General features: G+C 32.3%; 1 protein-coding gene and 1 long non-coding RNA gene across 2 annotated transcripts; one reads left to right on the forward strand and one right to left on the reverse strand.

Moving 5' to 3' along the window:
* Positions 1-18,925: 18,925 nt before the first annotated feature.
* LOC143224080 (solute carrier family 35 member G1-like) lies at positions 18,926-24,483 on the reverse strand. Its single transcript, XM_076452542.1, has 2 exons — positions 24,296-24,483; positions 18,926-20,142 (listed from the first exon to the last, which is right to left on the reverse strand). The coding sequence occupies exon 2, from the start codon at positions 20,130-20,132 to the stop codon at positions 19,110-19,112; it is 1,023 nt and encodes a 340-aa protein (XP_076308657.1). The 5' UTR covers positions 20,133-20,142; positions 24,296-24,483; the 3' UTR covers positions 18,926-19,109.
* Positions 24,484-36,615: 12,132 nt separating this feature from the next.
* LOC143258414 (uncharacterized) lies at positions 36,616-45,790 on the forward strand. The gene is made up of 4 exons (XR_013032270.1): positions 36,616-36,754; positions 39,543-39,722; positions 41,294-41,369; positions 42,150-45,790. It is a non-coding gene; the product is annotated as an uncharacterized LOC143258414 (long non-coding RNA).
* The last annotated feature ends 26,299 nt before the right edge of the window (positions 45,791-72,089 follow it).

The following is a 72,089-nucleotide window of genomic DNA, read 5'->3' on the forward strand; positions in this document are numbered from 1 at the left end:
CATCATATTCTTTTATCTGGGACTGATGTGTAGTCTTTGAGACACGTAGGTCACAATAGCCCATATTTTACTGTCATGCTGACGTTACGACAGTTAGCGATGACACCATTTTAGACATGTTTTTACAGTGGGTTTTGCAATGACGTTGGACAGTGTCATTGGCGAAAGTGACACTGTCCACATTACAATTTTTCTTTTTGAAAGGTCATTGGTCTTTATATTTCTAATTCAGTTTTTAAAAGATGTTGAGCCACTGTTTTTGTTTTAACTTAATTTCCTTTTAATCTTCATTATAATTTTACTGATAGCTTATTTTTCGCCAATTGTTTAGCGAGGAGAACCTAGTTACTTTGCACAATTAAACAACCACTTATTTTACAGGGCTGTAATGACTTATGTACGAATATACTCTTACTGTGATACTGTGCGCGCTTGCGAAATAGGAATCATAGTTTGCTAAAACACGATGGAAGAATAGTTTCTGACTAAAACTATTGTACGACCCTGCTTGCCTGAATGGAGAGTTAAATCACAGACCGTTTGTTGATGATTAACAAACAAATGTCAGCACTATAACTACTACAACCATAAAAATCCATACACAGTTCTAATATTCTTAAATAATACGTCATTTTGTGAATCATGTTCTTAAATGATATTTGTATTCTGTCATCTGTTTTCATGGAAATATGTAATTCAAAAGTTATTTTAAACATCTAAGTGTTTCAGAAAGATCAGGTGTGAGTAGTTTTGTTTATACATCTGTTTTTATAATTATTTCCAAGAGGGTGTTTGATACTGTACAGTTATTTCTGGATCTTGTAATTAAATTCTTAAAGTTATGTTTTTGTATATTTGTATTATAAAGTTAGATATCACCAACATCAGTTGAGATATAAAATCAATTAGTTACTAGATTAATAGCGCAACATACAAGTTTCCTATTGTTTAATGGAGGCCTGGCATGGCCAAGCGCGTAAGACGTGCGACTTGTAGTCCGAGGGTCGCGGGTTCGGGCGTCGCGCTAAGCATGCTCGCCCTCCCAGCGGTTGGGGCGTATAAAGTGACGGTCAATCCCACTATTCGTTGGTAAAAGAGTAGCCCAAGAGTTGGCGGTGGGTGGTGATGACTAGCTGCCTTCCCTCTTGTCTTACACTGCTAAATTAGAGACGTCTAGCACAATAGCCCTCGAGTAGCTTTGTGCGAAATTCCAAAACAAACAAACAAACAAATTATTTAATGGTAACAAAGATGTGTTAATAAAGTCAGCAATCCTAAAGAATAAGCAGTAAACATTCTTACATAAGATTCTGTAGTGAAAGATATATATATATAAACAATATCATTTAAACATCTTTTCTCGTATCAAATGTCATTCACAAACATTTGTTAACCACCAGTCAACATGAAACAGATCGATACTATAACATTCGGTTTACTATGGCTTTCACTTCTGATCTAAAACTTGATATTTGGGGAGGATATTAAAATGGCATCTGAGTTAGAGAGGTTGTTATATGAAGAGAGACTAAGATCTTTAAAATTATTTCCTTTTGAAAATAGAGAAGTTAAAGCGGATCTCACTGAAGTGTTTGTAAGTGATTGTAAAAACATTTGATAATTGACGTTTTTCATACTTAAAAAATAGTATTATAGAAAGAGGGGACACAAATATAAATATATGGAAGGTGAAAGCCATCTTTAGGTAAGGAAAATATTTTTCTAATAGGTTGGTTGGTCTATGTAATGGGTTTCCTACGGATGTTCTTGAGGCAGTACATTTGACTGTGTTCAAAAGAAAGTTTCATAGATATATGTGTGATAAAGGCTGGGCATCCTTTTAAATACTTTTACTTTGGCTTAAAGGACGGGACGGCCAAAACAGATCAAGATGTTCTTTATTATCACTAAACATTTGTTATCTTATATTTCATTCTGTAATATGTTATAAAAATGCATTTTATATTATTTTGTCTCAATTTATGACAATTGATATTGTAGTGAGTTTATCGAAAAAGTTAACTTTACAAAATTGATCAGTTACTTTGTAGTTGTCACCAACATAGTTAGTTTCATTCCATCAAAAATTGTTTGTACTTGTTAATGTTGTAAATCAAGCATTCATTTTAATGATGCTTTTTGTAAACAAACATAGCTGTTCTTCAGTTAAATTTCACGCTATCTGTTTTCTGTTACTCTAAAGTTACAATGAATAAAATGTCGCATGACACATAAATGTAAAATATATATATATAAAATCAGTTGGTATGGGTTGAGAAAATTTTTTGTGTATAGGAGTGAACAACGTTTTGACCTTCTTCGGTCATCGTAGGTTTACAGGTTTCTAGACGTCAGATTTGCTTTGTGAACCTGACGATGACCGAAGAAGGTCGAAACGTTGTTCGCTCTTTTACATAAAAAAATTTTCTCAACCCATACCAGCCGTTTTTACATATATATTTTTCTCTATAAGTTGGTTTTCTCGTCATCACGTATAAATGTAAAATCTTGTGTTTATATTGCTTTTATTTCTTCTCTATGTTTAAGGTTATATGCCACTTAATAAGTTACTAGAGTATTGGAAAACGCATATGTTTCTGTTTTCGTTAAGTAATTATTTCAAAAACTTTACATGAACGTAAAGCTGTTGCATCATTTAATATGTAAATATATTTTATTCTGATGCGCGTAATTTCAAATGGTTGTGGATACAATTTTATATCTATGTGATATCCAATAAAAGCATTGTTTTTTTTCAACTACAAAGGTAGCGATCTCTATAAATTGATGGATTCGGTAAAAACAGCAACCTATACATTGTGTATAAAGCGCGTGCGATATGACATCCGTAAAACTTAGCAAAAGGGATAGAAACGAAAAGCTCTTCACTAAACTAGCACAAAACTGTCTTTAAAGTCAACTAACTTTCCTTGACGCCTAGAAAACGTACTGAAAAAATATCTATTGCCTTCTTCTTTTTGTCCGTCAGATGTAACATGTAAACCACAGTGTACTTACAACCATCCTGCACACCTAAACACTTTATGACATCCTGAGATCTGTCTTTTTATACGTAGGACAAAAAGTGATCCATGATAGGTTAATTCATGATGGATAAGCTGTTATTTATGTTATATGGAAGTAGATATCTACTGTATATGTTATTATATTGGCACTAGTGTATAATGTTAAATGATAATAAGAGAAAAAACATTAAAATGATTTTTTTTCAAATCTGAACTATAGATGTACAGGAATGAGTAGTGAAGATTTTCTTCCAAGCTCAAATACTTTTTAGTTTCTGATCTTTTGGTAGCCAAACAATTTTAAAATAGTTTGTTGTTATTAGTGAATAGAGATCTTATCTTTTAAAAACAAGTTATTTTGAGGATGTATAACTAAAGTTTATACCAGATCAACTAATCAGCTATATTTGGAAAATGTCACTCATTTATAATGAAATAAGTTGAGATTAATCAATATAACAATAAGGTTCCAAGATACTGATATTCATCAACAGAGGTAAACGTTTCTACTTTCATTTAAAATTAAAAGCTACAGGGCACAGATCACACATTTCATGGAATAGTTTTAATAGCACAGATAGCCCTTGTGTCGCCGTCCTTAATTTAGCAGGGTAAGACTAGAGGGAAAGCAGCTTGCCATCACCACCCACAGCCAACTCTTGGGCTACTCTTTTAGCAACGAATAGTGGGATTGACCGTTACATTATAACGTCCCCACAGCTGAAGGGGCGAACATGTTTGGTGCGACGGGGATTTGAACCCTCCACCCTCAGATTACGAGTCGAACGCCTTAACCCACTTGGCGATGGTGGGCCGAATAAATAAGTAAATGTCAGTTTTTAACTGAACTGTACTTTACGAGCTTTTATAAAGAAAAGTGGGAATTCGAATATAAAATATTAAAGTTAAATAGAAGAAAAACAAAACATCTTTATCCAACAAATAAAGTTCTAAAATAAACACTTATATGAACTAATACAATCATCCAAAATGAACATAGATTATTCAAACTACAACTGAATACCAAGAAATAGGTTATAATGAGTTAAATATACGAAACTTCTTGAATCTACTATATTTGATGATTATTTAGTTCCAATACTTTCAATTTGTTATGAAAAAAAAACTGACCATAAGAAACTAAATACGTGAAACGTTCTGCAATCTGACATTTATTGCGAAGAACTGTCAGCTAGCCACCAAATAATAGGTTACCTAATTCCTGGAGAAGACCTGAGATATTATGACAATAAACAAACATATTCTCCTCTGTAAAATATGGCACAAAAGCCTGCTCCCGATTTCGGAAGTATGACACTTTAGTTGTATGGCTCAGCTGATTCTTTTCTTGCATCCTGGAAGCTAACACTTCAGCTGCATTTTTGGAGAGACCCAAATCACGCACAAGGTCATTCAACTCTGGCTGGCTAAACTGTTGAGGAGTTAATGACTGTGGGGTCTCATAAGAAGGATCGCCAGATTCTGAAAGTATTTCTTGAGTTTCATCAGCAGTCTCTTGCTCTTGGTCACTACCCACATCTTCAGATGGAAGAAATCCTTTAAAAACTGGGATTGGGAGCTCATCAGAGTGCAGAGTAGGTCGGATTGCTGAGGGATACTAGGATATGAGATTTTGTGTCTGTTTTTCTTGCCAATGCCCTTTGTATTGACCAGACAAAATAGCAGTCAGTTGTGTGGTCCATCGGTTCTCGCCAGGTCATGGGAATTCCGAAAGGTAAACCCTTACGTTTCCCTTTTGTCCAGTCACGCAGCATTTCCTCGCAGTTATGACACACAATATGTGGGGCCCATTTCTTGTCTTGGTCACCAAGAGCAAGTCCAAAGTACGCTTTATAAGCACGCCTCAGAAATGATGTTATATTACGCCTTTGACGAATAAGCGTGAAGCATCCACAAATATAACAGAAAGCGTCCGGCTTGTTCTCACATTGACGTCTCCTTGTAGCCATGATCAGATCTGAAACAAAATCTAAACAATTTTAATATCTCTGTTGATAACATAAACGTGTAAGTAATTAACACGTTTCCTGCGATGGGACCCACCGGTGTCCCACTATTGTCTTACCTTTAACTAAGTTGCAGGCAAGAGACAAGTGTAACGACAACCTCACGTTATCATAGCTCATGCAGCACTGAAGCTGACAGATGTACAAGAGCATCGCAGCAGTTGCCGGTTTGCCAATATAGGCATCGCAGGAAACGTGTTAATTTGACCACAAATGGCTAGAATGAAAAACTTAAAATTGCATTAAAACTAGAGCATGTAGAGCTGAACCGTTTTCATATTTGAATTTAGCAGGTCACAAAGGGTAAGAATAAGTAAAAAAATCTTATGCAACTGAGATTTCGAAAAAATTTGTTGACCTGTGTTATCAACAATTAAACATGTGAACTTTTTGGAATTTAACATTTATGTAGAATATTAATTACCTCAGTTTCACTCACCACCGAAAAACAAACTAAACGTATGAAACTTTCTGAATTTTGGCAATTTCAAGCAGTTCAATTTTGTTATATTTTTCTAATTGTTCGAGAGATGGTGATATAAAATAACTTTGATAATCAGATATGAACAGATCTTGCAGGCACTGATAAATATAAATTGAATTATGATTTGAATTTGAATTTATTTCGAAGTTTGTATATGATTCCGATTTCCGACACGACTCTTCAATTTATTACGTTACGTATTATGATTTATCCTGAACGAATCTCCGATTTATTGTGTTACGTACGTTAGGTATTACAACATGAATAACCGACCTTGAATTTGAATTTATAAGTTGATTGAATGCCAATATGTATTAAATTCATAACATTTAACAAAAAGATCGATACATACAATTTTCATTCTTAACACAGTTAATACTAGGCGACAACGTAAAACATATATTTTTTTTATTCTTACTCTCGGGAATCATCTAAAACACAGAGAACAGGCGATACTTGCACAATACATATATAACGATAAAAGTTATGTGCATTTTAAAATGTGTATTAACTTGAAAAAAACAGAGATATTAATATCCTATTAAGTCTGTTACTGGACGCTTGAAACGTTTTTATTCTGTTGTTATTCAAGCAAAGTACTTTACGTAATAAATAAAAATAACATTTATCTGTAAACAAATTAATTTCGTGAAATATCTGTCAACAACTCATATAACTTAAAAATAAACAGCAGAGTATTTTGGATTTATAAACAGGTCTTGTTAAACAATATCATTCATCTTGTTTTAATTTTATAAATTGTGAAGGTATATTTCAATATTTCAAACCAAACAATTACACTTATTTCTTGTGTATTAAAAATTCAAGTACGATTATCTCTTCCGACCAAAAAAAAGTATTTTTGATTACATCTCTTGCTTATAACCCATTACATTTGAAGAAATAAAAATGTAATAAAATACCTACTTTACCAGTTTCTTTACCTTTCTGCCATTTGTTGATATCACTAAACATTCAAATAAATAAGAAAATACTAAGTAAAATTTAGACATAAAACTATTTACATAAAATAAAAGCTCCGAAGCTAACAATAACGCAATATAAGCAAAGCATGTTCAATTTTACTGTTAGGAAAAGAAATTGAAAATTCTCTTTCTATTCGATATTTTGTTTGTTTGAAAAACCAGTATTAGAATGATTGTGGCTAGCGAATGAACTCTAGGTGTCTTTAGTTATTGTGTAATACACATTCTTACTTCAGATTAAACTTTTTGTAAGATCGAACTCGCTAGTGCACATTATAAATCAAGAATGTATAAAATATTATTTATGATGCTTAGCAATACAGAAAGAAAAGTAATTTTAGATTTTAGTTATGAATAATGATAAATATTTGGGTGTATTATTTATAAACATTAAACTTCTGAATTTCTTCACAAAATGAACATTAAATTTGGCATGCAAAGAAGTAAACTACTTCTTAAAGTTATTAAAAATATACTTTACAATATCAAGCTAGCTATACCATGTATCTAAACTGTTATCATTTTAGTTACATCTTGCAATATATATATACTACATGACCAAAAGTATGTGGACATCACTTATAATTAGCGGGTTCGGGTATTTCAGCCACACTCATTGCTAACAGGTGCATGAATTCATGCATACCACCATGAAGTGTTCATCGACAAATATTGGCAGGAGAATGGGTCATACCGAAGTGAGTTTTAACGTGTCGCTGCCATAGAATAACACCTTTCCAACAAGTCTGTTCGCCAAATTTCTGTCATGCTAGAGCTGCTCCGGTCAACTGTAAGTGCTGTTATTGTGATGTTGGAATTTTTAGGAGAAACAACAGCTCAGCCACGAAGCGGTAGGCCACACAAGCTCACAGAACGGGATAGCCGTGTGCTGAAGCGAGTAGAGTGTAAACATCGTCTATCCATAGTTGCAATACTCACTACTGAGTTCCAAACTGCCTCTGAAAGCAACGATAGTACAAGAAATGTTTGTCGTCAGCTTCATGAAATGGGCTTCCATTGGCGATCAGCTGCACACAAGTCTAATATCATCATACGCAATACCAAGCGTCAGTTGAAGAGGTTTAAAGCGTACTGTCATTGAACTCTGGAGCAGTGGAAACGAGTTCTTTAGAGTCATGAATGACGCTTCACTATCTGGCAGTCTAACTGAAGAATCTGGGTTTGGCGGATGCCAGGAGAACGCTATCTGCATGAGTGCATAGTGCCAAGTGGAGGAAGAATAATAGTCTAAGACTCTATTTCATAGTTTGGGCTGGACTCTTTAGTTCCAGTGAAGGGAAATTTAATGTTACAGCAGAGAATGACATTCTAGAGAATTGTGTGCTTCCAACACTGTGGCAACAGTATGGATAGGCCTTTTTTTGTTTTGTCACAGTGCCTCCATGCATAGAGCGAGATCCATAAATACTTGGTTTCCGAGGTTGGTGTGGAAGAATTTGACTGGCATGCACAGATCCCTGACCTCTGTGACTTTTAATGTAATTTTCTAACCTTCAAGTTATACATTGTTAAGATTTTTAAATACCTTTCACATTTATGTAAATGATACATTTCGAAATTTTGTGAAATGTGAGAAGAAATATTTCTTTTTTAAAACTTTTAGCTATTATATGTCATTATTTATAACGGTGTATATATATGTATGTATTTTTACGTAATCAGTTTTTAATATTAAATTTTCTTAATATCATAGTACTTAAAGAAATTTTGGTGTAATCATACTCATACTATAATATTTGGTATTTATTAGAAATCAATAAAATGTTCTCTACCTAGTCATGCATTGTTTTTTTTTCTCATTTGAATGCTTCGAACAAAACCTTAACCACAGTTTGAATGTAATAAGCGGAAATTATAAGTTAATATTATGATTTTGAGTTTCATTTTTTAAAGATTTCATCCAATTGGGTAACAAACGACAATACTTGGAATTGGAATGATTATTTCTTCGCTTTAATATTAGTTTATTTGGGCAAAGATAGGATATTTAAAGACATTGTGGGCTTATCTCAAGAACTCCGAATATTTATTATTTTATCGCTAATCTTCTTCCAAACACAAAGTTAATCTATAAGCGAAGAACGATTCTGTTCATCTTTGTCCGTTGTTTTACTGGAGCGTTAGAAGATATGTTTCTCTATTACTCTTACACTCTTCTTTCTGTTGGTGAAGTAAATGCCATTTATTCTACAAATTCAGATTTTGATAACGTTTTTTTACTTCCTTATCAACTCAGTAACTTAATAATAGGTACCTCCAGTTGCGAAGTATATCGCCAGAGAGCGCTAGAGTTTGGTCGATTTCAGGTAATGGGGAAACAATGATGTCAATAGAGATGATGACATAATTGTTTCACAAAGTTTATTTTCAGTCTATGCTGTATCTCTTCTATCTCATAAAACAAGTATAATTAGGTGAGCTAGGGTTCTTTAATCGAACTGAACATGTTTAAATATTTTTGTGAGTGTAAGTATTAAATTCGTTAAAAATGTCCTCCAAAAATCATGTCTATCTATAACGTTAAAATCAAAACCACACAAGTTTTTTAGATATATGCACTTTCTGTTCCAAGAATTTTGTATTCGTATTTCCTTACGATCTTATTTGTATTATTTATCACACTCTACCATTTTCTTAGTTGAAAGGTCGAGTCTAATGGCTTATAATGCCAAAAAACAAGTTCTGTTACATATGGGTGACACGATACAGGTAGCCCATATATTTTATGTGGCTTAATCTCAAAGAAAAATAACTTTGTGTTTTCATTATTTTTTCTTTAGTTTCTGAATGAAAGAACTACATTACTAATATTCAATTATCGGTTATTTACTATTCCTCTTTTAAATATTTGGTTGTTTTTTTTCACATCTCTTAAATAATTGCTTGATATTAACTGATGTATGTATAAGATATGGTTTAGGTTTGAAGTACCTATATCAATATGAATAAAACAAATGGAAATTCGAATTCTCTGTTTACACCTATACTTTCAAGTTGTTTGCAAAACCTCAATGATGAATCGACTCAATGCAGTAACTTGTGAACTTAAATTGAAAATTTACACTTTTCTTGTAATATAAATTGCTTAATATTAAATATTGAACGATATTGTAATGCTTGAAACTATGTATAAGTAGTTTTTATAATTACCGCGCGGTAAGCCACTAGAGAATGCCACACGCTTATCAAGTTCGGGCATTCGAGGAAGAATTGGAAAGGTTAATGTTATAATTCCACGAAGTGTCATAAGATGAAGGGTTTTCAGGTACGCCTTGATAGGCTGCCATGACTAGTATAAATGATGTTATCAGTGTAGCACTAAAAGGCGCATTTGAAGGTAGTTTTTGCAGATTGATATGACGTCATACTTCAAAGAAGTGTAATTATAATCAAGATGGAATCTCCAAGAGGAAATTAATTTAAAACTTTATCTAATTTAACATAAAATTATTGTTACATTAGATTGTCTTTATGCTATCCAAATAACAAATAATTGGTAGCATTGTTTCTATAAACGGGTAATTTATTTGTTTCTTAGTGTGTGTTTTTTTTTTTTAATTTACTCAAAACTATACGACGGTTATCCGCGCTAGCTATCCTAATATACTAGGGTAAAACTAAAATTAAAGCAGCTAGCATCACCACCCACTACCGACTGTTGGACTACTATTTTACCGACGAATAATGAGATTGAATTTAAGGTTATAACGCCCCACACGGATGAAAGGGCAAGCATGTATAGTGTGACGGGGATTCAAACCCTACACTCTCAGATTACCAGTGGAGTGCCCTAACCACTTGGATATTCCGGCATTTGTAAATAGAGGATAATGATGTCATTGCTGAATGTATCAACAATGTCTAGCTAAAGTACATGTAAAACCATTATTGTTTTAATATAATAAAAATATTCTGAATAAAATATTAATTTTTGACACTTGTGTTCTCCCAAACCAGGTTCTGTTTTAAGTTTTATAAAACAAAGATTATGTTTTTGGCTCTTTTATTTAAACTTTTTTTTTTAACTGAACATATGAACCATCAGTTATAAATCAAATGGTTATTTAAAATATTTTCTGAACAAGAATTATTTTTTCACACAAAAATTGCACAAGTCATACTACAAACCTTAACGTACTGTAATAATCATGCTCTTTCTTACAAATTATGTTCATCTTAACTCGGTATGTAAGATTTTATACAGTAGTGAACATTTTTTGTTCTTTAAAACAAGCGCAGATTGCTCTCGAGTAGCTTTGCGCGAAATTAAAAAACTAATAAAAAATCTTTGAAAAAACAACAAAAAACTTCAGTCAGTATCGTTAAAATGTGATAGGAAATATAAATATCATCACGAGGACAGCCTCCTCTTAATGTGAGTTCATGCACAATAATTTAGTTAAACGTACAAAAACGTAGGGTTTTACAACTAGCTGTATTGAATAATTTTCAACATGTTAAACGTGTGAGATTTCATGAAACAACGGAAGGTCACTGTGTATTTTCAAGACGAGTGGTATGGGTATTAGAATTTTAATGAAACTGAGTATGACATAAGAAGGTCGAAACATTGTTCTGACTTTATTTTAATTAAAGTTTTAATACCCATACAAGCCGTCTTGTGAATATATTTTTACTTCATTTGGTTTCCTCGTCATCATGGAAGGGTAGAGGTAGATTCAATGCCATATATTTCAAAATGCAGAAACACTGCTAGCCAAAATTTTAAAGCCAATGAACATAAAGAAAAATATGCATTTTGCGTTATTTGACTCAACCACTTATTCGAGAAGAGCTACAAAAGATGAAAATAAGAGAAGGGAAAATAAAAATAAAAAACTTTTTAGCGTTTAATAGGGAAAATATGAGCACTATGAAATTAGCCTAAATACTAGCTGGTCAAAAGCTTAACACCATACCAAAAAAAAAGTCCTAAACAGGGTAGGAAATGCTCAACAAGAGGTCTCATTGGCATGGTCGATGTAATAATTTGCAGAAGGCTAGCTGGAATGTTATTCCAAGTGGTGAAGATGGCTTCACGAAGATAATGCAATGTTTGGAATTTACGTCCATTTCTACACACTTCCCTCGCCATCAACCCCGAAACATTTTCAATGGGGTTCATTTCGGTCGATCACGCTTGATGGTCCAAAAAAATCACGTTATTCGCCTTCGGGGTATTTTATGACATTTGCAACAGCAGTTTCACTTCGCCCAATCTCACCAGCGATGGCACGTTGAGAGAGACCTTACTTTTGCAGCTTTTCAATTCTGCACGTTCAAACTCTGTCAACTTTTTAGCCTTTGTTATGTTGTTACCCAATGTAACACAGGAGAGGTCAGTCGGAGATGTTGACAACGTTAATGCTTGAACACAAATGCCTAAATTTCGTTCCGTGTATACCGATTAACGCTTCGTTTCACTATGGTCCTAAACTTTTGACAAGCTAGTATTTAGGCTAGTTTCATAGTGTTCATTTTCCCTATTAAATGCAAAAAAAAGCTTTTTATTTTTATTTTCCCTTTTCTTATTTTCATCTTTCGAAGATATACCCAAATAAGTGGTTGAGTCTGACAACGCAAAATGCATATTTTTCCTCTTTGTTCATTGGCCTGAAGATTTTGGCCAGCAGTGTATATTATGAACCACTGAAACACCTAAAACTCTATTCATTTTACTTGAATAACATACCTTTTGTTGCTGTTTCTGAAGCTGAATAGTGTTGAAATTACACTAACTTACTGCTGAAAAAGTTTTTATTACAACTGATGTTTTAAAAAGTATTGAAAGATGTAACATATGGTTTATAGTTTTATTCTATAACTTTTCTTACATCTTCTGTTTTAAAAAGGATGATTTTTACCATACATATTTACTACATTCACACAATACACGTTTCACTATTTTTAGTATTAATTTATAGATAACAAATTTTGAGTCAATCATTTTGATTCATAATATCGTTGATTAATACCATAATAGAGTAAGAACACTTACTACTTCTTATAAATCTTTTTAACACATATATCTAAAATTCTTTTTACTGCAGAGATTTAAAAAAATATGTTCAAAAATACCATATCAAGTAGAAAATATAAAGTTGAATATGTGTTTGTTTTTCCTACCGACATCATTGACTTTGAAAACAAATGATAAACGATCAACCCATAAAATTACTAAATAATACTTCATCTTTATTGACTCACAGTTTATTAAGGTGTCACTGTAACATTGGTTTAACATATATTTTATCTTTGAAAAATATAATAAAAATGATTCATATACAAAGTGGATTGTTTGTTAGAGACTAGACCGCAACCATTCTTGAATGTTTAACTAAATTTCTGTATGTTTATGTACTCATTTCAAGAAGAGGTTGGCCTCTTGATGACTATTGTAATACCCAAGAAAATTTAAGGATTATGACTGCAATGTATAAAATATATTTTTGTTTTAAAGTAATAAAATTGTTCACTATTTTATAAAACTGTGTAACATTTTACATTGAGTTGGAATGAACATAAGTTGTAGGGAATCTAATCCAGTAAACATATAAACTGTGATGATTATAGCACCTGAATTTTTTTTCATCCATGGATTGTGTAATTTCTGCGTGAAAAGATAATGAAAAGAACATGATCGTAGATCTATATTCTCAGGCACTTATTAATGATGTTTCATGCTTATAATCAGTTTAAATTCATCTTACTATCAGAATATTTGAAATATTTTTATGATCTACTTAAATCTCTTTTAACCCTCTGAACCCTGTCATCACTTAACTTCTCCCCTTATCAGTTTCATGATCTAGCATGTTTGTTCTGGTAATTAGTAATTTTTGTATTCACATCTAATTGTAAGAAACTGTAAAAAAATATGGAATACTATCTTTAAAATATTTCTTTTAGTGTGTACTGCACAGAAAACAAAAAACGTTCAAACTGTGCTAGTTACTCGTACGTAACCCGGTGCATCAAAATGATCCAGTGTACAGAGCTCTAAACATTCATAAATTTTAGTTATATAAACTATCATGTTTTTATACGTTCAACGTGTTATAATTTAGTGAAAAAATATTTTAACAACTGCACGTTTTAGTACTACATTTAAAAATTACTTTTATGAATAGTTTAATAAAACTCTCACGTGCAGTCCTAATAAAGGTTGTGCTCTTGTTGTGATGATATTACTTTTATTTAAAATTGCGTTTTGTAATAAATAAATGGTTGATGAACATACCACAGGTATTCTTTTCTAATTATCTCAAACTTAGATATCCAAAGTGCGACTTTTTAAAGGATTTTTCTTCGTCGTAACACTCTATAGATGGCACTACATTGTTTTTAAGGCTGAATCACCTCTTTTGGCATTGACATATTGTTACATTTTAGCATAATAGGTGGCAACATTGTATTTATTATTTCGATCACATCCATACATTTGTAAATGATTATAATGCTGTTGCCTCATCATTATACGGTGTTCCACAGTCAGTGACGAATTTTATAAACGTCTAGGGAATATTCAACATACAACACGTATTATATCTTTTTAAAAACAAAATCTCACCAGTGGAGAAATGTCTCTAAAAAACTTCGGAATTCTTCCAGTTTCTCTGAATACTAACATAAATTTCAATTACTCACTGAGCTAGTGTGCTCATCCATTTAATCTGTAGAGAAATTCCATGAAAGTTCCAATACTTATGGTTTAAATCTATCTAGCTCCATTCAGATCTAGTGCAATATTATACTTGTTCTCTGGAGCAGTTCTCTGAGAAATGCTTCAAACAATCCTGGAAGAATTCAGTGAACTTATTTTTCTTGAAATCCCAAAGTCTCTTAGTTTATTAACTCACATCATCCCACATGTATATCTAGTTTATCACAAACTATAACCGAGGGTGGTAAGGGCGCTAGACTCGAAATTTGAGAATTGCCGGTGCGAATTACCCCACACAAAACACGTTCATCTCTTCATCCATGGGGTCGTCATAAATGAGGGTAAATTGTAGTATTTATTTGTAAAAGAGTAGTCCCAGATTTGGCAGTGGGTGCCGATGACTAGCTGCCATTCTTACAGTGCTACATTACGAATGGCTAGCGCAGATAGTCCTCGTGTAGCTTTGCTTTGCGAGAGATTGAAAATACAAATAAGCCTTTTGGACATCATTACCAATAATTTTAATACACACTAACTTCTTATTTGATCTTCCTTAATTCTAGAAAGGTCTTTGACTTGATCTGGTCTTCATGTCCAGAACATACTATTTTCAGTATGCTGATTATTTCTCACAGTGATTACCTTTTAGTTCATGGCTTTACAGCTATTCACTTTCTGCCTTTAATCAGACTCTGGCGAATTTCATTCTCTATTAACGAGACTACTAAGACTATAGTGTTAGGACTTGTCTAAATAAAAATACTCTTGTCCGATTTCAATCTGCTGAAGTTATACGGTTTGAAATGTTCGACACCTATAAACGTTACTGGTCAAATATCTATAGTCTCCCTTTAATCACAGTTATAGCTTCCGAGGTGTATAGTATACCAACTTAGCAAACCAAGAGTATAAACTGTTTCTTTTCAAAGAAGAACGTATGATAAAATGAAAAATAGCGATATATGGCGGAATGATGTAAGCAAGAGATAAATAAATAAAGAATATGCTGGTCGTAGAATCGAAATTTCTCACCGTATAAATTTGTGCTTTATACCGGAATATTCCCAACAATGAAACATGAATGATATTTTTAGATAAAGATGGAAACATTATTTTTCAAAGAAAGAGCGATATTGTTTATATTTAGTAGTGAATGACTTGCTCGAAAATATGTGTACCCATTTCTTATATATATAGTTATAATACACATTGTTATAACCACAGGAAGCAACATCCAAGACCTTTATATCATCACCATCCAGCTACTCTTTTATAGAACTAACATATTCTCCGTCCCTACAGACAACTTTTATCAGCTTTTCATCAATATCAGCTACATGTAACCAGTTATTCCTATTATATTGAAATTCTATATTCCTACCAGTGCGCTAAATTTATCTAATTTATTTCTTGTACTTCTAATATTGGGATCTAAACAGTTAAGACTACCTTTAGAACTACTGTATTAAATTCTATGTTAAGCTTTTATTTACATCTTAATGTTTTTGCATTTAGTTTATCCTGACCCTCACCACTTTCTAGTCCTAGTTTGAAACTACACAGTCAGTTGATTTGATAGCCCTTGCAAAAAAACCAGCCTCAACTCTGTTTACACCTACACCATCGATACCAAAAAACTCTCTTCTCCCATTAAACTGAATTTTACAAGTCCAAATATCTCTTCCTTCCATATTAATCCAAGTCTGATATTCAAACCGAGTAATCTATTTTTAATTTCATCCTAACAGCTCATTCTCAATATTATTCTTGAGAAATTAATTCATGGCCATTTTCTTTAAATACTCTTGTACTTATTAATTTCAACTTTTTCATCTGCGTTCATTATATATCTTTTTCTCTTTTCCATCTAACGGCCCAGTATGGCCAGGTGGGTTAAGGCATTCGACTCAAAATCAAACGCGCGCGGGGTTCAATCCCGGTTGTACCAAACATGTTGTCTCTTTCAGCCGTGGGGGTGTTAAAATGTGATGGACACTACCATTATTCGTTGGTAAGATAGTAGCCCAAGAGTTGTCGGTGGGTGGTGATGATTAGCTGCCTACCCTCTAGTCTTACACTAGCTAATTACAAATAACAGAAGAAAAATATATTTTTTTATATAAAGTAATAAAACGTGACTATTAGAGAAGGGAAAACTTTTACAATAGTTCTGTGATCGTTAATATCTCTTGACAGTAAACTGGTGTACGTATTGTTGCTGCAGCGTTATTTCTACCAGTGAAAAGTAAGATATCAGGTTTCAGGTTAAGTAAAACCAATAGACAGAAATAATCGTACAAGGCTAAAAAAAATGTATTCAATCTGAATATACGACACTACGAACTAGAATATTGGACATTAAATCCTCCATTGACAATAAACTTACAAGTTCAGATTTAAGAAAGTAGCAAAAAAAACACAAAAGGTTGTTTTATACACAGGTAAAATTTAGGTTGTTTTTTAATGTAGATGTGCAGTCTTTTACACATTATTGATAATCTAAAATGTAATTAATTTTATGAATACCTAAATATTTTAGGTTAATAATTATGAGTAATGGACAATAAATTTGAACTAAACAAATTATATTATAATGATAAGTTCTTAAGATTTTTTTATTTTATTGACGTTGCTTCAGTTCAAATCAATAAAATAAACCTATTGATCTGTGATTAATGATCGTTCTACCTCTGGAAATCAAACCACATATTTTAGCGATTGAAGACCATTGGTTCTTTGGTAACAAATTAATAGAACAACTGAATGTACAATAGCAACCACTACGTAATTAGTTTAAAAATGATTAATAAAAAAGTTATTTTTAATGTGCTATAGAATACAATGGTAGGTGTTCAAAGACCTCCACACAGCCCTGCTACCAAATGTTCAAACTAACAAGAAGTATGCCCTTTGTGAAAAGTGACACAAGTTGCATGTATATAATTTACTTTATCATTATACCCTTTCAAGCATGAAATGTCTCATCCAGCTAGAGAACGAAATAGTAATCATTTTATTTTTATTTCACGTGAAGAGTTTCCAAATATAGATCCCATTGTTATTTGTTTAATTGGACTGTGTAAATAAATAATGATTTTTTTCTTAAATATAAGCATAATAGAGATGCTTATTTAGATGAAAAAAGAAAGTTACTTCAAATTCATAACAATTTAATAAATACAATTGGATAACCTTTCATTTGAATACTTCACCACAAGGCGTGCAAAATATATTGTGAAAAAAAAAACCTTGTCACATTTGTAAATACGCAAAACTTCACAATTAAGATGCAAATTTAAGAATCATACACTTCTGACACATGTTATTGTTTAGATTCAGAGTAAAGTACCAGAACATTATTGTTAATGACTCTGTTCCTCCAGATAGTATAGATGATGATGTTATTGAGCACAAGACAACACAAAAAGCTATCTGTGCTCTGCTGAGTACTGGTATCAAAATTCGTTTCTATTGTTCTAAGCCTGCATACATTACGCTGTTCTATTGGGGGAACCTAAGTGTAGGAATATGTATTTAACACATTCATTGTCAAAAAATATAGGAATGTTTTTGACATTGATAATTCAGTGATGGCTACAACAATACAGAAGAAAAATCTAAAGTTACCATATGAAAAATAATAACAACAAATATATTTTGTTTTTTCATACTTTGAAATTAAATTAAAGTGTTAAAGTACGCATATCATATTAGAAATGCAGATTCTTATGGAGACCTTTCCACTTCCCTTATAATTTGTAAGTGACATACAGCAAAGATGCGATATGAATAACATTTTGGCTAAACGAGTACAGATTCATTTTAATAACAACTGTGTTATATAAAAACTTAAGTATTTGGTCATTTTAACATTACTTCCTTAAATATCTATATATCTTAATCATTTAGTTGCGTTGATAATCTACTTGCTTAAAATTTTCATATTAATGTAACCTTGTTCTTTATCTTTTGAGATATATTTTTGTGTGTCTGATCCCTTAACGCAAATCTGGCTATGTTGTTATTCATGTCAAATATTTTGGTTAGATGTCAATATTTTTATTTTAAATTAAATATTTGGTGCACTGAATCGTTTCTACTTCTTGTTAATCTATATTTATGGAATCATGATTAACTTCACACTAAATTGATTTCAAAAGGATTTTTGTTTTCATAATTTTATCAACTTTCAGAAGTAATATCTTGTACTTGAGGATCTATGATGGTGAGTGTGTTTTATATAATTATAGTTATGATAAATAAGATGAAAATTGCATGATAGATTTCGAGTTTTCAAAACTCATAGCTTTGGTATCAAAATTATAAATCTGCTTTGCAACAGAAATTTTTTATTCCAAAAATTTAGAATGAACACTCCTGTTGATGCAACATGATACTTACAGTTGGTTGAGATGTGAAAAAAGCGATATTTTTCTGCATATTAATTTATGTATGAGCTGATCCACATGTAACCAGTCAGGAAGGAAGTAAACATATATTCAAATAAAACAACACTTTAAGAATTGCTCACCATGTGTTTGGTAGCTGGATAATATTTTATTGGCTGTTAATTTACATAGAAAATTTACTGCTGAAAAACTAAGAAAAATGGAATAAAATACTCAGCGTCTTATAATTTTTTATTAAATATTTAAACGACACACACAAAGTATATAATAATATAATTTATTACTCTAATTTCTAGAATATATCTTTCAATATGTTTCCTCTAATAATACAGTTGTTCTTAATAAAATGGAAAATAAGATAATAATTTCAAAGTTGCAGAAAATAAGTTGTTCTCCATAATGTAAGAAATGAATACCATATTTTATACAGTTGGATTCAATAAACAAGTCAGTAAACTCGAGGACATCGTTAATATTCCTCGCAGTATGGTTTTTAGTCCTTTTCTATTGATGAATGTAGCTCTTTTAAATCAATTGCTTCTTGAATTGTGCGTCTTCTTGTGCTATCTTTTCTGCGTACTGATTGGCTCATGTCTACAATAACATGCTTAGACATTTTCTTCTTATCGTGCACGATATTCAGAGATGAAAGAATTACAGCTATAATGATTAACGCAGCCACAAACACACTTGCCACTTGGATAGAAGAATCTTGAGCAAAGAGTTGAAAGATATAACCAAACACAATAACAGAACTAAGAGCTACACTACCCGGACCAGCTTCAACTAGTTGAAATCCTCGTGTTATAACAAGAACAGTCAACAAACCAGCCAACCCTATGCCAGAGATGAATGTATTGGTCAAGGAACAATCAGTAAACCCTAACACAGGGAGACGTTTTTCACTTATTAAACTCAAAACCCACAAAAGAATCGTATTTAAGCTTAGAAACGTTGTGATCCAGATATGATTAACGTTTCCTAACAAATTATTAAAATTGTAAGACAACGAATCCAGAATAGAGGCAGCTATTATTGCAGCAATTCCTTTGTAATGCAAGGAAATATGTTTGTCTGATGCAAATAGAAAACTTCGCTGACACATAATGACAACACCAAAAACACAAAGGATGCTGGAAACAAAATTCCGCCATTTACACGAACGTTTGAATATAAAAACTGAAAACACATTAGCAAAAACTGCGTTTGTAGAATAAATGGCAGTTGCGTCGCCAAGAGGAAGAAGAGTGTAGGAGTAATAGAGAAAAGTATCACCTAACGCTCCAATCACACATCGAAGAGAGATTAAGAGAGTCGTTCTTCGCTTGTAGATGAGCTTCACATTTTGAAATACGATCAGAGGTAAAATAATAAGTACTCGGACTATCTGAGAAAAACCCATAACATCCATAAATATCCTATCTTTGGTAAAGTGCACTGATACTCCAATGATGGCGGTGAAAAATGCTCCACAAAGAATTAAGCCAATACCATGATATGGTCGTCCACGGTCCATTTTGTTAAACCTTTGGAAAATAAAATATAAAGTTATATTACAACCTCCGTTTATTATATCCACATTTTAAGTAAAGGTTTCTTCAATACAACCAATTAAAAACATGATAGAATTGGATAGAGATAATTTTGATACTTCTAATATATACTATACGTTTTGCAATCTGATTAGGTTAAAACTCATACGTACTAAAGTACTATGCTTTATAAAACCACGTGTAAACCTGGTTATTTATATGTACAGGAATAAATATATACTTTCACAACAGAAGATTTTCCTTCCAGAGTTCATATTTATATGTTTTATAATTTCACGCAAAGCAACATGAGAACTATTTGTAAGACTAGAGAGTGGGCAACAAGTCAGCATCACCCGCCAGTGATTAATAGACTAAAGAGAGTTAGAAATGTGTCACTTGCACAAATTTCTAACGATATCATACTTCTTAATAAACTAAAATTATAAAAAATAATTAAAAATATAAAGTAATTTTAGCTTCAAATGTCAAGAATACAGTTTAGCTAAACAAAAACATCTTACAATAAACTTAAACCATTATCTTCTATGCAGAGTATGAAAAAAGATATTTTCCTTTAGTTATTAATGTTTTTCAACTAATGTTTATAATATCTCCTTATTTTCAACACAATGTGCAACCACAAAGCTAAAACGAAAATAACACCAAGCTTGCATGATATGTTTATTCAGAATTAAAGAAAATAGTTCATAATTTACTCAAAATGTTTTGTAAGAGAAGTGGACTGCAATAGGATTTGCAATGCAAAACAGTTATAATAATTAACAGCACCATATGCCTGGATAGCGTCATATCTTTCACGATCATAGAGAGAGATCCCATGTAGACTTTTATACCTTGAATATCCTGAGCCCCATGATAATTAAAACTTATATATATGTCATTTGTGAAAGTTTTGTGTCATAATAGTATGTACTTATTGTACTATAAACCGAGTTTTGATATCTACTGTGTGCACAAACAGATACCCTATTATTAAACAAACAAACAAATAATTAATTACGAAAATGTTTATAGAAGTCAGATATCTAGATATTCAAGAATTCAATTTCATGAAAGTAAAAATACCTATGTTTTTGGAATACTTTTCACTCATCTTTATATGAATAAATTTTGTGAAGAAGCTTTAAGACTATGTTTATAATGAATTCCGTTATATTTATTAGCAAAACGCTTCTATTCTGTTTAAGGGGTAGAAGTTTAAATAAAACCTTAGCTTGAACTTGGACAATTGTTAAACTAATACAAACGTTCATTGCTAAGAAGGAATAAGTTACATCTTTCTTGCTCGTTACCCAGTCAGTCTTGATGTTTTGCTTCTAAACTAACGTGTGATATAATTTATCTCGTTATCTACTATGAATAATGCACGTTGACGCAACCTTCAGTTTAAGGTTGACTAATATGAAACAAGGGAAGCATCGCTAAGTAATTGAGAAAGTAGAAATTTTACTAGTTTATTATTTGTCAAGATAAGAAATGTAGTTGAGCAGTAATACAAATTCAAACACTTTTATTCTGTTCTTATTTTAAGAAATAGGTAATCGTATTTAAACTTTGATATACAAGGATTAATTTGAATAGTTTTCTTGAAGGGGAGGAAAAGATCGTGGTGTCTGGGGGTATTAGAACCAACCACCTCGAATTCCTGTATATATTTGGTCTTGGGTGCTCGATCCCCATGACAAATGACTGGTCCTATTAGGCTAGAGTGAACTAAGTACCATTGCTGATGTACGTACTGTACATAATATTTCTTATCCAAAGTCTCGGAGCTTATTGTTTGCTGTAGCAGTAATGCTTACAAATTTTTCTATGTTTTCAGGACAGTTGTTCTCAAACTATTGAATCTTCATTTGCCTTATATGGAAAAATGAGTTGTTAACAAGTTCTTGTCTGCTCCTACCTCTGTCTATACCATTCCTTCAAGTGACTGCCTGGGTTTACTTTCTTGAGTTTCGGCTTCCGCTATCTGCTCGGGTACGTCTTCTTCTGTCTCAATATTTAAAATGAATATTTTTTCACGCACTCAGTCACTGGAACCTACGTCTACAGATAGAAACCTGACAACTCAGCTCAAGACATGATGTATGGACAAAACGTCTAAGAAAGAAAAACGGTACAGTCGTAAAGACAAGGGTTCTCCGCCAATTTCTATTCCACCTAAGAAAATATGTCCACTTTAATACAGTGAGAATTTTAAGGTTTCCGTTCTAAACTGAATTATATTAAGGTCTTGACTGATCAACGTGTCTTTCTTCACAGGAAACTTGCCGATACAGTCACTTTTGGCAGTTTTCTTTACACCAAAATGCCCGTTGTGCAAGGAACGAGTTAATATAGGGGTTGTACTGCTGATAAAAGATCATATATTTGCCTTATCTGTCTCATGTTTCCGTGGATCATATCATAACTGTTTTTCTTTCGTTCTGTTTTCGGACAGATTTTCGATATTTATACCTTGATTCTATTTTAAAACAACTGCTGTCTTCCTGGGGTGGTGCACATATTGATTCAAGTAGTCGTTTTAGACATTTATTTTCTATGGTCTTACCTTCAACTTGGACATCGTCATTGTGGATTATGAAACTGTATAGCTTATTTGTGTATTTAAAATATTTTACAGCTTTGACTTTTTAAATTATATTTGAAACTCTCACCTGACTTTGGAACGTATTTTTTTCTTTACTGAAAAAATACTTTTCACTTTCCTTTAATAAAAAAAAAGATATTTGGGTAGCCAGTATATTTTATATTTTGTGGGATGACTCATTTTCAATAATTGTCAATATACAACATAAAACGTGGATTAAGACCGAAATGAGCTCCACTTATAAACGTATACAAAATATAACGGATAGATACATGTTTATTTTACAACACACGTGAATTATGCATAGTTTCTAATACAAAGTAAGTGAACAATGTACATCAAAACTATCAAACGGCTCTTGGCCCGAAATGACCAGGAGGTTACGGCACTCAATTTGTAATTCCCGTCACCCCAAACATACGAGCTTTTCCAGTTGTAGAGGCGTTATAATGAAACGATGAATCCCATTATTCGTTGGTAAAATATTAGCCCAAGAGTGGGCGGCGAGTGGAGAAAAATAGCTGCCTTCTCTCTAGATTTACACAAAAAAGTAGGGACGACTAACCTCGATAACCCTTGTGTAGCTTAGTGCGAAATTAAAAAAAAAACAAATTAAACAGCTTACACTCTAATTTAGTCAAATCTGTAAACAAGCTCATTAAAATTAATTAACGTCAGAAATTAGTAAAGAAGAATATAAACCCTATAATAATTGGAATGCATTGAATAATCATATTGATACCCTGTATTATTAACGATAATTCTCATCGTTATTTTTAAGAGATTTTTCTCTTACTTAAGAGAGACGTCTTGAACAACGAATATCGTTACATGATATGCGGTACATAACAATGAAATTAAGACCAAAAATTTCACTTGTTTTCTAATCATCATGTTTAAATATTAAACTCTGTGTAAATTTTAATACGTTTTATTATATATTCGTGGAAAGAAGTTTTCTTGAACGACTTTCTACATGACAGAGCACATAAAGGTTTAAATTATAGTCATTGCTGTTTGTTTTTATAGATGTACATAAAGACACATACATTCGTTATCGAAATCTGGTTTTTTTTGGCGTCATAAGTTTTCAGACATACCCCAGTGCAACAGGAGGGTGTGATATTTGGTTATACACGCATTTAAAGTAAGATTCCGTTACCTCACATTAAATATAGTGAAAAATGTAATGCACTACATTCAGCTTGTCACATTCTGAATGTTTATATTGTATTGAGTTAAACTGTTTTGCCTCACATCTATGAAAATAGAACTTTAAGAATTAAATTTCGAAGTTCAAATATGACTGGACAACCTCGAACACTAACTTGGAAAGAATTGTGAAAAGAGATGTATAAAGATGGCGATTAACCAAAGATTTTAATGTAACACATTGAGTGTTAAAAAGAAAAGATTAACTTATATATCGTAATTAAAATACAGCTGAATTAATTTAAATACAGTTCTATAATACGATTGCTAAATGTTTCACAATTCTAAAATAAATATTTCAGGATGAATTTTACAACTTACTTGTATTATGAAAGGGAGACGGGATGATTTCGCAAATATATGTTTGTGTGATAGTCAATCAACACCATGACAGAGAAAAACATGTAGATGTATTTTCTCATTGTTGCAGCAACAGGTTATGTACGCGTACCAATAGGGAAGAGCTGGCTTACAATCGAAACTTCATTAACAGCTGGTTTGTTTGTTTGTTTTTTGCACAAAGCTACTCGAGGGCTATCTATGCTAGCCGTCCCTAATTTAGCAGTGTAAGACTAGAGGGAAGGCAGCTAGTCATCACCACCCACCGCCAATTCTTGGGCTACTCTTTTACTAACGAATAGTGGGATTGACGGTCACATTATACACCCCCACGGCTGGGAGGGCGAGCATGTTTAGCGCGACGCGGGCGCGAACCCGCGACCCTCGGATTACGAGTCGCACGCCTTACGCGCTCGGCCATGCCAGGCCATTAACAGCTGGAATAATGTTAACCTGTACATAGATACATGAATTTAACTCGCTAGATTCTCTTTTGAAATGACAAAATACAAAAACCTTTATATAATTTTTATTAATGTACGGATTCTAACTCTCTTCTAAATGTATAAAACGATATGTAAGTGTATAAGAATTACATTATTTTCATTAAAATTTTCCAATAAATATTTGCATTAAATATTTTGAGGCTTAAGCGTTATGATAGCATGATTAAAGGCTTGAAATACACATTTCATTTTCTATTTGGCTAATTCATCTAGAAAGTTGTATTGTTGAATATACAAGTAATGTTTGACCTATGCCATAAAATGACCTTTATTTTCAAAAGAAAGCTTCAGAACAAAGAATTCGACTTAACCAAAATTGTCATTATCATTATAAAACTGTTCAACGTTTATGGAATTCAAATAACACATTTTATCAGTAAAGATAACTGCTACATCCAAAAATAAATACTGAACCTAGTTATCGAACGAATTAACCTACCTGTTGTTCTGAAGTAAGAAGACTTTGTAGTTGCTATCCATAACAGATAAAATTATTATAATAATGTCAGATGTTATCTTATTAAGGTGTTTACTTTTGATATTATGTGTTCTGTCGTTTTTTTCTATCAAGTTATAAATGTTTTTATTTGTAATTTTTTGGTTTTATTTTTCACAATAACATAGAACCTACCGTTTACATTCACTATTATATATAAAACTATTATTTGATTTAAATATGCTAAAACTAGATTTTTCGTGACTGAATTTCCTAAACGTCACAAAATACGCAGTCTTACTATTTCAATAATTTGACTTTTTAAACAACTATTTTCTTGAGTTATTTTTATCTCCATCTATTCTTGGCAAAATGCATATTTTGTAACAAGTAATATTATTATTAATGTAAATAAACCTTTTGCACATATATTTGGCTAACAAAATAAATAGAATCATACAATTATTCAAATGATAAATATATTATATTCTCTCTTTCTGCCTTTTCTTCTTTTAGACGATGTGCATTTGTGGTATATTCAGTCTCCTTTGACTGGTCACAGAAAGAGATATTAGGCTATCCTGGTTACTTAATATATGTGAGGCCTGTATAGACCCTAAATCAGCGAAGTTTTCTTGGTAATCAATTTCGTGCTCATGGTTAGAATATATTCTGTAACAAGTGGGTGCGATCTGGTAGTGGAAAAAAAAGACAAGTATATAATGTAAGACGAGAATTGATTAACTACGAAGAGAGAAAGACAATGGAATGAAAAATCACCGTAGCTTTAGTGATTTACTGGATCAAATATTTTATGTCAAACTGTACATGCGATCCAAAAAAATAAACCTTTGAACTTTCATGAAGATTGACATAAATAAACCCTTTAAAATAAAATCATTAAAAATATTCTTTAATGGCAAACACATATCTCTTTCAAAAATAATTCTTAAATATAGCAGAAATTGTTTTAAAACCTGTCTCAAAAATAACTTTAAAGTTTTATCCTGTTTTTAACAATTATAACAGTTTTTTAATGTATTTATAGAACAAGATAAACTGAGAAAATTATCTCCTGAAATACAGAAATCATTTAATGTTAACAAGTTTAATCGTTTAATTACTAAAGCAAAATCTATATAAGTTATATAAAAAAACGGTTTTAATAGTTGTTACTCTTAATATTTATGGTATTGTGCTTTCTTTACCCATAGCAGCCGTTTTAAAGTATATACTTTGGTGAATAAGTTATTTATAAATATGTTTCACTCAGACTCTAGGACTAAACTAATTTTAACATTTTATAGATAATTTCTTTAGTTATCTAAAATGTTTTCTATAAAACATTTGTAAATTTTCTAGGCTCGCATTAAAGTACTTCATATCCAACATTTTAAAGTGTTTTACTCAACCGTGTACAAATGATTAAAGTATCGGACTGATTATCCGAGAGTCTATTATTCTAGACGTAATGGTTCCAAAGACGTTTCATACATTTGTACTTTATAAAAATGACAGTTAATACTACTGTTTTATTAGAAGTAAATACTTGAGGCCAATTTTGCTGATGAATATTTTCTTCCTTTTGCTCTACAGTTCTAAGTAACTGACGGCTTTTCACGAAGCACATGAGTCTGTGTCTAAAAGTTAGTTCCATATTGATTTATGACACTTACATATACTACATAGCAACGAAATATCAGAAATGGTGCTTCACTGTTCTAATGCCATCATAAACCTTAGTTCTAAAAAACATTCTATCGAAGAATTAGAGAAAAATAATACCGAAAAGAATGTCGTCTCTACAACCTCGAGGGTTTTTTGTTCGCATACAACAGATAAAATATCTATATATTTTTGCAACAATACTACACAAACTTGTAGCTTATGTTTGTTTCAAAGGTTTATTTATAGATATAATTCTATTAATATATAGGAGAAATTCTCCCAGCTGTTAAACAAGCCAAGTCTGAAATTTGTTTCATCTGCCTTAATACACATGCATTACCTGTTTCTGTAATATGCACAGTAAAAGTACATGTATGAGTTGCATATGTGTTGTTTGAGCACTACACCTGCGTACAGTCACTAGATCCTCTAATCTACCTGTTTACATACAAAGTATAAAATCCCATAATCAGTTGTTTTATTTCTAAAGTGTCCGACTTTTCTATATAGTCTGAGTACTCAACTCTCAAACAATACATTTTATTAAAATGTGATAAAAAATCATTTAAACTTCCTCATGTCCTCTCATGGAAAATGTTAGTATGAAACAAATCTTATATCTAGTTCACAAGGAACAGATCATAAGTGTCCAACTGATCATCGCTTTGAGACCTAATCTTGAGTATAATATTTTACATATCAAATTAATTTTTGTGTTTAAAAGAGCTCTCTATTTTCCTCAAAAGTATTTTGTAATTTATTAAATCACATATGTCTGAGGACTTACAATGCTAAAACCGGGTTTCAATACCCGTGGTGGGCAGAGCACAGATAGCCCATTGTGTAGTTTTGTGCTTAATTCAAAACAACAATAAAACAATTAAATTACATATAGAGTTTACTACTTAAGCAAGATCATTTGAAAAGCTACTAAAAGTTATTGGTTTAATTCTATTATTATGTGTTGTAGCGAAAATATACACTTTTTAATTTCAAGTATAAGGTTATTTACTTGAAACAAAAGCACACACTATAACAATATCAAATAAGTTCTGTAATATTAGGTTCCATATTCCTAGTGTATATTATAAATCAAATAGGTATAAAAATATTATGACAGAGGATAAACGATGAAATTAAATGTAGCTTCCACTGATGAATGATACAAAATCTTTGATTGTAATTTCTAATAGAAGCTAAAATCTAAGTCTTAAGATACTTATTTTTTTTTTGGAAATCAAGTAAATATTTACTGTACGAATTAGCCTCTTTGTGACACAGCAGTATGCCGGCGGAATTACAACGTTAGAAACCAGGTGTTGATACCTTTGTGATAGAACACAGACATCCCATTGCGTAGCTTTATGCTTAATTTAAAATAAACAAAGAGTATGAATAAAAGCACTATTAATAATCAGCCAAGCTTTAAAAGCTAACGTTTTATTTGTACTTTTTTCTTAGACGTAATAAAATTATCGTGCTAATTAAAATAACTGCATTCATTGTAAGCATATTTTCTGATAACTTATTGGAAATTACTTCTAAAACATTGTCCTTCTCTATTTTTATCTAATTAAACTTTGGAAATTAGAAATATCTGTCTCGTATAAGCATTTCTTGCAAAGAGATATTTGTTCATTTGTATTTAAATGAAAAGATGTACTATGGTGTTTCCATGTTGTGGATTCTTTGTTTGTGTTTGAATTTCGCGCCAAACTACACAAGGGCTATCGACGCCACCCTTCCCCAATTTAGCAGTGTAAAACTAGAGGGAAGGCAGCGAGTCATCATCACGTACCGTCAACTGTTGGGGTACTTTTTTACCAACGAATAGTGGGATTGAACGTCACACATTATAACGCCCCTACAGCTGAAGGGTCGAGTTTGTTTGTTGCAACGGTGATTCAAACTCGCAATCCTCAAATTACGAGTCGAGTGCCTTAACCATCTAGCCATGCCGGGTCTTCTATGCTGTGAGAACCACAGGTATCGAAACCTGACTTCTATTAAAAAGTCCTCTGATTACCTACTGTACCAGTGTAGGCTTCACAGTTAATACCTGAGGTGTTATTTATCACGTGGCGTACTTTATTCAAGATGTAAATCACTACTTGACGTATCTATGATCGTGGAATTTATTAACCGTTCAAGGTACACGATCCTTTGAAAGAAAGGAAAAAATAACAAAAAAAACATCCTTAATATTTACTGTGCTCTTAACGTAAATAATACAAAGTGACAAATGAAAAAAACGCTCAAAACAACAACCAAACCATAACTTCCAATTATCAGTGACAAACCAAAGCCATCGAGAACCATAAAAAAATATACCACAAGATCATCACCGAAACACACAAACAGTTGAAACACAGAAAAATAACGACATAGCAAAATCACTAACACAAACGAAAAACACAGATGTTTGATGACCTGATCCAAAACATTTCACAGACGTCACACATGAATATTCAAAATCTACACAAACCAAATACTGTATAGAACTCTTAATAAACATTGCTCAGAAATACATTATACCATATATACCACAGTTTGTTTCATCAGTCACAGGATAAATATTATTTTTTTAAAATTCAACATTCTATATATCAACATCTAAGGCGCTTTTGCTTCCAATAAACACAATATCAAAGACACGATTAAACAAACTAACCAATAAAATGATACTAAGTAAAACAATATAGTGTCAAAATAATAGACTTAAAGTATACAGTTGTTCAACTATCAGAAAAGACAGAATCAATAAGCAGGAAACAGTTATAACTACTATATATACACTGCTGGCCAAAATCTTAAGACCAGTAAGCATAAAGAAATAAATATGCATTTTGCGTTGTTAGACTTAACCATTTATTTATGTAGAGCATCGAAAGATGAAAATAAGGAAAAGGAAATACAAAAAAAATAGCATTTAATAGGGAAAATTATTAATATGATTAATATGATAAAATTATTAATATTAATTGTTAATATGAAATTAGCCTAAATACTAGCTGGTCAAAAGTTTAAGACCATACCTATAAGAAGTCCTAAACAAAGTAGGAAATGGTCAACAAGAGGTCTCAGTAGTGAGTTGCACGTCCGTCATTGCAAATAACTTCAAACATTCGCTTTGGCAAGGACAAGATAAGAATTTGCAGTAGGCTTGCTGGAATGTTATTCAAAGTGGTGAAGATGGCTTCACGAAGATCATGCACTTTTTGGAATTGACGTCCATTTCTATATACTTCACTTGGCATCAACCTCCAAACATTTTCAATGAGGTTCAGTTCGGGAGAACACGCTGGATGATCCAAAAGAATCACGTTATTCGCCATGAAAAAGTCCTGTGTCCTGCGGGCGTTGTGGATTACAGCGTTATTCTTCTGAAAGATCCAGACATTTCCACACAAGCGAGTCCCTTCAGTCAATAAGGATGCTCTCTTCAACATGCCAATGTAGCCAGCCGCTGTTTGACGCCCCTGTATAACCTAGAGCTCCATTGTTCCATGAAAAGAGACAGCACCCCAGATCATGATGGAACTTCCTCCACTGTTTCGTGTAAAAAATGTCTACATGTTGGATATCCTTATCGTGCCATTAACGTTGGAAACCATCTAGACCATTCAGGTTAAATTTTTTCTCATCAGAAAACAAAACCATCGTCCACTTTTCTACATCCCATGTTTGGTGCTTCTCAGCAAAGTTTAACCAATCTGTTTCGTGGTGTGGAAACAGGTGTGGTCTTTGAAGACGTTTACGGTTTTAAAAGCCTTTCTCTCCTAAATGTCGTTTCATTCTGCGTCCGTAAGGGCCTTAATCTTGTTCGACAATCGGCTAGTGTCTTGCCGGATAACCCGCCGAATCCTCCTGCTCAACGTCGGCGAAATTTTCTTGGGCCGACCACTTGAAATTCTCGTTCCGTATCACTCGGGGTCTTTTAAGACATTTGTAACAGCAAGTTTATTTCGCCCAATCTCACCAGCGATGGCACGTTGAGAGAGACCTTGCTTTTGCAGCTCGACAAATCAGCCACTTTCAAACTCTGTCAACTTTTTAGCCTTTGTTATGTTGTTACCCAATGTAACACAGGAGATGTCAGTCGGAGATGCTGACAACGCTAATACTTGAACACAAATACCTAAATTTCATTACGTGTCTACCGATTAACGCTTCGTTTCAGTATGGTCTTCAACTTTTGACCAGTTATTATTAACGCAAATTTCATAGTGTTCACATTTTCCCTATTAAATTCTGAAAAAAAAAATTCTCTTTTTTTATTTTCATCTTTCAAAGCTCTACTCAAATAAGTGGTTGAATCTTTATGTTCATTGGCCTTAAGATTTTGGCCAGCCGTGTATTGAATTAGCAGCAACAATATACGTATAACAGTTTATGTTCTTCTGCACAACCAAACAAACGTATGTTACACTTTCAGATATTTTTTGTATTCCAGCTAAACAAACAAACATAAATTTACTTAACATCTTTTCCCATAATCAAAATTCTATCTTTATAGTAGATCTAAATAGAATTTCAGATGTAAAACAACAAACTATCTTAAGTACTTGACATAATAAAGTGTGGCATAATAAATTACTTATAAGGATGTTACCTACGTTTGTTCTAATCTTTAGAAATTAATATTTTATTACTTTGTGTGATGTAGCTCTTAATAAACTGATAGCAATGTTGATAAATATAGATTGCCTTTGTTTTATTCAGTTTTCGTCCTGGTTAACTTCCAATGTTTCTTTCGTAGCTAGTTTTGTCATAGTTTTGACGATATGGTTACTAGAATTAAAATATAGTACATAGTCAGTATAGTACATATTACTTTATTATATGGTTTGTTTCAACTTACTGCGCTAAATATAAGGTTGTGATTATATAGAGACAGAGATACTTCTATTACGAAATTGTTGGAATCACTATAATGACTTTAGACATTAATGGTGTAAATTTGAGCGCTATAGTAAGAACTTACAATGACACCCGGAATAGTTGTGATTACTATACAATTCAATAGATGGCACGAGTGAAAGATGTAAGTGAAAATAGGGGAGGAAAATTTGATTAAATATAAAACATTTGTAACATTTATTTGAATTCTTACAAGTGAGTTAATACTCTATAAACACCAACAAGATCTATTTGGTAGACCTAATACCAGTTACTGTTGTAGAGTGGAACAAGCATAAGGGAATAAATCCAATTTTAATTCATTAAAATAATCATTATTAAAAGTAAATTGGGAAATCGAATATTTTGTTATATCTCTTAACAGTTAAGGAATACATGCCAGCAAAAGATACAGTTTTTGCATAATTTCAACACCTTATTATTTTTTCGGTTAGTTAAAACATAAAATATAAAATAAACTGTATCTTTTATTAAAATTTTTATCAAATGACAAGCTTAATTTTCCAATCACTGTGTTCATACAGATTTATTTACAGATAAATATTAAGAGACAATGACTAAAGAATGTGTTCTTAGTACTCATCAGTCTTCCTGTTTTGAACTCATCCTAAATAGATACTTACAGAGTTAGGTTTTTAGCACAAAATGAGAAAAAATGTAGGCTAATCAAGTTAAACACTTAAAGACATGAGTGAAATATTGTAAGGTTTGTGATCTCAGAAAGCCGCACAATCAGCCGTCTTATCCATATTTGATGCTATTTTAAAAACTAAGTTTTGACATTATATATACCTTTGTGTTCAGGAAGATCAAATTGAAAATTAGAAAGAATTAAATTTTGAACACCGTTAGAAGCATTGCTTTTGTACTTCATCTTCTTGTTGTTAATTACGAGTGAAATGCTATTTACGTCCTTCTTACGTCAGTGTTCAGTGATTATTAATTGGTTCCTTATCTAAGGTAATTTATGATGTTTAGAACGTGTGTAATCAGTTTCCTTATAAACAATTTTCACGTCTCTGATTTTCATGCTGAACAATTTTATGTTTATTTGGAGTAGTAGTTCGGAAATAACTTGCTTAGTTATGTTGTTTTTCCATCTCTAATACTCAGGACTGCATAGTGTTATTTTCTATTACAATTTTTAAAATAACTTAACTACTTGACACAATAAAATGTAACATCATAAAGTAAAATAGTGATAAGAAAATTCCCTATGTTTGTTTTCATTTTTAAAAATCCGTGTCTTAAATATTCTGTATGATATGAAACTTGTTCCAACATGTGTAAATATGAAGTGTTTTTGTTTTCTTTTTTGAACTCCTGTTTCTAGTGCTTATCCACTTTCAGACAAAAATAATTTTCTTATAGTTTTTATAATATTTGCACTATACTTGAAACAATTGATCGTGCTAGAGAGAAACATAATTTCCAAGTGTATTAATAGTGCTCATAAATCTAGAAGGATGATATGCCAACATATTATATGGTGCTTCCTGTATTATGTGGTTTATTTACTTCAACTGGATATGTCCAAAGTTAAATTCTGCTTATACAACTACAGAGGAACTTCTTTTATAAAGTCCTTGGAATCACTAACCTAGCAATAGATGTTAACTGAGTGAATTTGAGTGGTGAAATACAACAACTGTGTAACAACGATACCAGGAAGAGTTGTGATTAGTGTAGAAGTCTATAGATGGCAGCTGAGAAAAATTGGGATAATTTAGTAAAACATCAAATGTTTCCATTATTGTCCGGAACGTACGCCACTTAGATAATACCATATAAACCCCAGCAATAAATATTTGGAAGTCCCAATAACAGTTTCTGTTGTAAGGTGGAAGAAGATTAAGAATGTGATTTATGTATATACATATGTGTAATTATTTAAAATAATAATTATTAAAAGTTATTACAGAAATCAAATATATTGTTACATTTTTATAATTTACTATTAACTTTCAGTGAGTGTTTGTTACTTAACGAACTTTAGTGAACCTGGACTTATCGGGACAAACAAAAATACCTATAACGTTTTAAGTTATGCATCAGATATTTTTATAGTTTATCAGGACACAAACCTTTTCGGAATTTTCGTACAAACATAAATATATATATAAACATTGCCTTTAAAGAAAATATAATCTCGGGAATAAATGCTATGTAGAAAAATAGAATAACATGTGTTAAACATTATGTGTTTAAAGGAGACTGAAAATGCTAGTTTTACATGATTTTATCACCATGTTAGTTTTGAGTGGTTATTGAAAGAAATTAAATATATGCTGTATTTAACCTTTTTTATTGAACACAAAGCTATAGAATGGGCTAACTGTGCACTGCCCACCAAAGGTATCAAAACCGTGTTTCTAGCGATTGAGTCAGCACATATACCACTGTACACTTGGGTCGGTACTATTATTAACTGGCAAGACTATTTTTCCAACCTATATGTTCATACAAATTTATTTACAGCAAATAATTAGGCACCAGACCTAAATAATGCTGGTTTTATGTTTTTACTGTTCCTCCGTTTTCTATTTTGAGTTCAACAGAAATATTGTGTTGCCCATTATTGTACTTTATATTATACGTCAATTAGATGTTTTATTGTAATTCTCAGAGAATTTTTAGTTTGAAATAAACAGTAATAACCACTGTAATTAGTTGAAGCTGTGGAGTTTTGTTGGAGAAGAGAACAAATTTTATCCAATTACAAAATATCCAATTGGCCAAGAAACTATTTAGTATTATTTGTTTTTGTTTTTGAATTTCGCACAAAGCTACTCGAGGGCTATCTGTGCTAGCCGTCCCTAATTTAGCAGTGTAAGACTAGAGGGAAGGCAGCTAGTCATCACCACCCACCGCCAACTCTTGGGCTACTCTTTTACCAACGAATAGTGGGATTGACCGTCACATTATAACTCCCTCCACGGCTGAAAGGGCGAGCTTGTTTGGCGCGACGGGGATGCAAACCCGCAACCCTCAGATTACGATTCGCACGCCTGAACACGCTTGGCCATGCCGGGCCAACTATTCAGTGGAAAGTACCAAATTAGCAAAGAGAAAGTCCTTACATAGTTAGTGAATGATACAGTTAGAAATTATTACTGTTTGTTATTTGATATTGTTATTAACATCAAAAAATATTTTTATAATTATTGTGCATAATGTATTTTATTTAGTTTTACTTGTTTCTTGTTCCTGATTCCATGATCTCCAATGGTATATATGAAAACTTACACAGTTAAAAACTGGGTTTTGATAGCCGTGATGAAGCTTTGTTCTCAGTTAGAAACAAATGTCGACCCTATTATTTGAAAGAATATTAATATATTTTTCACTAAAATTAGGGTCAAGTCTTACACAAATACGAGTGAACCAATTAAGTTCTGGTTACTGTTGAATTCACTTCTAAATGCTTATATTATTTAACAAATCACTTTTTTTGTTGTTTAAATCTGATTCTAATGGTGTATTAATTTGTGCTACTATGAAAGGTCGCAAATCTGATATGGTAAAAATGAAGTATACTGTGTCAGTAATGGCAGAACAGGTGGAACTGCTAAAACACATAATGATCCATGTAGCGAGAAAACGTGTATCTTCCTTCCGTCAACGACAAACCTCAAGAATCCATTCTATCTACAAACCCGTTGAAACTTCATAGATTTATATCATCGCAGTCAGACATCACTCCTATCTCGTGTGAGGTTCTAAGATCAATGGAATTTTAATGTATTGGTTTGTATTTGTATTGCGAATTTCGCGCAAAATTACACGAGGGCTATCTGTGCTGGGCGTCCCTAATTTTGCACTGTAAGTCTAGAGGGAAAGCAGTTAGTCATCACCATCCACTGCCAACTCTTGGGCTATATTTTTTACAAACGAATAGTGGGACAGACCGTTACATTATAACTTTCCAAAGGCGAGCATTTTTGGTGTGAAGGGGATTCGAACGGCGACCCTCAAATTACGAGTCGAGTGCATTAACCACCTGGTCATGCCGAGCCCTAATATATTAAAGTTCCTTAAAAGTTTAGAAATATATATATATATATATACCAAGAATCTAAGACTTAGTGGGCAAATACCGCAGTTTCTTGTTTGATGAGTGACCTAATCGAATGGTGGAATGTCTTGAAATGAAAACTAGCATTTAAAAATTGAGATATTTTTAATTTATACCCAGCAGTGGTACATAATACCGCATTGGCTAAAAGATGTTTTAACAGAAAGTATCACGCTAATTGAGATAGTCATGGGACAGATGGTGAAGTATTTCTGTTTATCTTTCGATATTATTTTTAATACTGAAAGATATTTGATACGCATATTGTGTTTATTGTTTCTTTTTTTAATTAAAATTTAACTTACTGTCTGTTTTCCTGTTTCCATTATTTTATTTGTGCCTTTTGATATTTGTTTTCTAAATTTGGTGTCGAGAGATTAATTTAGTAATGATTTTAAATTCAGATAAATATAAGTTAACTTGTTACTGTGTTACTGTAGGTATAAGCGATTCAGAATTTTATGTAATTGATATATTTATTTGAATAAATTATACAAAATTGACAGAACACTAGAAACATGCTTTTTTGTCTCAAACTACTTACCTTATTGAGTAAATTAAATAAAATTAGTGTACAGGTACAAATGTAATCCAATATCTAAGCATGCTCTCTACATTCCTACACTCAATTACACAACCGCCTTCAAACATGTGATCAACAACCTTTACTTTCGTTGTGAACCTGATGATGACCGAAGAAGGTCAAAACGTTGATCGCTCTTGAACTAGTGCTTCCTCTACCCAAGTCAGCCGTTTTTAAATATATATTTTTTTCTAAAAGTGGGTTTTCTAGTCATCACGGATATTTATTCCATAACGGCGATTGCACGAGAAGTGTAAGTCTTTGTGTTTTCTTTATGTATTTGTATTTATCTATGTAAATATTATGTCTGAACTAACATACATTACACCAATATTAACAGTACACGCTGATACGATAGTAAAGAAACTAAGAAACTTAAACCAAAAAATTATAAACAGAAGAAATGACATCTATTTCATTCAACAATGTAGAAAGAAACAATTAACCCTATAACTTTGTAAAGGTAAAATTGTCAAAAAAATTAATCAATGCACAAACGTTATCGAAAATGTACATTAAAAACTATTTAAAGCCATGTTCAACACGAAATAAAAAGAACTGCATGACTTGCAGAAACAAAAAATGAACCTAGACCATCAACTGGCATGCTGCATTAAACCAGAGATTTACGGATTTATATAACGAAACATAAACCAAATCAACACTATGAACGACAGGGACAAAACAGATTTGCCACAACAAAAAACCAGAGAAACTAAGATGCAAACAACAGAAAAGACACCAACACGACAAACCATTGACGTACTTCATAATTAATATATCTGACCGACAATTAAACACAGACGAGATATATCTTCTTAATAAAGAACTTAACTTTGCAATAGCACAAAAATTAAACAAAAACAGCTTTGGTGTGTGTGTGTGTATTTTATTTCAGCAAAGCCACATCTGGTTATCTGCTGTGTCCATAGAGAGGAATCAAACCCCTAATTGTAGCGTTGTGTATCTGTATACTTATTGCTGTCCTAGGAGAAAATAACAAAATTGGTTCAGTATCATTCATAAAATTAAAAACTGTGTGTCGTTGATTCACGAACATCTTAAGAATGTTTTGATAGCTTCCTCTTGTAAATTAAAATACGAGTTATCATATCAAACTAGAATTACAATATTGTTCGAGCAAAATATTTTGATAAATTGTTACTTATCAGCTATTTCTTTTTTTCCTCTTCTGATATAGAAGTTAAGAAAGTCAATGGTGTTTAAAAATAAAAATAATGTAAAGCAGGTGATAAGTATGATACAACTTCCCCGACATATTCTTGTCAGTAGAACTGTTTATTTTGAATTTCGCACAAAGCTACACGAAGGCTGTCAGCGTTATCAGAACAATTAGAAGATCAACTACAATTATCACTAAACTGGTTCATTATCATTATTATATGTAGTATTATCATGAATCTTATTATAAAAGCTCCAACATTTAATTTTGAATAAGAGTATTATAATCATTAAACCATATATCTTAGTGAGGTATATATATATATTGTTATATTTGTAATTACAAAAATCAATTGACATTTAATCATTCAACATATTTTAATTTATAACATTAATTATTTTTCATTCAAATATCGATTACTTATTATTATAGTTTGTAAAGTCATTGATGAAAATAACATTTACAGTTAAGTTTTGTTTTAAATCCAAGAATCTAATTCATCAAAATGTACTGTACAGTCATAAAATCTCAAGTACCTTTTATCTTTATTTATAACCTTCTTTAGTTAATATACTCTTCAAAAAAAGAAACGCAAAAGGCAAAATTTGAGACAAATTGTTAACAAGTTTATTCCGGGTAGTTCTGTTTGACATCTGTGAAACTTTGCACATTCACTGCTGAACATTCAAAGTCTGCAAAGGCGAAGTCCACGCTCACTAGTTGAAGTTTAACGTCACTCAACGTCAATAACGAGTATGCTTTCCGTGAGCATCAATAACTGCTTGGCATCTCCTGCCCATGGAAGCAATGAGATGACGAATCGCATCCTGTGGAATGGCTGTCCACTCAGCCTGAAAAGCTGCTGCAAGCTGAGGTAGAGTCCGCGGTTGAGGTTGTCGCCGTCGCAGACGTCTGTCCAACTCGTCCCAAAGATGTTCGATGGGGTTTAAATCTGGTGATCTTGAGCGCCAGGGAAGAACGTTGATGTTGTGGTGTCTCAAGAAGACAGTGGTGAGTCGGGCAGTGTGAGGACAGGCGTTGTCATGTTGAAAAACGTCGTTGACGTTCACCATGATGGGTTGCACATGGGGACTAAGAATCTCGTAGACGGTTGCGTACGGTCTGATCAGAAATCCTACGCAACCCTGGTATGGTTGAGGCAGTAGACGTCCCAGTGGTGGTCCTATTCCGAAGGTGACGTAACTGGATGTAGCGATCTTGTGCGGGCGTGGTCACACGAGGTCTTCCAGATCGTGGACGGTCACGAGTTGATCCATGCTGTTGGTGACGATTCCATAGCCTTGTGATGGTGCTTGGGTGGACATTTAGAGCTCTGGCAACATCTGATCGAGATTTGCCTGCTTACAAGCGACCAATGGCGTTGTTGCGTTGTGCTTCAGTCAGTCCTGGCGTAACTGTATTGCGTGTCGGTGGCTTAACACTGAGCTATGGAAACCGAGAACCCGTCACTTTTATAGGGATTTTGCACATGTTGCACTTGCAGAACACGTAGATCTCTCAAAGAAATTTATTGGACAAGAATGCGTTTTGGCGAAAAATCCGATATTTTCCTCCGTTTTCAAAGTGCACAACTTTTGTTGTCATTTTCATCTGACAATCAGTGCCTTAACACGTGTAACATCACATACTCTGAGCTTGTAACGTTATTACATATATTTCTCTTTAAAATAAACAAAATATCCCTTTTGAGTTTCTTTTTTTGAAGAGTATATATATTATGATGATAGGTTTTCGTATAATTGTCCCACCATTTTGTTTTTGCTTTATATCAAAGCATAAATAAACTTAGTAATTATTTTAAATCACATCATGTGATTTTATTTGTTGATCCTGACAGTTTGGATTAGGAAATACAGGCTTTATTATATCCAGTGAGGGGATATCGTATTCTTTAAGTGCGACTTCAGTAATAGGTAGAGCCACTGCTGAATTGTTCTCTTGTCTGAGGGGAAGAAACCAAGAAAATTTGACAAAAACTTCTGAAAAATGTGAAACAGCTTCACCTTATAAACTAAAGGTATGACTAAATATTATGTAACATAGAAGTGTTTAATACAGAAGAAAAGTTTAAATAACAGATATGAAATCTAGTAATTTATAAATGGTATCGTTATTCTCTGTAATTCAATTCTGAGAAATACGTTGTCACCAGGTTAGAAGAGATAATCAACAAGAAAGACTTAAGTATGACTTAGTTTCAATTTCAAATTACATAGGGAAGACATACAAATCCCTAGTAATTAGGACTCTCTTATAATCATGTTTGTAAGTAGACAAGAAAAACTAAACTCAAAAATTACATACTAAACAAAATAATTAGTACTGTGACTAGTCATTGTAGCTAATTATTTCAAGGATATATATTTGGCTGCGAACCCGAACTGTTTGTTCAACAAACATATAAACAAGTAGAAACTCAAATAAAGAAAGTAAACTTGCGTTATTGAAAGTTATAAAGTTGGATTCGAAAATTTTAAAACAGTTTGATATGCTTTTTACCCATTTAATGTATTATTTGGTTTTGACTTACGTACCGACCTTATTTTAAGAAAAGTCTAACGTATATGTTTTCCGGTTCTTCATGTCATCAACAAAATAAGCAACTGAAGGAACATGTTCCTATACAGAAGAGTAGCGGATGTTTATTTTGTGGGAACAATTTGTGAGTGATGTTAACGTTATTGGGAATGTTTACATAAAAAAAGAAGAAAAGGTTGAAAGTTTGAACTTGCTCAAATGAAGTTTCATAACCGTTTACATGCATATATTGGGCTATGGTTGATGGAGAGATTATCATTCACCTAGTCCCCGCTAGTACAGCGGTATGTTTACGAATTTACAACGCTATAATCAGGGGTTCGACTCCCCTCGGTGGGTTCAGCACATAACCCGATGTGACTTTGATATAAGAAAACACAAACATTAATTTAGTGGTAGTAAACTCAAACTTTGTAATGTGTCGTTCATTATTTTAACATGAATGTTTAAGAACCAGCTGTGTGCTTTTTTTTATGATAACTTCCAATAACATATCTTATTCGCATAATATTTCTCATGTATATATATTACATTTCTTAAAGGCAGTGTTTCTTCATAATGTAAAGTCACTTTGGTCTATCTTTTGTGTACGCCATGAAAAATTAAGTCTCGGATTTTACGATTGTATATTATCACACCAAAGTTCAAATGTAGTGTACTAAAAATATCTCATTCAACTAACGGGCTACCTTTGTCATAAGACAGACCGATGAACTATCATCATGTTACCTTTCACTGTCTTACTTCTGGCGGAGCTCTTATTTAAATAAATTAGACTTCTATAAGTTTATTTATTTTGACCAAATAAAGCTACCTGCAGAGACTATAACTAATTTTAAACTTGGTTATGAGAACAGCTAATGAAAATACCCTATAGTTATTTATAAATATCAATATGTATTATTTAGATCATTGGAAACCTTCTCAATTAGCGATTCTTTCGGTTGTAACACCATGGGCATAAAGTAATATTATTGAAGTCTCTACAGAAAAAATATTTTGTCCTCTAGAGGAAATTTATATTAAAATAATTTCCTCGAATGTTTCTAGTTTACAAAATACCATTTCTACGAGTATACCATGTCAAGAGATGATATATAACAGTTCATCAGAAGTGTGGCTTTAGGTGAGTTTATTATAAAAGTTCTAGAACTAAGAATATCTTCAAAGTTAACAACCAAACAAACTAGGTTTGTTTATTGTTCAATGTACACTATTACGGATAAATTGTTTCTTTCATGTTCACAGTAAATTTTAGGTTATCTCTTCTGAGTAATAAATTTTGAACAGCGCCCTCTGTTTCGTCATTCACTAAGTTCAAGATATCTTCCTACGAATATTTATTGATACAAATTTATCGAAATAAAACGAAACATGCAGCTTTCTATTCTTGAATTAATGAAATAAAATTTCTAATACTATCTTCAGAAATAGTATGCCGTCCAGTGGCTCAGCGGTATGTCTGTGGACTTACAACGCTAAACTTACTGTATTAGGTCTATCTAGATTAATTATTATTTATTAACAAGATGTTCCGACATTTTTATTAAATCATTAGAATTAACATCCTTTAAAATAGTTATAATTTAATCACTTTTACCTATTTTCTGTCTTATTGTAAGTGCCTTTTACTGTTAATACTAAAATCTACATTTACTATCAATTATGGTTGCATAAAAAACATTGAAGTGAACTTGTTAACTGTATTGTTTATTTTAAAAATAGTATTATATTAACGATAAAAATAAATATATTACCAGGTGTTCAAAAGTTTTTACATATTTCATAATTTTTAAGTTCTTGCTCGTAAACAAGTTCAAGTGAACTCAGTAAGTTAAATTTTCTTTTTCTTTCTTTATAACCTGTTTATTACTATTTGAAGTGGTTTTTTGTGGGTTTTTTAAAGATTTGGCGTAACCCCGTGTTTACCAACTTGAATTGTGAATTGGAGAAGAGATGGTTCGATGCCGTGGGTGAAGTTCGTTCTAATATCAAATGTTTTGGTAATATATGAGCTGCCTAAGAATTGCTTATTTCAAAATTATGAACGGCTGTTGAAGATAGCTAGTTGTGCAGTTTTGGCTAAGAACTGTAAAAGAAAGATGTCCCGTTTTGATGTATTTTTATATTGATAATTTTGATAGATTATCAAAGTCTTCCAGAGCTGGTAAAGAACGATTATATTCAGGTGTTATTTATCTTCTATTGAATTAACAAAAGTATTTTATAGTTTTATTATATTTCATGAATATTTCACACATGTCAAATTAGTTTAATCCCAACTGAACCAAGCTATAATCATTAATAAGGTAGAATATGAGTGTTGGAGGCATTAACACACAGACTGGGTATGGGTTAATTGGTATCATGTTACATATCGATTTAAATATCTCGTTGTCTGAGACATGCTGGTAAACACCTTTCGTACAAACTTTTGAAGTGACGTATACTGCTTGTTATATGTCTTCCATCTTCGTTCTTATAAAAAAACGAACTTTTTATTTTTGGCTACGGTCATCAACTCTGGAAAATATATAAAATTTTCAAACGGTAATACAACAATAAACGTATTTGTTTAGAATTTCACGTAATTCTGCACATATATTACGGGTAAGACGGATAGTCAACACCACCCATAGTCATATCTCAGGCTACTTTTGTGTTACCAAATGCACGCACATAAACATATATTCTTACAGTATACTTATGAATAATTCAAGTAGAAGAAACCCATTAGACTATCAAAACAGACTATCTCTAAAATAAAATTAAATCACTCAAATCTAACCCTTGTCATCCATATATGAAGACATCCCATTCCAAAAGCTATTTACTCTGTTAGAAAAATAAACGTTAGCTAGATGCGATTCCTACTGCCCTGTCAAAGTTTTCCCTAATCATACTATTTTCACCATGAAGTACAAACGAAAACAATATTCTAATACTATCAATTCTCATTACAATTTAAAATACCTCAACCAAACCCCCTAACTTTTCTTTGTTGAAGTGAAAAACAGTTTTAAAAATATTAACCTTTCTATTCCAAAGTTAGTAGTCCTATTAGACTTCCCATAAACAATTTCTTAGATTTCAATGTCCTTTCTAAGGTAAGGAGCCTAATAATTAACACAGTACTCCAATTATATCCTAACAGATGCTATATACCATGAAATAATATTATCTTTAAACTTGTATTCAGTATTTTTGTTGATGCAACCTAAAATCATACTTGCATTAACACATTGCTCAGATAGTTAAAGTGACTTATAAACCAGAACACTATAAAATACACTTTCTTTTATGACATTGTTGAGTTTATGCCCATCATAATTACACTGATAATTCGTATGTATTATCTTGCATTTATTATAATTAAAATTCATTTGCAACTTATTTACCTGACACACTAAACTATCCAAATTATTATATAAAGCAGAAATCCGTCTCACAGGCAACAACAATCAAAACGTTAATATTATCAGTGAATTAAACAAATTATTGACTTTTTATTCATCTATGTTGTCGATGCAAATAATTAATAAAACAAAGTTCTAACCATTGTGCCGAGAGTTACACTGAACACAATTTATAAAATCTCTCTGTCTCCTCTTGTCCTGCTAGTTTTCTATCCAAAAAGCTAACCTTTCCCTTCTCACACCCAGACACATCAAATCTACAACCTTTACCTTATCTATATAAACAGTAAGTATTTTAAAGAATGCCAGAAGATTAATAAACCAACAATTTCTCCTAGTGAAACCATGATAACTGTGAAATAAAAATTTAGATTTTGTTAAATGACCTAGTGAAAAAAAATGTTTTATTAAATTTTCAAAAACTATTCTCACCACTAATACAATAGCCTAAAATTACTGGAACACTTTTTTATCATTTTCCTTGAAATGAAGAGTAATATTAACGAATTTCCAATCCTGTGGCGCTTGTCATCTCTTCAAAGATTTAGCAAGTAGATCAAACATTCAATTATTAACCTTCTTGAAAACCTTTTGGAAAATATTATCTGAATCCGGATATTTATCATTCGTTAAACTTTGTAATGTTTTCGTAACACGTTCAGAACTAGTGTGGTTATTTTGTTTGATCTTGTTTCCGGCCCGGCATGACTAAGCTTGTTAAGGCGTGCGACTCGAAATTTGAAGGTCACGGGTTCGCATCCATGTCGTGCCAAACATTTTCGCCCTTTCAGCTGTGGGGGCATTATAATGTTACGGTCAATCTCACTATTCATTGGTAAAAAAGTAGCCCAAGAGTTGGCGGTGGGTGGTGATGACTAGCTGTCTTCCCTCTGGTCTTACACTGCAAAATTAGAGACGGCTAGCACAGATAGCCCTCGAGTAGCTTTGTGCAAAATTCAAAAACAAATCAACAATGATCTTGTTTAGTTCTAGAAACAGTTAAGGATGATAAATACTGTTTCAATATTTACTAGTTAAAACTGAAGAAAATTTTAATTTTAATAATCCAATCAACTCAAATTATTCAGGCATCAGATTTTCTTTATCCAACCTCAAAGGCAGTACACCCATTAAAAAAATTGCTTATTCTTAAATTGCTTAAAAAAATCCTTACTATTAATGATTAAATTTTCACCTATCCATTCCACATCTGAGATTTTTATTTCCCTATATTATGTAAAACCTTCTCTCTTGAACTTATATAAAATTTTAAATAACCTATCATTGCAGTCAGTTTAAGTTTCTTACATTTTGAGATGCTTTTCTTTAATTTTATTGTTTATACCTTTCTGAGCCAACCTCGTATTTTACTTGGAGTCACCGTTTTTTTGTATGAGAATAGGTTTATCTTCAATGTTTAAAAACTTGTTGTTAAAAATTGTACATGTATGTCCAAATAACTTCTGTTTTTTTATTCACAAAAGATAATTATTGTGCTTTTATGAAATTTGTATTCAGAATATCATTATTCCTCATATAGATATGTTAACAAATGCCGAACATAATAGAGTCATGATCACTTTCAACCATATGTTTCCCAGGCTCAATCTTATCAATCATTTCTAAATTTAAAGTTAACAAAAAAAACTACAATCGCAATGATTATGGTAGGTTCCCTAGTAATTGACTTACAGTTTTTAAAAATTTGTGCCTCGAACGATTTGACTTTAGCATTTTTCATTCTATTTGCCTGAAATTAAAATAAGCTATTTAAGAGCTGAATTCCTTTTCTGTCTGTAAAATTTCGTATTAATTTTATCAATTTTGTATAGAATTACTCATCTGCACAAACAAAACGTTGAAAGATGTTCCGCAAGCTCACCACTTATACAATAAATATCATAATATCTCTAACATTCTGGAAGTCATTATTAGCTGATTTATTGGTTACATATTAATTCTGACCTAACTGATTGTTTTGTGCATTTCCATTCCTCGGCAATTACAATCATAATAGTTGTAAATATTCCTCCGATGCAATATCAAGGTCGCCAAAAAGCGCGTGTTTAATGGGAGAATAAATCTAATTAGACGATTATATATACAAAGAAAATAAAATATGTTTTATAACTTTTCATTTGTTATGTTATCTTACAGTATTATATTTAATAAGTTCTTTCCAAGCAAGAACTTCAACCACAATGGTGTTTCGATACGATTTCTTGTTTTAATTGTTTTAAGGTTACTCAATTAAATATTCATTAATGATCTGTCAATTAATATAACTTTACTTTTTTATTTATTTCAGACTTCGTGATACTTAGTTTAAGTTTTATCAACCATCTAATGGTTAATATAGAGACTATTTTTTCTTCCGTGACCTGTGAAATTATAAACTTAATTGTTTTCAACAAACTCTTCTTCCAGCACACGTATTTTCACTTTCTAGTTACATTTCAGTCAGTCATGTCGAGAAAAGCACCAACAGTAATGGTTCCAGCAAATACTTGAGTTTAACTTCATTATTTTTTTCATTTGTCAAAATTCCACTTAAACCAAAAGTACTTGTTAACTTACTCCCTATGTTTTCAAGAAGTATGTGGAGCAGTTCAGTAATGAGTTCGATATTATTGTATATTATCTTTCCATTTTCTTTAAAACAAAATCACATTTTCAACCACAGGTTTTGTTTTATTCAAGTGGGATTTACATTTTTAGTTTACACTTTTTATTGTTGTAAATTTTATGTCATTTTTCTTTATTTCAATCAAGCTCAATGGTTCAGCTGCATTATGCTGTTTGTCTTTTTTTGAAATATATTTGTCAATAGGGAAGGTAAACATACATTACTATCATGACACATGTATAGGATTTCAGATATGTTAATCTAGTTACCCATTGTAAATGTTCCAGTTTACAGTCTCGTGAAAACAAAACAAATTTTCAACATTGTCTTCACTGTTTTGTTTGCGCAGATAGCATTTGTGTAGGTTTGCACGAAATTCAAAAAACAAACAAACATTTTTGTTTTGCTTGAAATAAAGGAAACATAACTTGGGTGATATTAAACTTTGAATTATAACATATTTGATAACACTAATTTCATTAGAGTGCTTTAAAAATGAATTGCTTTAGTTAATTTTGAACGTAACTCACTACACTTTTTGTGACACGCACAGAAAAAATGTTGAAAAATTGCGCAGGTTCTTAAATAGTTTCAAAGTATAATAAAAATAAAATAATGTAGCCTCAAGTTACGATGTTGCTCGCTTTTAGAGCACATGAAAGATATATTTATATGTTTTGACGTTCGCAGAAATTTTATGGAACTCTTCTGTACTTGTTAATTTCAGCTTTAAACTATCGACTTATTCTTCTCTATATATGGTCCCCATTAGCTCAGCGGTATGTCTGCGGACATACAACGCGAAAAACCTGGTTTCGATACCTGTGGTGGGCAGAGCACAGATAGCCCATTGTGTAGCTTTGTGCTTAGTTCAAAACAACAACAAAACAACTTTTTAAGGGCCCGGCATGGCCTAGCGCGTTAAGGAGTGCGCTTCGTAATCTGAGGGTCGTGGGTTTGCGCCCGAGTCGCGCCAAACATGCTCGCCCTCCCAGCCGTGAGGGCGTTATAATGTGACGGTCAATCCCACTATTCGTTGGTAAAAGAGTAGCCCAAGAGTTGGCGGTGGTTGATGATGATTATCTGCCTTCCCTCTAGTCTTACACTGCAAAATTAGGGACGGCTAGGACAGATAGCCCTCGAGTAGCTTTGTGCAAAATTCAAAAACAAACAAAACCTGTTTATTTCTTACGAGTTTTTTAAAGCGTGGCACTTTGTTGCTGATAGCAATCCCCAAGTCTGCCTGTGCACCCAAGCGATTTCTAAATGGGCACTAAATCCAAACTCGCATAAGTATGTCGTTGCGAATGGAATAAGCACATTTAATGCTTTTTCACAGTCTTGGAAACATGTCCATTGCCGAACACCAATTTGTACCAACGTTTTGCTTTGAAACTGCATTTCAAGAACTCGATTTGTGCGCAGTTTAATAAGATTTTCCTTCAGTTCTTCATCATCCGACACATTATCCAAATTGAAGGAGTATGGATTCATAATCAATTCTTCAGAAGTTTCCATTTCTCCTCCAAAATATCCGTCATTTACTTTGATGGTATTTCCAAATGATCCACAATTTCTTCACACACACATGGAATTAGGGACTCATCCTCACCTATCATTTATTCGAGTGATGGAAAATTTGAAAGATTCCCTATTTTAAATCGTCGATACCAAAGATGTAACTTTTCTTTGAAAGCATATAACTTTTCGCAGCATTTTAATATGTTCATGTTTTTCTCTTGAAGAGATACACTCCGGTCATTCATACAAGTGAAAATATTCCTCAGATAGGCTAGCATTTGGTTAAATTCTTTTGATTCCATTTCTCTGAACAGATCATAGTCACGTTCCTTCAGAAAAGTTTTGACTTCTTCTCACAGTTCAAAGAAGCGCGTTAAAGCTCTCCCACGTGACAATCAGAGGACTTCTGTGTGAAAAAGCAAAACTGAATGCTCACTTCCAAAATCTTCACAAAACGATTTGAAGAGGCGGTCGTTCTGAGCGCGATACCTAATCCAGTTGAAGGTCTTCACAGTGGTGTCAAGGACTTTTTTCAACTTTGGAGACAATGTTTTTGATGCCAAAGCATGTCGATGAAGAAAACCGTGAGTACCTTGCAAGTGCAGAATATCTTGTTTCATCAGTGTAAAAAATCCTGATTTATTTCCCAGCGTAGCAGGAAACACACAGTCGGTACACACAGAACCAATAATTTGGATATCTACACACTGGAAGACATCTTTCTGCGATAACTTGGTCCAAAATGTCCGATCTCAAACCACCAATTCGGTTTTGAATAACATTATTTGATAATGGCATAAATTAATTCATCTTTGAGGATTCTTCTCCCATAACAATTGTTACCATTTCTAATGCACACGGTTTTATCACCTCTTTTCCAATTGTATGGGGCTTCTTTGATTTGGCTACTTTATACGTCACGTGCTATGAAGCCATCAGCAGTGGTTTGTCAGCAGATATAAAACCTAATTTTGGAATGGTTTTCTAGAATCAAAGCGGGCCATTCTACCTTCCAACGATTCAACATCATGGCCTGCAACAGCTGCTTCACCATGCCGGTTGTTGAAGTGTTACTGCAGTGTTGTTTGTTTAGATGGCTTTAAATTTACGTTTGAAAGGACAGCATCACAAAGCCTGCACTGGGGTTTTTGCAGATTCTCAGTTGTTCCGATGCAAGTGAAACCAAACTTCACATAATTATCATTCCATTTCCTTTTTTTGACATAATGAAGTTATTGCACGAACACAGAATCAACAATGCACTGATTACCATAGCATCACGCATGGGTTTATATACACTGCGAAACTTTTTAGAACATCCTCGAATATACGTCACATGACGTCATCGATTAATTCTGGATACTTCTGGAAGTTTTTCGAGTCACGGTCACGTGAATACATAACATAAATAAATAATAGACATTTTAAGACGGTGTTCACGAACGTAACCTAATTAGTTGTGTCGAGTATTTAGGTCACGGTCACGTTTACGTTTCGTGTGTTGTTTGTTTACAGTTGTACATTAAGATTTCGTTCTGCGCCGGTGACGGTAGTAGAAACGATAGTTTATCGTAACAAGGTAAAAAGCTACGTCTGTAACAAAAATAATAAGAAATAGAAATCAAACGTAACTATCGAATATATAGGTCAGTACACTTAATATAAAAAAAACAACTGAAATGTAATCTCGCATCCCCTGGAACGCTATCTCGAAACCCCAAGGGGTTCGAGCACCCCTGATTGAACCACTGCACTAAAGGGTGAGATCTAGACAATCACAAACGGTATTTTATATTTTATATGTTTATATTTATATAAACAGAAATTACTTAAATCAGTAAATACTTGAATGTAAGATATCATTCATAAACATTTCTTAACTACCACTCTACAAGAAATATCTTGAATCTTTAATGCTCAATTAACCATGGTTTTCAAACTTACTTTAAGCTAAGTATCCGCAAAATTACTCTTTTTTTTGTCAAAAGCAATGGTTAGACGTTTCAAAGCAAATCCACATTCGATTATCTACTGTGCCAACCAGAGGGAGTCAAACTTCGAATTTTACGAAGTCCATAAACTTACTGCTGTTCCACCAGGAAACGTTAAAAGAAGCTTTGGAACTACCTTTAATTTATTAACCTGTTTAATAAAACACATTTAAAGTGTAATGTGAAAAATAGTAAGAGAACCAATGGTTTTAGTTTTTTAGTATTTTCATTTACGAAAATACACCCATTAAGAACGTGTTTTTTGTCATCTCATATTTAAAAAAATAAATATATTTTATTAATTTACAGCTGAAAATATAAAACAATAAGTAAAATTGTTATATTGTAGTGTCTTATATCAAGGACTCTGGCATGATTAGGATGTTAGGGTGCTCGAATCGTAATCTGAAGGTCGTCGATTAGAATCTCCTGTACACCAAACTTGCTTTCAACCATAAGGTCGTTATAATGTGAGAAAAAATCCCACTATACGTTAATAAAAGAGTGCACAAAACGATGACGGTGGTAGTATTGAATTGTTCTTAAATTATGAACAGCTATCGCAAATAGCCCTCGTGTAACTTTGCATGAAATTCAAACGAAACAAAAATATTTTATCACAATAAATATGTTTAGCTTGTAGATGTAATTTAAGTATTTCGTTTTAGCTTCATTACAAACATCCACATCATATGTACCAGGTTTATAATGTCAAATAATGAAAAAAAATTTAATAGACGAATATTTTTTCAGGTACATAAACAAATAAACAAAGATAGCAAAATTATAAATACAGTTAAGGATAAAATTGATTTAATGAAAAATATTATTATGCATAAGATATAATATGAACGTAAAATAGCTTATATAGGACAGACTAGGAGAAATTTAAAATTCAGACTTAATGAACACAAAAGAAATATTAAAAACGCACGTCAGATCTGGCTTATTATTTTGTTATTTAGCTTAAAAATTTCTGGTAAAAAACAAGAAAATATTGTAAAACTATTTGGTCACCCTTTAGAAAAATATATTTCTATCTAATTTTTTCCACAAATATTTTTTTTTACTTCGTTATGGCAACACTGATCTTAGTTTTTCATTAAGAAGCTATTTTATGTCCGAAAAAGACTTTTCAAGTGTCAAAGATATAAGAGTACGGTTTTAGGTAAATTAATAATTAGTTGTCACCCTTGTAATGGATAGTTGCTGAATATCAGTAATAAATCTGATACGAGTAAAAATATTCCTAGGCCTGATACGAATTTATCGGCGTCACCGTCGTGTGCAAGTACTTCAACACAGGATGAAGCGAGAAATACCAAAACATGAAAGAAAAGAAAGTATGATGAAAGTTTTAATGAATACGGTTTTACATGGACAGGTAATGAAGATGGTCCTAGTGAGTTGTGTGTTGAATGTAAAACAGTGTTGAGTAACAGTAGTTGGCATCCATCAAAGTTAAAACGGCATCTAGAAACCAAACACTGCCAATAAAAAAATATCTAATTTTTGAGTATTTCAAAAAAAAGTGTTTGTAATTAAATGCAAGGAAAGCTACATTTCGTTCGTTTGTCCATCAGGATAAAAGCAGATAAATCTCATACAATTGCAGAAGATTCGTTAAAACCATGCGCAAAAGATTTGGTAGATTCCATGATTGGTCGAATAATTAAGGATATGCCAGCAAATGGCCTAATGGAGAGTTAATAAGGCGAGTAAAAGCGAGTCCAACGTTTTCGCTTCAGATGGATGAATCAACAGATGTCGCAGTTTATGCGATTTTCCTTGTGTTTGTTTGCTATATTCATGAAGCTAGTTTTGAAGAAGCATGCTAATTTGCAAACCTTTGCCTACTCAAACAACAGGCGAAGAAATATTTAATTTGATCAATTTATTTATGGAAGAACATGAAATCCAATTGCAGATTTCCTCAAGTAGCTGCACTGATAGGGCTGCAGCTATAACTGTAAAGTTTACAGTGCAGTTGTACACATAAAAAAAAAATCGGATATCAAGAGTATCCACTGCTATCTTCATAGTAATGCACTTGCAATGAAACGAATGTCTGAAAACTTAACAGAGATATTGGGTGATGTCATAAAAATAGTTAATTTTATAAAATCACCATTCTGTAAGGATAACGGAAGTATGAATAAAAAGTTATTGCTTCATTTTAAAGCCCGATAGTTTTCTCGGGGAAAAGTGCTTGCTCAATTATACGAACTGCGTAAGGAGATAAGTTTCTTTTTATTTGAATGCCATTTTGAACTTGAATATAAATTAAGGGACAAATGCTGGATACAGAAAGTGGCTTATCTTTTGGACGTATTGGCCTATCTAAATTAAGTGAATGCTACAATGCACGGTACCAGGTTAACGTACTTTAAAGTTCAGAGTAAAATGGAAGCGCTTCAACGTAGGCTAAAACTTTGGGGTAAATGTATACTTACGGAAGAACGTGATTGCTTCGAAAATCTTAGTGGTTTTTACTTATGAATGAAATTTCCTTAAGTAAAGATACAAAACTTTCAGTCCTGCAGCACATACTTGATTTGTGTACAACCATTTGGGAGAACTTGTCTTTTCATTTAGAAAAAAATTATAGTGGATTTAAAATCCCTTGAAAATTTGGAAGCGTTTACCAAAGAAATATATATTTGTGAGCAAACATTTTTTTCTGCACACAGCTACAAATAACAAATTTATTAAAAGGCTAGATAGTGAAGATGATTGTGTGTTTTTCTTATAATAAAGCCACACTGGGCTATCTGCTGAGTCTACCGAGAAGAATCGAATCCCTGATTTTAGCGTTATAAATCCGTTGATTTACCACTGTACAAGCGGGGGATATTAAAGATGGTTTCCGCTTACAGGTACCAATCATAATTCCAAATACTGAACTACTTTGTAAACAAAAGCAAGCCCATCCAAACCATTAATAAATAAATAAGTACATTGTACTTTTACTGATATAAATTTTGCAAGCAAAAATTATTTTGGAACAAGTAAGTACAAGTAAACCATTTATGTAAATATTGATATTTTTAATAAATTTATATTCTAAAAGCTTAAAGTAAACTTTGTTTGGTGCCAGTGACCCATTGTTTCTATTATGTTGTTTTATTAACGTTCAGAAATGTTTCTTCTTTCTTATGTGAAGTTCCACTGGTCTAAAAAGTTTGAGAACCCCTGCTCTAGGGTGTTAATTTAGAAAATTGACTAGATGCAGACTTTATTGTTAGTAGGTACGAATTTCGTGACTTGGTTTAAGAAACTGGATCTACACAGTCAACAATAGCCCTACTACCTATATACCTATACCAATTAATAACGTAACATCCACCTGCAACGCCCCCTACAATCGCGTACCCGTTTATACTCTCGTCCCTAAGACATGTGTCCGTCAACGGCCACATTCAAACTCTGTCTACCTTAACCTGAAGATAACCTAGGAAGATCCAAACGTTGTTCTCTTCTTATCAATAAAAGTGTTAATACCCATATCAGCTGTTCTGAGATAAAAACAGAAGTCTTCATTACTAGTCTTCTAATTTAACAGGGTAAGACTAGAGAAAAAGCATCTGGCTTGTCATCACCACCCACCGCGCCCGAACTACCTGACCATGCAGTGCTAAAAATACATGCTTTCATTTATATTTCCTATATAAAACTCACGTTGTCATTACTATATGTATGTTAAATCAACTAATTAACAAGAACTAAACATTTACTAATAAAATTTAAGTGATAAAATTATAACATTTTCAAAAATATTTCACAAATAATTAGCATAGATTCTACTTTTGAAGTTTTTAAGATTAAAGTCTGTAAGAGATTGTGACAAGATATTTATATTTTGTTGCTTGTTGCCATAAAAATACGGTATACAAAAAAAGACGATTATTTTACATTCTATAAATACATCACGTTTACTGTTCATTATTTCCGAGAGTGCTTTATATCTAAATAATGTTTTACGTAAGTCAAATAACTAAGAAACCACTTTCAATTGTCGCCGAATTTAACAAACAGCAGCATATGAATTTATATATTCTCCCACTTTAGATAATAACACGGAAAACTAAACGTGCATTCATGACATTTCCAAGTCGTGATACATTAAGAAGCTTTTTTTAAAAAAAAACATCTTGCTCACGTAGTTGTAATTTAAAACTGATCTTGTTTAAAAATATAACTTACCAAAATCCATACACAGTCTAACTCTTCATGGTTTAAATAAGTAAAGGAACGTTAGTATGGTCAATAGACTGCCAATGAAGTATGGTAGAAGTAAGAAAGAATTATTCATCACTCTAGACAGTTTGTTTGTTTGTTTTAGAATTTCGCACAAAGCTATTCGAGGGCTATCTGTGCTAGCCGTCCCTAATTTAGCAGTGTAAGACTAAAGGGAAGGCAGCTAGTCATCACCACCCACCGCCAACTCTTGGGCTACTCTTTTACCAACGAAAAGTGGGATTGACCGTCACATTATAACGCTCCCATGGCTGGAAGGGCGAGCGTGTTTGGCGCGACTCGGGCACGAACCCGCGACCCTCGGATTACGAGTTGCGCGCCTTACGCGCTTGGCCATGCCGGGCCCGCTCCAGGCACATATAACTGGGTAAATGTAGAACTACAAGATCTACCTGAGAAGAAACGTTAATTGGAAATTTTATATCACATGAGATTAAGAGATGATATGAACATATTACGTTTTACGGTGGTGAACATTGTTTAGAATATTTAGTGGGAGGATCATGCGAAAGTAAAGAATAAATAGTGTTTCTATCAAACAGCTCCTTTCCAGGGCTAAACAAGTTTAATGTCAAGTGAATAACGTAACAAAAAGATAAAAAAATATGAAAATAACAAACTTAGATCTATACAGTGAACAAAGATGTGTTCTATAATTATAGTTTAAACACCGAAAACCGATAAATATTAAAACCACAAGCCCAACATCTTTTTAAAGACAAGTTAAAAACTAATGTTTCTTAGATATTCTTCTTAATTTATTCACTCTGCCTTAATGTCAGAGGTGTCATATAAATATATATTTTGTCGCCTGTAAGTGACTGTCTACTACGCTTTTCGTTTAATAGCAGGACTCATCAGTTTCCTGGACAGTGAAAGATAACAGCTGTTGTATAGACGCGTACTACTACTTTTTATCCAGATAACTAAATGTTTAACATTCATTTTCTACCCAGACACTTTTTTCAAACAAGTAACGCGTATGAAAAAGTTCCCATTTTATAAACTTGAAAGACTTATCGGTATAGATAAATATCAAACGTTTTCTGAACTAACAAAATGTTATGACCAATAATTTGTTCAAATAATTTACTTCTTCATGTGTTTACATAGCGTTTTAATTTAAAACATCTCTGCGTGAAAAATTACATTCTTATAAAAACGTTTAGTAAAGAAAGATCAAAGTTAAGACTTCACGAGTTTAAAATTATAAAACGATTTCCAGTATTTTATTTTAGATGTTACCCTTGAAGTCGAACGTTTGTTTGGAACTTTTATTGTAAAAACTGTACTTCGAATGATGTTTAACACCGTTACACTGTGTAATATTCAATGATAACATAACGTTTTGTATCATTTGAAAATTCACTTTTTAATACATGTAAATATAAATTTACATAAACTCAATAGATATAAAGTTGATTAATATGTACATGTTAATAACTCAAAACCTTTTTACAGAAATTTTATCAGACTTAATAAACTATTATTACAAGTAATTATCTCCTAGTGGTATAATATAATATTTAATAACTCACAACTCTAGGATACGCAGTTCGACTAACGGCAGTGGACACAGCAGATAACCTGCTGTGGCTTTGCTCTAAATCACATACATACATACACACATAAAAAGCAATAAAAACATTTTGTAAATTTAAAATGATGTAAGGATGGCAGAGACAAAAATTATTTAAACAACAATATAGGAGCAATAAGCAACTATACATAGATAATCCTTACATGACTTTTAATCTTCAACTGTAAAAAAAACAAGTACAAAATTTGTTTAGGTTTGGTCAGTTCCAGTCTTCCCTTATTTATGACATGTACATATAACAAATAGCACCATGACACAAAATTTTTACTTTTTCTTGTTCCTGGGCAGAAAGCGTAATTTCTCAATTGCTTGTGCCTAAAGTAAATGGAAAATACCTATTTTTCTTTTCAAACATTGTTTTTGTGACCTGGGAGCGTATAACGAAAACATGATAGGAGACTATATTTGGTGGCTGGTACGTGAAAGTGATTTACATTACAGTCGAAAATCTCGAGAGACTACTCACTACTAAATATTTTTGTTTATTTTTCTATAGCTTTAGTATAATTGCATGTAAACCTTTATTCATATGTTGTTTTATTCACACCTTATGTAAATGAAAATGTTCATATTTGCCGTTTTTATACAGAAAATAGATAATTTTTTAAATTTTATTATCTAGGTCACAAAAGCAAAGTTTGAAGAGAATAATGACCATTTTCTGTACTTTTACAACAAAGGCAATTAAGAAATAACACATACTATCCAAGAACAAAATTTGATTTACATGGTGTAATTATTCTAACTTCAAGATTTCTGTGTATTATTTGATTATATGGTTTAAAATATGACGAAATGTCATACTTCATAATACTTCAAGAATTGTACATCGTGATAAATCTCTGCTCAAAATTGAAAAAAAAATTAAGTGTTTAATAGTAATGATCGCCAAGGTATACAAATATTTCACTCACAAAAAAATCACCTTGTCAAATTTATAAATGAAAAGAAGCAAATAATAGTGTTGATTACGACATATTATTCGCTCATGTATTAGTAATATTCTAAAAATAAGTTAACTTTCCCAACATCACAAGTCATAATTTTTTTTTAATAATAACTTTTCGGCTACTACACAACTGATCTCGTTACCTGGGTTATCTTCTAGGTGGTTCAGACTGTCGGTACAATATTTCTCGAATTACTGATTGGTCTGGGGATATTTGGTTATAATATCCGATAAAAGTATACATATTTTTTTTGTGAATACTAAACTTAGTTCGTACTCAAATATGTTTTAAACCCAACAGATGGCAGTACATATCAATGGATAAAAATGCGATATAGCACTGCACAACAAAGTTTTTGCTTCTTCAACACTGTTGAGTGTTCCTTGTAGATTTTTAGCTGCTGATTACAAAAATCACATCCAAATTTGCCCATAACGTACCGTTTCATCGAAATTCTCAGTCTATCATGTTTTTTTCTTATATTTGTGTTCAAAAATTTTCCTTTCTGTGATGGACCTATGAACAATATTTTCTGCAGTATGGGCATGTCCAGGCATGAAATCAGGCCAGGTTGGAAACTGTTCAGTGAAAGTATGCAGCCCGAAAAGGCCGGAGCCAGCTTGACATTGTCTCAGCAGGCTACAAAAGTGGTTTGCATACACAGATTGCTGCTCATTGGATTAATATGGACCTTATAGTGTGTACGTATTGTTTAAACCATAGCATTACCTTAGTAGAACTGTAACAAGTAAGTTAAATGTTATAGATGTTTTACAGGACGATTGATGTCGGTCAATATGTCTCATCCATGTCGTAACAGCCGTGATACATTCTGCTATATTTGTGGCGAGTTTACGCTTGTTCATCAGAGACGCTCAATGACTGCTCTTGTGAAGAAAGCATATCATTTGTACTTCAGCTGTAAAATTGATGACCAAGACCAGGAATGGGCGCCTCACATTTGTTGTGCGACATGTGCTGCCTGTCTGAGAGCTTGGCTCAGAGGCACTCGAAAGACAATGCCGTTTGCTGTCCCGATGATATGGCGAGAGCAGAAAGATCATGTGATGGACTGTTGCTCCTGCTTGACTAATGTGTCTGGTTTCTCTTTCAAAAACAAGAAGTCAATTGAATACCCTAATCTGCCTTCAGCAATGAGATTCGTGCCACATGACGACAGTCTTCCAATTCCAGAACCACCAGAGGAATGGACCTTAGACAAACCAGATGAATAAACTGCAATGCAGGGAACTGGCAGTGACATTGATCCGAATTTTGAACCGTGCTCCTCAGGCAATCCACATCTCATAACACATTTAGAATTAAACGATCTAGTCAGAGATTTAAGACAGTCAAAAGCAAAAGCCAAATTGCTGGGTTTGAGACTGCAAGAATGATGTTTGCTGTCCCCAGGTACGAAAATTTTTGTTTTTCGAGGCCGCAAAGATGATATAACAAAATTCTTTGAACAAGTTGACATTCTCTGTTTCTGTGTTGACATCGAAGGATTGTTCTCTGCTTTGGGTTGTGACCATGATCCTCGAGAGTGGCGTTTATTTATTGATTCATCAATGTTAAGCCTCAAAGCTGTTCTGTTACACAATGACAACGTTCACATTTAATACCTGTTGCCTATGCAGCACACATGAAAGACACCTACGAGAACATGGAAATGTTTCTGAAGAACATCCGTACAGCAAGTACAACTAAAATATCTGTGGAGGTCTCAAAGTCGTTGCACTGTTATTGGGACTGCAGATCCGCTATACAAAGTAGAGTTGCTTCATCTGTGAATAGGACAGTCGTACCAAAGAGTCACATTATTCTAGACGGAGCTGGCCACTCCGTAAAACGTTAGTTCCAGGACAGAAAATTGTGGCACATAAAACGCTTGTCGACCCAGCAAAGATTTTTTTGCCTCCTCTTCACATAAAATTGGAACATATCAAGAATTTCGTGAAAACAATGAATAAAGAAGGCGAAGATTTTCGTTATTTAAGACTGATGTTCCCAAGAATAACAGAGGCCAAGATGAAAGAGGACATTTTTATTAGCCCTCAGATCAGACATGTTATGAGTGACAAGCGGTTCGAAGATCTTTTAGTTAGACAGGAAAAGATTGCCTGAAAAGCCTTTAAAGACATTGATGACAATTTTTTGGCAATTACAAAGCCCCACATTATATTCAGCTGGTAGACAAATTTCTCAAAACATACAAAACAATAAAGTGCAACATGTTACTCAAGACTCAGTTCCTCCACTCACACTTGAACTTCTTCCCTGCAAATCTCGGTGCTGTCAGTGACGAACACGGTAAAAGGTTTCACCAGGACATTGCTACAATGGAAAAACGATATCAGGGCAACTGGAATCCGACAATGCTTGCTGACTACAGTTGGACACTACAACGTGATGCACCGGACATTGAATACAAATGAAAATCAGGAGCAAGTCACTTTTAATTATATTGAGCTTTATAGCGTATTAGAAACACAAATGCAATTAAATACGTTATGCCGATAAACAGTTGACTGTCTATTTTTCAGAGTTCCTAGGGATGAAGCAAAACCAAAACAATATTTCTGCATACCGACCAGGCGCCTGTCACAATCAGCAAAAATTTTCACGAAGCAAAAGTTTTCAAAAAAATTGTTGTGAAAGATAAATCATGTATTTTATACTTATAAAGTTTGATTATGATTTCAATTCTGGTAAAAGTTTCAGCGTTCGGAAATTTAAATATACTAAAAGATAATAAATGCTGTGTTCATTCCATAGAATATAGAAACAAAATAATAAAATAAATACTGCAAAGAAAGTACGGTGATTGTAATAGTATTCATTTCTAGAAATAGCGAAAAACACTTATGTAATTGAAGTTAAAGGTACTTATTCTTAGGTGTTACCATAACTCTGGTTTCGAATACACTTCATTTTTTAGCAATTCAAAATAATTTTGGAATAATTCAAACAAAGATAGATTGATTATTATAGATGGACTGTCACTGTTCTTTTTGTAATGAAATTTCGCATATTTAACATGCTGCAAATTATTCGACGTTGATGTTTGGAAATATGATTGTTTTGAGCTTTTAACTAAATTTGTATGTATGTAAATTTTCACGTTTAAAAGATGCTGTCCTCTTGATGACCTTTATAATTCCTAAGATAGTTTAATGATTATGATTGCAGCGTATAACATACTTTTATCAAAAGGTACGATAACTGTACATTATTTTATAAAACTATATAAAATTTTATCTGATGAGTTGGAATAAATATGATTTGTATTTGTAAGAAAAATAAAGGAGTAAATTTATGAACTATAATTAATATAGTGCCTGAAGTGTTTTTTTCATACATGGATTGTATAAATTTTTTGTGAAAAGACAATTCATGTTACCATAAATTGTAAATAATTTAACAAAACATCTTTTTGTTGATTTGGAAAACTAAAAAGCTTAAATTTAAGATAAGGAAACAGAATTTCCGTTTTGTAGAAATTGAAGTGATTCTCGGTTTAGGAGAGCACAAGTATTAAAAAGAAATACTGTGTCAAGAATATTCGATTATGTTAAATAAATAATAGTTTTATATGTAATTTAATCCAAAACGTGTTTGAATCAATAAGCTCATAATTCTCCGTTTATAGAAACAATACTTTTAATAACTTATTATACGTATAGCATAAAGAGAAACTAGTAAAAGAGTAAGGAGTTTAAATAAGCGCACTTTTCAGATAGTAAGTGATTTACATGTGAAAGCTCAGGAAGTGTAAAAAGTATGGTTACATACAGAATTAATGAATAAGTGTTTTATACATAAACTGACTGCGTTAAATCTAGCTTCTGATTACACATTCAGAGATTTATATAGTTATATTATTATGACTATTTTTCTGTTTCTTGGATCTATATCATATCCATCTATAATGGCGGACTAGCAACATGTTTTCTAGTAGCACTTAATGGAACGATGACGTGACAGTGTACTTTTTGGTAGATATTTGGGTTAAACTATAATTTCGTTCTTCTAAGGGAGGCAAAAAATAACCCGGAGCGGTCAGAAACTATTGTTTCTCTTCCCCCCACACGCGGCTAGAGTAAATTAAGCACACAATTTTGAAATTTGTTAACTGGCCTGGAGTAACACTTATTTTGTAAACTAGAGTGGTGGTAACGAATTACCTTGTAATGTTGACAGATTTATTATGTCATTGAGGAATGTCATCGAAGCTGCGAATAGGGTCGGCGAGCCAGAATGCATGTGAAGAGTCAGACGAGAAGTTCAACTCACATTCACTCGAAGAAAACTAGTGGTAGATGTGGCAGCAGTGGAAAGAGCAGAGAGATGCAAAACCAGCAAGTCGATTTTGTTAACACAAATGACTGTAGCTACGAAAATTTTGATACTTAAAGATGGGCCTCTTTTCAGGACTGGGATCTACAGATCCAAAGAAACTGAAATTTTGCTGTGGGGGAGAGAACGGGAGTACCCCGAGAAAACTCACTTATAGTGGTATACTCCTTTTTAGTGAAAGGTTTTACCAACTTCACTAAAATTCAGAAAACTTGTGATTATATGTTGCTATTTCTGACATTATTGTTCTGATAGAAAATTTTCTTTATGAATCTTGGGAAAGAACCTTTGCTTGTTTGCTCTTCTACAATGACAACTTATCTTAAGTTTGTCTTTCAATTATTTTATCAGTTATTTTATTTACCAACAAAAATATATTTCATTATATAGAAATATTTTCTAATGAATTCTTTTTCGTTTTAGTTGTCTCTTTTTCCAATTATATGAATTTATTATAACTTCAATACTTTATTAGTGTAATTTATATTATTTAATAAAACCACAGTTTTTTGTTAGGTTTTATAATAACACGATAATCATTATAACTTAACTTTTTAAAGCTAAAAGTTCCTGTTTACTTATATTGTTAAATTTACATTTAGTGTTATATTCATCATAACAACTTAATATTCACTGACTCATTTCACATGAAATATCGTTCTGAAACATTTATTTCCATAGGTCTGCACGAAATAACTAGAAACTTCACTACTGAATTAACAGTAGCTTTAACTTTTTAGTAGCATAACAATTTTCGTATTTATTCGATTTATTTGGTTGAAAAAAAAATTCAATTTCCCTCACTATTGCTCTCTAGTTCAGGAAAGCATGCTTAGTAATTAATTGCTAAACAATTTTACTTCGGTGGCAAAGTGGTATGTATACGTACTTACAAATCTAGAAACCAAGTTTCGATACTCGTGTTAGGCAGAGCACATGAGAGTCATTGTGTAGCTTTGTGCTCAACCTCAAAACAAACAACCCTTGTGGAAGCTAGAAAATTATTAGTGATTTTATTTTTCTTAATATGTATCATTAAGGAATAGTACTATTTAACTAGGTGAGGCTTTACAATATTTCTTTTTAAGTGAAATAATTTGTTTAAAAAGTTAGGACTGAAAGTTAACTGGCTTATAATTATGCATCTCATGATTCACTGCTCTTATGTCACAATATTTTTCCCCATAATTTGTAGCTTAATAAATTAATTACTTTACTCACCTCAGGTTCTGTCAGAGACTACACTACACTTTTATTCATCTTGTTCTTGTTTATAGTTGTGTGTTACCTAATAAAGTTCGAGAGTATAAGAAAATTCATATTTTATTCAATATTGTGTAGAAGCCAATGTTGCTCCGTCTGCCACAACGGTTTGTCTACTGTCTCAAACCCCTAAAAACCGAGTTTTGATAGCCGGTGTGAACATAGCCCATTGTGTAGTTTTATTCTTAATATCAAACAAACAATGTTACTGATATTTTTCGGTGGTTAATCAAATAAATGTACAACAACCTCGTTGCATTATGTAATTTTCAAGTTTATTTTATGTCAGTGTACGTGATTTTAAATCTCTGTAAATACAAATTTTCACATATTAAAAAAATCAATAGCAGATATATTCTAAAAGCCGCCAGTATGTCCACAGTAAGTCTGAAAACTTATAAGTCCTACAACTGGGATTCAATACCCGTGTTGAGAAAAGCTCTTATAGCTAATTATGTTGCTTAAAAATTATAACTTTTAATTCCCAGTTTGCAAGTAAATAATCATGGTTGTTTGTAAAACAGAACATTCCAATACTCTCTTCTTTTCAACCATGAATAGAGATTTGAACTCCTTCCAATATCTGAAATCTAACATTCCCAAAAGTGTGGCTTAATTTGCACTAGCTTTTATAGTGTAAGAGAATAATTTCTATACCTTCACAGAAGAAAGCAGCAAATGTTGAACGATAACAAGATCTTATTTTGCAACTCTATAGAACTGCTATTTCCGAGGAGATTCTGCTGAGGTATTTTAAAACCTTACATGCCATTGTGAGGTGGAGAAGTGTGGTATTGTCTAAAAATGAACAATTTTAATATTTGGAGAAAAAGGATTACAGTGAGATAAATCCTTGGAATTCTAATATTCCTAACAAACATTGCTGAATTATTTTAGGATTAAAATAATTTTTTAGGTTATAAAATCAGCCTTTTATGAAAATTTCTTTTCTTTCCAGCTTGAATAGAAAAAACAAAGTTACGTTACAGGAAACTTGGTGCCACAAAGACGTTATTTTCTAGACATACATAGCTGATATTATTATTAGTTAAGCTTCTTTTAGTGGTTTGTCTCTACAATGTATTTCTTATTTATTGTAAAATAGATAAATATTGATCAAATTAATTTTATTCTATAAAGTTGATAATTTTCTACAAAATAGAAAACTTCTTCTACTTTAAAATAGAAGCTATTAAAGCAACCAGGTCGTGTTTGTCCTAATCATTGTTTCTTATAGGTGAAACAGACACATCACCACAACTTATTTGCAATTTTGTTAGATAAAAGTAAATACAAAGATATAAAATGTCAAATAGATTTAATTCAAATATTTTATTAATACATTGGAAAGCTATAAAATCGTGAAATTTATTTTAAAAAATCTTTACTTTATCGAGAATTTCTGAAATAAACATAAACAATTATTTTATATTGAATTTAATAACAGTGTAGTTAAAATTTGTTTTTAATAACACATATAAGAAAATTAAGACAAAATAAATAAAAAATGATAGAATCCACAAAGGTCAGTTAAGACTGAATTATGTATGATACATTAGAATTTAAATTTCATTTTGATTTTTTTTCAGTTTAAAGTCCGTAGACATTCCAAAGAAAGGTGTGGTTAGTGCTAAGATACTATTTAATGTAAATTAATATATAGATTTGTTTTTAAACTCCTATTATATATCTACGATTTGTTAAAAATAAAACGTTAATGATTAATTGAATTAATCCTAAATTATCCTTTTCGTATTTCTTGTTAGCCTCCTTCCTAAATGACAGTTGAATCAAAGCTAGACCGAGAATCGTGAATAAGTTAAAGGACTGCGTCTAAACTTAAAAAAAATATATAAACAACTTTTTTTAGCAGGTGATGGACTTAAGTTATACCATTATCTATGCATTCACGAAAGCATAACCCACGCCTTTATAAACCCTCACTAAAAGTAACAGATGAACAAATAAATCTACAGAAACTACGGAAGAAGCATCATAATTTTCACACACACTAAAACACTCCAAATCTTCTATATGTCTTTGACAAATTGAAATAAAGCTCTAATAAAAGATGGTTTATAACTACACAGAAAGAGTCGAAAACCTAAAGACATATCACAGTAACTATCAAGAAAGTAATTAACCAAATTATTAAATAGAGAACAATTGGTATTATTAGTATGTTTTTTCTTGTAACCAATGTTCCTAGTTAAAACATGTTGAAAAATCAAATCAATTTCTGACTAAAACTATTGTATGATCACTGCTTTCTACAATGAAGAGTTACATTACTGACTGTTTGTTGATAATTAATAAACAAATGTCGGTACTATAACTACTGCAACCCTTAATACAATCTATATAATAAGTTAAAGAAACAAAATACTCCTCATCTTGAAATAAAGCATTATTGAAATACTAGTAGCCAAAACCTCACGGAACAGTAGTGAAACTAAAAAAAAAAAAAACATTAAAAAAGAACATAACCTATGTCAGTAAATTATGACTTGAAAATATATACTATAGAACAAGAACATCTGTGTAAAAAGTACTTAAAAAGTAATGGAACTACACCAAAATATACCTTTTTCATGTAAACTACTATATGTTATATATATGCAAAAACGGCTCGTTTGGGTTGAGAAAATATTTTACATAGAAGAGCGAACAACATTCCGACCTACTTCGGTTGTCGTCAGGTTCACATAGAAAGAAAGAGGTAACTGACCGGAAGCTGACCACAGGTTTGGAAGGGGTTGTGTAACTGAGTGTCGGAATGTAGAGGGCGGTGTTAGATGTTTGAATATATAATTTTACATTATTATATTTAATATAGGTATAATGGCGTCCCTTTATATTGGTTTATTTGGGGTTTAAGTTGTTGTATAAGTAAGGCTTATTTAATTTTACATTTGTTTATGTTTGTTTCTTTATTTAGTGTTTGAGTGTTTTCTGTGGTTATGTTGTGTTAATTTGACTTGCAGTGTTCGAAAATGTGTGAAGGTGACTTTTTATGTTATTTGAATCTGGTTTCCATTTTTCTACTTGTTTCTCCAATATAGAAGTCGTGGCAGTTATCACATTGTATTTTATAAATAATGTTGGTGTGGTGTTTGTCAGTATAGTTTTTACATAGTATAGACCTCAGTTTTGTGCCTGGTTTTTGAATAAATTTGGTATTAACTGGAATGTCATATTTTGTTACTAGTTTTTGCCAAATGTTGGTTATTTGTCTGCTGATTTCGGGAATATATGGTATGCAGCAGTATATGGTTTCGTGATTTTTTGATTCGTGAGATATATTTACTTTTGCTGGTTGATTTTGCTTTCTGTCTAGGTGTGTGCGTATAATGTTTTCTACGGTTTGTGGAGGAAACTTATTGATGTTGATGAAGTATTGTTTTATTTTGTCTAATTCATCGTTAATTTTATCTGGTGAGCATAGTTTTATGGCTATGTTTATTTGGTTTCTTAGTATGTTGAGTTTTTGTTTTGTTTTAGGCCTGAACTAGCATACCGTACACCACTATTAACAGTACACGCTTACACGATCGTTAAGAAACTAAGAAATTTAAACCAAAGAATTATCAATAGAAGAGATGACATATATTTCATTCAACAATGTAGAAAAGAACAACTAACCCCTAATTTTGTAAAGGTAAAACTTTCAAAAAATTTTAATACATGCACAAACATTATCCAAAATTTACAGAAACAAACTACTTAAAGTCATGTTGAACACAAAATACAAAGAATTACATGACTTACAAAAACAAAAAATGAACCTAGACCATCAACTGGCATGCTGCATTAAACCAGAGATTTACGGACTTATACAACGAAACATAAACCAAATCAATACTAAGAACGACAGAGACAAAAAGATCTGCCACAACAAAAACTAGAAAAATTAAAATGCAAACATCAAAAAGACACCAACACGACAAACCGTGGACTAACCTTATAATTCACAGATCCGACCGACAATTAAACACAGACGAGATACATCTACTTAAGAAAGGACTCAACTTCGCAATAGCACCTAGGTACATTCCAACCATAGAAATCAAAACATGTTTAAAAGATCTAGCCAGGAGAATTGTGATACTTTCTATAGAAAGCAAAAACAAGAAAACAACCAACAGAAAGAAAATTAAAATTTATATTTTCATTAAACAGAGCAACAACATTAGATAATTTTACAAAACCATTGACATCCAACAGCCAAACTTCCCAGGTAAAATTAAAATTTATATTTTCCAGAAACACCTAAAACAACATCTTAAACGATTTTTAATAAACAAAGAATTTTCTCACAAAACCATCAACATAATTTCACAAAACAGAAATCTAAAATTTTATTTTCAATCTTACAAAAGAGACATTAATTCCATTAAAACAAAATCGGTGCGTGAAAAGTTCCTAAAACAAGACAAAAACATAAAAATTCTAAAAGCATGATAAAATAAATTTCAATAGTATAAAATTCCCGATAAATTTCTTTTCTAAACATTTCACTTTATTTGTCCATTTTGTCGAACCTAAAACTTACTATCAACATTCATTGGATCTGAATCTCGTAATGAGAGCTGATTGGTTATAAAACTCTTCGTTAACACTGGATGGATTTCAAACTCGTGATCAATATTTTTTGGATCTAAAACTTCTAATCAGCCTTCGTCAAATCTATAAGTCGTGATCAGTAAATAATGTAGTGTGAGCCTTCTACCTTTCCTCGGTGCCGACCTAATTGTTGTTTGAATTTCGCGCAGAGCTACAAGAGAGCTTTTCGCGCTAGCCGTCCCTAATTTAGAAGTGTAAGACTAGAGTGAAGACACCACCAGCCGCCAGCTCTAGTCTTACACTACAAAATTAGAGACGGCTAGCACAGATAGCCCTCGTGTAGTTTTGCACGAAAACAAAAACAAACGATTAATTTAGTGAAACATTTAAAAGCTTAGCTAAAACACATCTATGTAATATAAAATATTATTATCTTAAAAGATTTACTGTTTTAGCTTTTGTTCAACACTTTTTAATTTCTCCAAATTAATTCTTAATGTTTATTAAGTTTTACGGTTAATCATTGAACGTGTAGATATTTTTTTATTCTCTCCAGTGGTTCAGTGATACGTTTAAAAGTTATATCTCTTACACCAGATGTCGATACCCATGGTAGTCACAACAACAGATAAGTCTGTGTAAATTTGCGCTTAACAATAACAAACAAACAAGGACTATTTTTCTTAACTTTTAATTAATTCTTAAACGGGTAAAACGACTGTGGTCTTTAGTTAGGTTCCAGTTAAATCAAGTGTTTATACTGAGAAGTTGCTACAATTTCAAAGATTATTTTAAAAGAACTGGCGTGATTGATAGCTTCAAATTGATACTCCCACATTACTAAGTTGAATGCGAGAACGGCGAAAATACTAAAATAAATATCGTTTTAATAATTTGTAATTTTTGTTATCAGTCAATGAAAAATGAAAACGCTGTATTTCACGAACTAAAAATTTTCAATGAGTTACATGTTTAAGCAATATTGCAGCAAATAATAGTGTTATCGAAACATGTAAGGCCAATCCAATGGTTTTTAATATATATAAAATACAAAATAGAATATTGTTTTTTAATGTTTTCTACTGATTTTCGAATGAAGTGTTTTTTGTTTTTTTTGTAGAGGAATATTCGTAAGTGTTTGACCACTGAAAAGCGAGTTCCTTGATCTCTTGTTTTTTCTCTAATTTAGTGTACAGATAAATTAGTTTCTGAATTTATATATTCTGCCATCTGTTGACAGTTTAATTCATTATATCAAAGCGTTCATGCAAAAGTGGCATCTTATAACTATTGTTAATATACAATTATCCTTAAACAAAAAGAAACAAATTAAATGATGTGTTTCAATTTCTCGAGAGAAGAAATATGGAAATTAACAGTTCAAGTGTTTGGAATGTTATTGTCTATATATTTTTCATAATGACAGAAAGCTCTTCAACTGAAAAAAAATATATAAACGTTAGCAGGATGGTGGTCATATTACTGTAGAAGTGCAACAAAAACAAATCATAAAGATGAGTATGAATCGATATATATACGTAACCTAACTAGCTGTGGTAATATAAAATGTATTAATGTCACAAAAATATAGAAACAATGAAGTCAAAACTACAAACTAATTTACTTAAAACTTAGGAAAACATTATCCTTACTTTATCTCAAATTAACATAACTACTTTTATTTGTTACGGTCCTCTACTTGTCATGATAACATTTAAAACGTTTTTATTGTGCGTTTTTGTTTCCATTTTATTAGCTATGTTACAGTATGTGAGCAATACCCGTTTCAATTTTATTACTCATCAGGATCTCTTCCAACCTACCCTAAAATTTAATTATACATCCAATGTAGCGCACCGTCTGTTTTCGATGCAAGAAAAGAAACATTGGGGCTCCTGATGGAAGGGTTCTGTGAAACAAGTAAAGCCACGAGGTTCGTTATTTTTTCTGTATTCTTGTCTGGAAAAGTCACTTACTTAGTTGAAAATTCGTTGAATAGCAAAATTTGTATTAACTCCATAAACACGTAAGTGGCGATTTCGGTGGCTTTATAAGTACAATAAGCTTCAGTTTTGTACAACCAACGCTGTGAAATAGTCATTTTTAATATTAAGAAATTTCAAAGTTGGTTTTAAAAGGACAATTATTATGGCCGCCATTTTGTATCATAACAATCCCTGCTATCAAGTACTAACGTACGTAATGATACAAACATTGTTTTTATTTTTTGAAGTAATAGAGGTCTATTACTGGCCCATTTAACTTGTTTCTGAAATGACCCTTTGGCCAGCACATTTTGATGTGGACACACAAATATAGTTTTAACTTTTACAGTAACAGGCAACACTATAACAACATTATCGTCTTTAAACGAATAAACTAAACAGCCCAGAAACTGCGGTTATAATAGTAATGCAAACTGCGTGAGTTAAAAAAACAACAACTTATAGTTTTTTTAATTAAAAAAATGGCATGGCTAAAGTTGAATCTCCGTTATACTAAACATGCTCGCCCCTTCAGCTGTGGGGGCATTATAATATGGCGGTCAATCCTACTATTCGTTCGTAAAAGAGTAATTCGCGTAATGCCCGAAATTCGAAATCAAACCAAACGATGGCTAAAGAGAATGACAAAAATGTTAAACGTTCACTTTTTTAATAGATGGAGCTACAAAACGAACAAATAGTTCTACTCTGACTATGTTAAATCGATTAGAACTTTGAAGAAATCTACTGTTTGGGTGTTTAAATATGTAGAGCTCAATAAAGCTCTTGTGAAGATTTGTAGAATTACAATATTAACGTGTTAAAGCTGTTGGAACTCCTTATAATTCTACTTTTAACGTGTTAAATGTTTTGGTGCTCCGTGGAACACTACTTTTAAGATTATAAAGCCTATGGAGTTTCGTAGAGTTCTGTTTGCAAAGTAAACCGTTAGGACACAGTATAATTGAATTCTGACGTATTACAACTGTTGAAGTTCCTTAGAATTCTACCTTTAATGTGTCAAAACCACAAGAACGGTTTTTACACTTGCGGGTAAGGAGGGGTTCCTAGGTCATGGAACCAGCTCCTTTTCACCAAGGTTAATAATGTACTTGAAATATGACAATTAATTTCTATTTCACCCACGGTTTGTTTTGTACTCGAAGCTTGTAATTTAGAGTTTCTATTTCACCCATGGTTTGTATTATAATAATAGTTTTTCTATTACACGATATGATGAATGAAAGTTTCGTTTTAAAGAAATCGCTTTTGGAACACTTTTTGATAAATTGCTGTTTATAGATATGATTCTCTTCGGTCACTTAAAATTACCTCCGAATGGAGGCGTATCTCATCTCTGTCTTTATTTTGCATTCAATAAAATACAGAGTACATCATTCGCTTCATGACGTTTAGTACTCGGTTTATAAATCACAATAACGTATTCCAGCATCGTCCTAAGTTCAAGAAAACAATCCAGTGTTTTCCACGGAAGTCGGACGTGATATGATGACATTGAAATGAATTATGTCTTATCTCTCACGTTTTGAGAGTTCACATTATTCTAAAACGACACCTATGGGGTTACTAGCACAGAAAACGATAATTACTCCCATTCTGGTAGAATACAGAGAAACTAAGATTATTTGGACACAAAGAAATATATTATTTCACAAGACCAACTTGTACGAAAAAATAATTTATTTTTGGTCCTAAAGATATTTTATTTTATCTGACATTAAACAAATCATTGGTCTCAGCGACATATCGGATAAACATAAATCAAAAATACGTGTGCAAGAAAAGTAATTATTTCTGGCTTATGCCTGATATATTATTTTAAAAATACATATAAATAAATATACAAAATAAAACTGAACTTGTAATTTGGCAAAGCTAGGCTTACTTCTCACACTAATTTCTTATCATCAGTTGGATGGGACGTCAGATTACTTCAATAGCTCGATTTGGTTTCCTTTGTTTAATTCATTCTATATAAATGCACGAACAATGTCAGTTATCTCAATATGCCTGATTTTATATTTAATACTTTTGATACAATCGCTAATGTAAAATTTGGTAATTAACATTATATATATATACAAGTATCTGTACTGGATAGTTTCTGACATCGTCACCTATGGGAAGTTTTTCATAGCAGAAATGATATCCGAAATTAGTGAGGTTTGAAGGCTATTAACAACGCAAACATAAACCTTATTGAAAATATTCTGAGTAGAAAGCTTCGCAAGTATGTTAGAGTCTAGCAGTGGTCTTTGGACTTTGAAGGTCAGTATTTTGAAGAAAAGTGACCCTTAGAGAGGAGATATTTTGATAATGGATGGAAGACATAAACAGATGTGGTTCCAGCACTATTGTTCATTGTGGTCTGTAAGTCTAAATGTTTAAAGTATAAAAAATATCTGAGAAAGGTGGTTTTGAATTTTCCGCAAGGCTATGCGAGGGTTATCTGCGCTAGCTATCCCTCATTTAACAGAGCAAGTGTACAGGGAAGGCAGTTAGTCATCACCACCCATTGCAAACTTTTCGGCTACTCTTTTACCAACAAATAGTGGGATTATGTCACATTGTAAGGCCCTCACGGAAAGACTGATTATCTTTGGTGTTCGAATCCCCTTCACACCAAACATGCTCGCCCTTTCAGCCGTGGGGGGATTATAATGTGGCGGTTATCCCATTATTCGTTGGCAAAAGAGCAGCCCAAGAGTCGACCGCTGAGTGGTGATGACTAGTTGCCTTTCCTCTAGTCTTACATTACTAAATTAGGGATTGCAAGCACAGATAGCTCTCGAGTAGCTTTGCGCGTAATTCAAAATAAACCAAACAATCAAGTTAGCTTAATGATTTATTTGAGGAAAAATTAAGACTGTATTTTATTCGCATACTTTAAAGATAGAACAGAGAAGTGTTATTTCTGTCTGATTGTTGTATCTCTTTAAACACACGTGTCTATAATATTTTAATGATAACGTGTTTCCTAGCATAAAGCTAGACAGTAGGCTGTGTACATTCTGCTTACCTCGGATAATTACGAGCCACGAGCCACGGATTTAGGGGTTGACAAAGTGGCCTTAAATGCTAGATATATTCTCGATAATTACGACAATGACTGACATAATTCATAATACCGCTGAAAGTGTAAGTTGGTTAATGTTGCTGTTTTGAATTAAGCACAAAGCCACACAACGGGCTATCTGTGCTTTGCCCACCACGGGTATCGAAACCCGGTTTTTAACGTTGTAAGTTTCGCAGACATACCGCTGATCCACTGGGGGGCGTGTAAATTGTTTGTTT

This window comes from Tachypleus tridentatus, chromosome 8, assembly GCF_004210375.1.
Source record: "Tachypleus tridentatus isolate NWPU-2018 chromosome 8, ASM421037v1, whole genome shotgun sequence".
Lineage (NCBI taxonomy): Eukaryota > Metazoa > Arthropoda > Merostomata > Xiphosura > Limulidae > Tachypleus > Tachypleus tridentatus.

What these genes read in the sequence shown, in the direction of transcription:
- LOC143224080 (XM_076452542.1), bottom strand. Translation starts at nt 20,132, where the DNA reads ATGGACCGTGGACGACCATATCATGGTATTGGCTTAATTCTTTGTGGA.